The sequence below is a fragment of the Taudactylus pleione genome, unplaced genomic scaffold (assembly GCF_031769625.1).
Source record: "Taudactylus pleione unplaced genomic scaffold, aTauple2 ptg000039l, whole genome shotgun sequence".
Lineage (NCBI taxonomy): Eukaryota > Metazoa > Chordata > Amphibia > Anura > Myobatrachidae > Taudactylus > Taudactylus pleione.
This window is the reverse complement of record NW_028284441.1, coordinates 7,286,861-7,358,949: the sequence shown is the minus strand read 5'-3', so window position 1 is coordinate 7,358,949 and position 72,089 is coordinate 7,286,861. Positions and strand designations below refer to the sequence as shown.

Genomic DNA, 72,089 nt, shown 5'->3' with positions numbered 1-72,089 from the left:
CTATAGTTTCCTTTCAAGGGAATTTAAATGTTTTTCGCATCCTAACTCCCGTCTAAAGTGACGGGAGACTGGGAAGCTATATTCAATTGTTTTTAGATGCCCATGCATATTGCACATGTCGTGCCCAAATTGACAGAGTTTAGCCACATAATATGGCTAAACCAATCTATAGACCAGCTTTGGGCGGCCAAACTGCTGACTTATCACACATTTCTGCTCACCTGCCCAGGGGACTGTGCACAGAAATGTGTGCTCCCGTGGCTATATGCGCCACAAACAAAGCAACAATTGAATTGCTCTGTTGAGCACTTGGCGCTATCAGCTGTTGGCGAAAATAATTAAATTCCCTTCATTTTGTTCTAATGTTGCGTGCGGTAACTTTCTGCTGTGTCTTGAGTTCTGGTTGTTAGATATCTCCAGGGGCAGTATCCTGTGTTCCCCTCAGTGGCTTATGACGCCTGTAGCGATCAGAGCTTAGCTCCAATTGGCCAGTGTTTAGAGCTTCTTCACATGCACAGAGGCTCCTTGTATGGTGTTATGGTGCTCAGCCGCAGCAGCTCCTGCCATGGACCTTTGCAGAGCTCTATGAGTCACTCCTTGCAAGACGCCTCCAGCAAGGAGTTAAGTGGCGACTTCTCTGCTACACTGCTCTGTGTCAGAGAATTAATAATGGTTTTAATAATGAGTATTTCAGTGTTTTAGGGAATTGGTTGCATTGCACAGACACCACCGGAGCACTGTTAAGGGGCCTTTCCATTAGCACATGCTTTTCTGAGCGATGAAAGACAAAAGATATCCCTTGAAAATTCCGGTGGCTATGCTGAAAGATATCTGTTATGTACATGACAGATTTTGGCAAAAGCCGAACGATGAACAATATCCCATGACATCATTCAGGGAGTGGATTTTTTTCTCTGTAGCTGCTGCTAAAATCTTTCGCCGTTCGTCGTTCACCGCATATAAACTGCCAGATATTTCGAATATCTGGCAGTGATATGCGATAATTGACCAACATGTTAGAGAGATGAAAGATTCAATTTATCGGCCGCGGGAGTGCGCATCTGTCATCGTTCAGGGCCTATCCATAGCAGATAAATTGAACGATATATCGTTCTATCGTTCAATTTATCTGCTAATGGATAGGCCTTTAAAAAGAGGAGAGTGTTTGTTTTTTCCCTTAAACTCCCTATCGGCAGATAATGCGTGCAACCACAAAGTTATTAAACCAAGCTTAAATATAATAAAGAGACAGACCAAGTATATATGCGATCAAAACTATATGGTCAGCTTTATTTATGTTACAATCAGAGTATGGTAGCATAAGAAAGAACGGCCAGTAACCTCACGCCCCACACTTGACTTATGCAAGGATGTAAAAACACTCACTGAACGGGCCAATATCCCAATTCAAGTGTAATAGTGATATAAAACTTGCAAGGGCCGATATCCCTCTCTGGCAAGTGAGACGGTATCCAGCCCCATCCCAATGCACTATTTTAGCCCTCTCCGACGAGAGGTGCCGCTGACCCCAGTAGGGTAAAATCAGCCTAACCAGTGCATTGAAGGAGGCGCACCGCTCATACTGCAGCAAGGTGGACGCTTTATAGATACTGCCGTTCTTTCCCGCCCTTGAAATAAAGCCGACACAAGAGGAAAAAGTGGGAGGGAGGGTGGGAGATCAGATTCCCAAGAGGCAGAGTAACAGTGCTGACCTAGCCACACTCCTAATAACCACACCCCTTACATAACACTCCACCAATCCTAACCTACTGTCAATCTGACCATAAAAACTAACACTCCCCTACCTAACTTTATTAACCCCACGCATCCCTGCCTAGGGGTTTATGTGCCCTCTGTTCTATCCGAACCTCGGTTATCTTAAACTCCCTATCGGCAGATAATGCGTGCAACCACAAAGTTATTAAACCAAGCTTAAATATAATAAAGAGACAGACCAAGTATATATGCGATCAAAAATATATGGTCAGCTTTATTTATGTTACAATCAGAGTATGGTGGCATAAGAAAGAACGGCCAGTAACCTGACGCCCCACACTTGACTTATGCAAGGATGTAAAAACACTCACTGAACGGGCCAATATCCCAATTCAAGTGTAATAGTGATATAAAACTTGCAAGGGCCGATATCCCTCTCTGGCAAGTGAGACGGTATCCAGCCCCATCCCAATGCTCTATTTTAGCCCTCTCCGACGAGAGGTGCCGCTGACCCCAGTAGGGTAAAATCAGCCTAACCAGTGCATTGAAGGAGGCGCACCGCTCATACTGCAGCAAGGTGGACGCTTTATAGATACTGCCGTTCTTTCCCGCCACGCATGTTCCCAATGATGGAACGTGCCCGCCAACATACAACCTACTCTCTAAAACCTCCCCACAACAAACAAAAAACACTCTATAAATGAAATTTGTCCCTGCTAGGCATCTTCTACCCCATTAAAGGGTGATGCTCCACAAATCTACCCCCCCCCAACCATGCACCTACATCACCAGGAAAAAGCTAGCACAATATCGGACAAAATATCACGACATCTGGCCAAAGCCAAGCAACCCACCCAAATCATGACAAATAGCGTGCCGCAAGTAAAGCGACAATTACGGGCACAAATCATTCTCACCCAGGTGAATTGCTAAGACCAAAGGAGAAACCAAAGTCCTCCCCTGACATCCATATACAGGGCACTAATGACTCCCAACCCAAACTAGTAAAGCGGGATGACCTGCCCAAAATATAAACAAGTGTCCGATAAACAAATGAGCTATAATCCTGTAAACCACCTGCAATACATGAAATACACAAGAGTACCGTGACTATGGCATATTGCAGAGGGAGGTGATGGGGGGGGAGGGAAAGGGGGGGAAGGAGGACTTGACCCGAGGTAAAAACCTACAAAAAACCTGCTGGATCTTTTTATATTGATTAGTAATGTCATTCTCATATTCATGTTGTTATTTGTCATTCAGTTTAACTATTGGTATTAGCCAAACGTTGTCCTAAGCAGGGCAAAAAATAGGGCAAAATCCCTCGAGACCCCCACCGGAAAGGTGGCAAGTTGGCCGGAGCACTCAAGTCCACAAACAAACATTACACATCATTAGTCCACATGAACATAGGCATAGGACTTCCATCATCATAGAGCCTGTATCTCCTGCCGAGCTGAGACTGCCAGAAAGACTCTCAATGCTGCCACAAAGTCTGATAGGCAATCAAAGGACTGATGACCCAAGGACCAGCATGCGAAAACTCTCCATGGCGGCTTGAGAATTGAACAGGGTATCATCTGCGCTGATGACTCCATTCCTGGCAACAACAGAAGCGACAATATCGATCCCTGGGGTGGCGGTAGGAGGGGATCCGGCCACATCGATGCCTGAAACAAAAGAAAACAGGGGCAGTATCGAAATTCAGGGTCCTTTGCATTAGGCAATGAAGCGTATGCGCAGGCGCAGCAGTGTAAAGAGCAAACGAGACACAAGGAACAACAGCCTCAAATCATACCTAGCTGCTTAATTAGTGGACTCAGAACGCCGACATATCGGATGCTGGGGGAGCAAACAATGCCAACCCTTGTTGTAACAGAGCCCCCGACTGTTATAACAGCAGGGGCGTCAAAAACACCCCCACTGACACAGCAACACAGCGATGGCTCCTGAATCCAGGGATGTAGTATTCCCCGATATATGCAACCCCACATAAACACTGACCGAGCTTCTACAAGCCATTAGGAGACCACAACCCACGGCCCGGGGAAACCCAAGCCAGGGGCGTGTCCCGTTATTACATAGGGCTGTGTATAAGATATGGGGCCAAATGTAACAGGGCGAGAGCCCAGAGAAGCGAGAGCTTCTGACACTTTTTTGTCAATGTAATAGAGTCCAAAAACAAAGTAACAGAGTGAACTTGCATGTTTTTTTTAGACTTAGAAAAACTCTCACGATTTAAAATCTCATTCAGGTGTTTTCCCATTTTGAAGATAAAACTCAACCAATGTGAGAGCTCACTGCTAAACTCTCACACTTTCCAAACTCTCACCCTATCACACTCGGCCCCTGGTGTGCTTAGAAGAACGTTGTATGTGGGTGTGGTGGACTCGGGTCAAACCTGTTTCTCTATAGAAGATTTATATATAAATATATGATTAGGTATATATGAATGGGGATCAGATGCAATGTAAGCTGTGTAGCTCACCTAAATCCTATGAACATGTATTTGTAAAATAAAAAGGGGGGTGTGCGTGTATAAGATATGGTGTACTTTGAAGAGCGTTGCATGTGGGAGTGGACTCGGGTCGAACCTGTATCTGTATATAAAATAAATATATATGATTAGGTCTCAATTGGAATAGGCATGAGACTACCATGCAAAAATGTGTAGCTCGCCTAAATCCTATGAACCATATTTGGCATAAAAAACATTTTCAACACCAAAATGTAAAGTATAAAACAAATACTCCCAAAGGCCAGATACTGAGTCTGAGGAGTAACTGGACCACCGAGGGGATAATTGAAATCACACCAGCAGTTATCGCATAAATGTACCTTATGTATGACCTCACAATGTATTAGACAAAGCGCTCAAATTAAAACGGTATGGAAAAGCACCCACTCATGGGTAAGAAAAACCAACCGCAGGCGCCGGCTATAGGGAAAGGGCCAGAAAACCCTATGTGAATAAAATGCAATCAACTACCGAAAGTATAAGGGAAAATTATACGGACAAAAGAAAAATTACCCCAGAACGAAGTGGTCCTATGCATGCACGAGCACCGGCTACAGGTAAAGAGCATAAATTACTGTACAGGGATTAATACAATTCAGCTACAGAAAGTATAAGGGTAAATCATATGGGCAAAAGAAAAATAACGCCCCGACACGTGGTGTTCCTATGCATGCACACTTATGACCAAAAGGGGTGGTCCAAACAGTTTATAACAGAGAAAGAGAGTAAACAAGTGAAGAATAACAGAATAGGAGATGATAGGCTCCTAATACTTGATTTTAGACTATGAGCCAGTGATACCATTCACAAGCTGACTCCAACTTGAGCGCATGGTGGGAGGGGGAGCGGCACACGCTTCAAGTCCCTACATGGTCATAGGGTCCCAAGACACTCCCAAACTCTATGAAACTTAGGGCTACCCATGTAATGTAATTTAGTACATTTATGAAATAAAAAGTATGTAATAGCGTGATATTAGTAATAGTGTGCAAGAACACATTTGTGATCGATTAGCTGATGAATAGTCCATGATACATATTTTCCTTATCCACACTTCTCTGCCGCACTTATTTTCTTATCTCTGTGCATGACTAAACATGAATGTTTTGCTGTAATAAATGAGTTTAATGGACGATACGGTCTTATTAAGATTGAGGTAATGAATTGCTTGTATTAATATTAAATCAATATAACTTCATTGTGCGTACTGACTTATAATTTTCGAAAGTCAACCATGTGCATGACTATAACATGAATGTTTGCTGTAATAAATGAAGGTCATATGACAAAATCTTAACGCAATAATCTAATAAGGAACCGTGCAGAAGAACCGCAGAACAAAGGGCCAAAGGCACCGTGGTTTCTGACATGCTGGCTTACGGCCCTACATGTGTGGAGCCCGTACAATCTCCCTGTGCCCGCGTGGGCCTACTCCGGGCACTCTGGTTTCTTCCCACACTCCAAAAACATACTGGTAGGTTAATTGGCTCCAAACATAAATTAACCCTAGTGTGTATGTGTGTGAGCATGTGGTAGGGATCATAGATTGTAAGCTCCACTGGGGCAGGGACTGATGTGAATGGCCAAATATTCTCTGTAAAGCACTGTGGAATATGTGTGTGCTATATAAATAACTGGTAATAATAATAACTGGTAATAATGATAACGTGCTGTAACGCATTTAACATGTATAAAAAATGCACAGCATTTATGTATGAAATAAGTGCTCTACCAATATATTGATTAATAAAACTGTTTTGTATGACTAGATGAAGAAAAACTGGTTTGTTGACAATGACCAGCCACTGTGAATAGACCAAATAAAAAGATGTGCGGAGGTGGGCTGGTAAGCTTCTGAGGAAACGGCATATGTCCGAGAAACGAGATACGCCACGGCCTTGTAGTCGTGGGTTATGTATGAAAAGAGCCCTCACAATAACACAAACAACAAGCGAGCATAAGACCGCCGTCTCCTGACATGGAGCAGCGAGGGAACCTCCCAGCCCTGTACATTACATATTCCCACAGCCTAGCCCAGGAGCTGCGGCTGACATGAGCGCTGGAGAACTGCTTTTTGCCTGCAAACAGATATGAATACAGCTGCCTACCTACAGTCATTTTTTAATATATCAAACTGTTGGCTTACCGATACATAACTTACCACATTCATAACCATATACCTAATGCCCGAAGGAACCAACTTAATAGCGCCCTTACACTGTGCGTATAATTCAGCCTGTTATTACTGAATATGCATGCACTGCTAATAGCTTTTGCTTTGTATAAAAGAAAAGGAGGAGTGAGAGGCCGCACACATTTTTTAACTGCTGAGCCCATGTGACGTATGCCGCAGGTGCAGCCAAGGTGCTAAATCTTACCCCCACACCCTCAGACTGCAAAGACCGTAGGGGTGTCAGAGCACCCCCACTGCCACCAGCTGTCCGGCAATAGACCCAGAATCCAGTGCGGCAGCACCTGCGCGACCAGCTGGAACTATATTACAATTGAAGGCAATGGGAAACCCATGGCAGCAATCATGCCTTGCTGTACTGTTGTGCTGTGAGAGGTACAGGGCTGTAATAGCTCACATAAACATAGCTCACACAGAGATAGCTCAAGCTGAGATAGCCCATGCAGTAATAGCTCACCCAGAGATAGCTCATGCAGTAATAGCTCATCTAAAGATATATCAAGCAGTTATAGCTCACACAGTGAGGAGGGAAGGGGGGGGGGGGGGAACTATGTAACCCAGATCTGCAGCATCATCCAGGGAGAAAAAACGGGCGTGCCAGGGACAAGGTATACTGTAGAGAGGAATGGATAGGATATAGAAACAGCAAAGCAGGAAAGAACAGATCAGAATAAGAAGAATAAGAGATAAGGATGAAAGCAGGAAAGACATGTATGAGAAGAAAAAGGGGGAAAAATACCAAAAAACAAAGACCAGAGTATTACAATCTTGTAACTGTACAGCTTGGAGATCAGATTCCCAAGAGGCAGAGTAACAGTGCTGACCTACCCACACTCCTAATAACCACACCCCTTACACAACACTCCACCAATCCTAACCTAATGTCAATCTGACCATAAAAACTAACACTCCCCTACCTAACTTTATTAACCCACGCATCCCTGCCTAGGGGTTTATGTGCCCTCTGTTCTATCCGAACCTCGGTTATCTTAAGATACTGTAGGTGTACTGAAAAAAATAGATGTACAGCACATTCTAAATTCAACTAAGGACCTCATTCAGAGTCGGTCTTGAGCGCCGATGCGCTCGCAACTGACTCGATGGTAGGTCCTGCGCACGCGCAGCGGCCGCACTGCGTGTGCGCAAGCCCCGGAGCGACGGAGAAAATCTGTCGCTCCGATGCTCTCTACAAAAGGAGTGGCTGTCGATGTTGATCGACAGCTGCCCCCGTTTTGTAGGCGGGGCGGGGGGGGGTTTACAAAACGGAGGCATTCCCATGTGAACGCCTGCCGTTTTGTGGGCGGCCGCACTGACATCATCAATAATGTCAGTGGGGAGCTTCCTGCTCAAACAGAGCAGGAAGCTCCCTGGGGCTTACGACTGCTGAGACCCAACCTTAGGGTCTCGTCGTAAGCCCCGATGGTCGTGATGGTGATGACCATCGCGACCATCACCCTGGTCGCAAGCTAAGCGCACGACGGAGCTCCCTCCGTCGTGCGCATGCGCACTAGGACAACATCAACCCGCTTGCGAGCGCTCGCGAGCGGGTCTGAATCAGGCCCACTGTGCACAATAGTGATCATTGTCAGCTTTAGTAAACCACTTTGGATTGGCAGATTGTGAAGACGTTGTGCGTACCTATCTTTTGGAGGTAAATAGCTCTGCAACAGTCCCCTACTGTCCCTGGATTTTGTATTTAAACACATAGTAACAATGATAAAGCAAGCTGTTGTCATATGATAGGAATGGCCATCGACCATCGACGGTTAATTGGCCGAAGGTTTTGCCATTGATGGCAGAGAGTCAATGCATTTCCGCCATCGATGGACGAGTGGGAACCAATGGTTATTTTTTTTTCTTGACGGGACAGAAATTAGCCCTGCCCTCAGTGGCCGCTAAACTCCTCCCCTGTTTTTGATTAGCTCCAGCAGCGGTAGCCATCATGGGGTGCAAACCATTGATGGATCACCATAGATTTTTTTTGTGCCATCGATGGTAATCACCGATAGATCAATCGATGGTAACTATTGATGGACACCCACCGTTCGCCATCCCTATCTTATGGTCTAGCATCACTTTTCTATGATGGCGCAATATAGGATTATAGACAGGTAGCAGTGAGTATTAGCTAGCATGCTTCACAAACCACACATGCTAACTTCACAAAGTGCTCTAGCTTAAAACTTTCAGCCTACTTTATGGAAAACCATGTTATTTTTCACCTCTTCTCTGTAATGACGGGGATAGTTGTGTTTTCACTGGCACTGGTAGAAAGAGAGGATTGTGAAGTGATAACAGAAATATTTCAGAATTCTGCTGATATAATTGAAAAACAAGAACAGAGTAACCTCATACAGAAATACACCCACAATCATATCCTGCATATACGAAAAAGGGATTTTAGCTGAGGTCTCTAAAGTTAAAAATAATTTCAACACTGGAACAATTACGGCTTTATAAGGGCAGAGAAAATCAAGCGCCTAACCATGATCAAAAATATGCAGCTTAGGTCTAAAATATAAATCCGCATGGCTAATGCATTTAACCACTTAACTGACTATTTTTTTTTTCTAAAAACCACTCGGAGATTGTCTGGGTTTTTTTTCTTTATAAGTGAATTAGGTGAAGAACTTGTATTTCAACTTATCCAAAATAATTTCATAAAAAAAAAAAAATATTTTCTCCAGTTTTGTAAAAAAAATATATCATTTTTTTTTGTTTCAAACATCAGAACATTGTGACCATCATGACTTTTTTTTTCACAGCGGCTTCGGGCACCAGGTACACTCTAGAGGGTGAGGGGAGGGGTTAATTTACTTTTTTCAGTGGCCTCCAATTTCTGCAGCTGCTGGGCGGGGGATCGTGCTGTGCTGACCAATCAGCAGTGATCAGCAGCACAGCAGACACAAGGGGAGGGAGCTGGAAGGTCCCTCTGAGAGCAGCAGCTGCGGGAAGATTCTCTTCCTGCAGCCGTCCACACTGTTTATCTGACTGGTCGCATAATTGCAACTAGTTCAGATAATGCACTACCTGGTGTAGTCAGAAAAATGCGACCATGCCTGGTAAGTGGCTAACCCTTGGGGACCACACATACTCTACATGATATGTAAAACAGTGTAAAAAAAACCCCAAAAACCTTAAGAAATAATCTCACCCATAATTCTTATTACTTACAACTGTTTCTGTCGCCCCCTTTCCACAAGTGTAGTTAGGAGGGAGTCAGTTACAGTGCACCTACCTCCCGCACAGGGTTCCACTCAGTCCTTACAGTACTCATGCTTCATCAGACTTCCTGTTCATAGGACGTTAAACTAACTAAACTCAGCCTCTGTACTTCTATTTCTACATCAGTTGCGTAACTAGGGGGAGTCGAGCGGGGCACGTGCCCTCGGTGACTTGACAGGACCAGTAGAGGGGATGCCGCCGGCCAGGGCATCATAACTGTACCACCAACCCCCCCCTTTCTCCCCCACCACCATTGCGCCCGGACCGAAGAAGAGAACTTGTCATGTTATGTAATGCGCAAACAACTATGCCTGCTGATGCTGAGCTGCAGTCATTCCCATCCTGAGAGTTGCGGGTGACAGAGTGTCTTCCTTCCCCAGTGCTCTCTCAGCTCCGCAGCACCCAGGTATTAGTTTTTTTGCGAGGGGGGAACAGACTGCCACGGGGGGGGAGGGTGGGTGCATTTGTGTGAATGAGGTGTGTGTATCTGTGTCAATGTGTGTGTCAGTGTGTGTGTGTATCTGTGTCAGTGTGTGTGTGTATCTGTGATGGTATGCTGAGAGACGACACAGGGGGGAAGGCAATGGTATGCCTGAGAGACGACATGGGAAAGGCGATGGTGTGGCTGAGAGATGACGCAGATGGGAGGCGATGGCGTGCTGAGAGACGCGGGGGGGAGGCGATGATGTGGCTGAGAGATGACGCAGAGGGGGGAGGTGATGGTGTGGCTGAGAGACAACACAGAGGGGGGAAGCGATGGTGTGGCTGAGAGAACGCAGGGGGGGAGGCAATGGTGTGGCTGAGAGATGACGCAGGGGGGGAGGCAGTGGTGTGCTGATAGACAATGCAGGGGGGAGGCAGTGGTGAGGCTGAGAGATGACGTAGGGGGGAGGCAATGGTGTGCTGAGAGATGATGCAGGGGAGAGGCAATGGTGTAGCAGAGAGATGAAGCAGGGGGGAGGTGATGGTGTGGCTGAGAGACGATGCAGGGGGAGGCAATGGTGTACTGAGAGACGATGCAGGAGAAGATTGTGTGGCTGAGAGACGCAGGGGGAAGGAAGTTACACAGGGGTAATGATTCTGGTTGAACTGCTGTTGTATGATGATGACCTTCTTAATATTCCTACACAAAGAGGCATCTTCTGGACGATGTGCCCAACATAAATAGTGAATACCGACTGAAGACGCCGTCTTCCCAGTGAGGATACATTTTTTCTGAGGTTCCACGTTGTGAGAAACTACTGTATAGGTAAGGTGCATATGGAATGGAAAGGAATGTTCCCAGAGTGACGAGAAATAGGTGATGTGTCATGTTGGCATGCCCCATTTTCAGTGGCCACGCCCCCTCAGTATGTGGCCACGCCCATTTTTCTGGAACGCGCCAAGGGCGCGCAAATATATTTCTGTATGTAGGAATAATTTAGGGAAGAGTAGGGCGCTTCTCTGGGTATAGCAGTCCTTTATGACAAAAGATTTCCCTAGTGAAACCAAGTGTGAATAGTAAAAGACAGATATGGGATGTCACAAAAATTGACGCTGCCCAGTAAACCAAATACTGCACACTGGACTATGAAAAAATACAGTTTAATTTCAAATGAAACAAATAGATCTAAAATAACAGTTTAAAATTGGGATAATAAATGAGGCTAATACAATAAGAATGCTAGTCTATACTAGCGGATGATTCCAGCAGTAGGGGGAACATGAATACATATAAAAACACGAGATACATAGGTAGAAACTACATGAGTGGAAAATAATATATTGCGAAAAAATGAGTGCAAAGGCAAGAGATGCCTATCTGTGGTACTGTAGAGTAAGTGCAGCAACAGAAATGTAGGATCACATGAAATAACTCATGTGTGATCTCACAAGTCGGACTCCTTTAGATATGAATAAGTCAAATTTGCAGGGGATAAATTGGAAACAGCAGGGGATAATAGATAATATATCACACGTCAGAAGACCAGTTTCACAGTCATATAGTCCAGTGGAAACATAAAAAAAGAAAATTAACCGCAATGAAGCAGTATATATCTGACATAAGTCCACGGAGAAAGATAAAAGTCCTACCGCCAAGGTGAGGAGGAGCCGCAGGTGATGACACAAACATCATGCAGAGTAACCGGTTTACCCTGCATGAGGCTCCAGAAGGCTTTTACCAGTTGCAGTGATGGAGATGGCTAGCAAGGGTATCCGAATTGCACAGAATTCTTGTTGCGCCACTGCTCTACATACTGCACCACAGTGATACAGCAGTAAGTACCACATCATCTTACTGTATAATAGGCCTATTCATCATCACCTAATTTCTACAAAAGCTGGTGAAAATTAACATTTTCAACTACTTTTGTGTAAATTAAGTATGTCTGCTATTCATCATAAAGGTATTACAGGAGATATCACTGATACAGTATCTCCTGCTTACCCTTCAGCCCCAATCTCTCCCGCTGACCCCATAAATTAGTACAGGGGTCATAAATTCATCAAGATCCAAAAATACAATATATTCGGAGCTTGACTGGGAGCATTTGCCATCTTCAGTTTGTGTTTGCTTCCGCACCCCTACTCCTTTCCTGTGGGGAAGGAGGTGCATGGTCCCCGGTAATTAACATAACGAATTGGCCTCTAATTCTGCACATACCTCACAATGCGGATCGTAAACCTGGGCTCATGGAAGCACAATACTCTGTCTTGCTAAGGTTGTCAGGCTTAAGTTCAATGAGGAGGTCATATTTTAATTGGAAGGGCAACATTTTAGACGTGATGTATCACTATAGCTACTGTAGTGATACATCACGTATAAAATTTTGCCCTTCAAAATTAAAATATGACCTCCTCACTGATCACAGGGTGCTAGAATGAACATTAAATAATCATCCCTGTACTAAATTACCAAAGAAAGATGGAGTTTTATTGCAATCTCTTTCTGGTTCAGACACCAGATGGCAGCCACAGACCAATCTTAAATTTGAAGGAGTTAAATTTAAGGTTAAAAATAGATGAAGTTAAGGGTGGAGTCTGTAAGGTCAGTAATCAGTGGGATGGAAGCAAATGCGTTGTTGGTGTACATAGACATCAAGGACGCCTCTCTCCATATACCCATTTGGGAGGGCCATCAGAGTCTGTTAAGGTTTTCAATTGGTGAAAAGCATTTCCAGTTCAGGGCAATGCCCTTTGGACTAGCAACATCCCTACGTGTATTGAGAAAAGTCATGGCAGTTATGTCAGGTGTTCTAAAAAAGAAAATAATGAAAATTATTCCTTATTTAGATGATTTACTGTTCAAAGAAGAGTCAGAAGAGGCACTTCAGTCAGATCTCCTAGGAGCCCTGGAAGTGTTACAGTACCATGATTGTGTTATTAATTTGTAGAAATCCAGTTTGATTCCCAGTCGACAAATGGAATTTTTGGGTCTAAACATTCAACACAGAATTGGCCAGAGTGTTTCTGACAGAGGAAAAGATCAAAAACATTCACAAGCTAGTCAAAAGGATTTTAGGACTCAGAAGTCCTTCAGTTCTTTGTTGCATGAAACTGTAAAGGGGCCTAGCCATTAGCAGATAACTTGAACGATATATCATTCAATTTATCTGCTATGGATAGGCTCTGAAAGTTGACAGATGCGCACTCCCGCGTCCGATAACTTTAATCTTTCATCTCTCCAACATGTTGGCCAATTATTGCATATCGCTGCCAGATATTAGAAATATCTGGCAGTTTATATGCGGTGAACGACGAACGGCGAAAGATATTAGCAGCAGCTACAGAGTGCTGTAGAGAAAAAAATCCACTCCCTGAATGATATCGTTCATCATTCGCCTTTTGCCAAAATCTGTCATATACATGACAGATATCTTTCAGCACAGCCACCAGAATTTTCAATAAATATCTTTTGCCTTTCATCTTTCAGAAAAACATCTGCTAATGGATAGGCCCCTTTAGTCAAGTTGGTCTTTTCATTCAAAACTATCTAATATGCAAGGTTCAATTCCACAATGTTCCAAGTAAACATCTTAAGGGTTTGGTTAGGTTCCAACCATCACCTATCAAAACAGTTAATGACACTGTCGCCAGAGACTAGACAGTCTCTCAGGTGATGGACCAATGTGGAAAACCTGAACAAAGGCAGAAGCTTCCTTTTGCTGGACTGAATAGAGATCACCAAAGATGCCAGTTTCCAGGATTGGGGGGCAATCATGAGATCCCACCATTTTCAGGGGTTATGGTCCCAGAATGAAACAAGGCTCCTCATAAATGTGTTGGAACCAAGAGCAGTTCTAAACACATTAAGGAAGGCTGTAGAACTTCCTCTGCGGAAGACAATAAGAATTCAGTCAGACAATGCTACAGCAGTAGCGTATATAAATCACCAGGGAGGGACAAGGATTCCTTAGCCATGGCGGAAAATTTCCAGATCTTTTCCTGGGCAGATGTTATGAATCCCACTGCCTGCTCCATGTGAGACCCCTAGAACCTGGCTAGCGGGAGAGATCTTCACCAATAACAACCGCCCGTTGTTCCATTAGAACTATGATACGTTCACCAGTAATTAGACGGCCACCTGGACTTACGCTCGGGGTAGTAGAGGCAAGGGAATTCAAGGGATGAAGTGTACAGTTAGAGCTGATACAGGTAATGGTTCTGATGAGTTGGCAATTGCATCAATGATATGGCAATGATACCGATGGTGTGGCAAGTGTGCTGAAGGTGCGGCAATTGTGCCGATGTTGCGGCAATAGCCGTAGATAAACAGTCTAAAGTTTGGAAATGGCTTTGAGAGCCAATGGTGCGGCAAATTTGCTGATGTTGTGGCGATGGTGCCGATGTTGCGGCAATTGCCGTAGATAAACAGTCTAGGGTATGAAAATGGCTTTGAGAGCAAACGATGCCGATGTTGCGGCGATGGTGCAGCAATAGCTGTAGATAAACAGTCTAGAGTTAGCAAATGGCTTTGAGAGCCGATGGTGTGGCAAGTGTGCTGATGTTGCAGCGATGATGCCGATGTTGCGGCATGGGAGCTGCTTGGAGCGGCTAGGAAGCCGAATGAAGAATGCTGGTAGCACGGGAGCTACTAGGTGCAGCTAGGAAGCCGTATGGTGAACATTGGCAGCATGAAAGCTGCTAGATGCAGCTAGGAAGCCGTTTGGAGATTGGTGGCAACACGGGGGCTGCTAGATGCGGCTAGGTAGCCGTTTGGAGGATGATGGCAGCCCGGTAGCTGTTTGGTGTCGGCTCGGAAGCCGAATGGAAGCAATATCATGGAGAGAACAAAAGCACTATAGTTGGCACAGGTGCAATAGTTCAGTGAGTATAAATAGGCTGCAGCACTTAATCAAGCTGCACCTGTGGATGAGACATCACTTCCTGAGGCGTGCTGATCGCCTAGCAACAGGAGTAACCCCGTCCTGCCTGAAAAGCTGTCAGAAAGGGTCAAGTCATGACCGCGACTTGTAAGAGCAGAGATCAGGGTCCCAGCTATATCAGCAATCTTTACTCAGAGGATAGAGAATTGGGAGGCAGACTTTTTGAGTTGCCAAACAATCCTCCCTGGAGAATGGTCTCTGCACCTGGAAGTTTTCCAGAATCTGGTAAAAAAAAAAAAATGGGGACAGCCAGAGAAAGATTTGATGGCCTCTTGATTCAATAAAAAGAAGTCAGGTTTTGTTGCAGAATCAGGGATCCTTCAGCATTGCTGATAGAATGGTAGTACCTTGGGAATTTTGTCTGGCGTATATAATTCCACCATTTCCAATGCTTTAACGAGTCCTAATGAAAATAAAAAAGGAAGGAATTCCTATAACAGTAGTAACTCCAAACTGGCCAAGAAGAGTGTGGTACACAGACATAGTGAAAATTGCCGTGGGGCTGGTCATGAAATATAAAAACTAAATTTAATGGAATGGCTCTTGAAGCCAAGATTTTAAAGGAAGAAGGCTTTTCGGTTTCAGTAATCCAAACTATGAGTAAAGCCAGAAAAAAGGTTTTTGCAGATAATTATCATAGAGTCTGGAAAAGGTATAATGAATAGAAATATGCACTGGACCATTTTTTCTGATTTTGGTTCTAATTTGTTTGTTGGTTTTGGATTTTTTTTCCAAAAATTGGCAATTTTGTGACTGGATGAGAGCTGTCATACTTGCTTCCCTTTGCAAAGGATTGTTTCACATTCATTTTTTTTTTATTTAAAGTATGGTTGTTCGTCCCCTTCTGGGAAGAAAATCCATCCCCAGCAGCAGCTGGCCTAACCCTGAAAGATTCTTCTGAGGAATCCTGGATAGGGAAGAAGTCACCTAGCCTTAACAAATTGGGTGCAGGACTACCTTCGATCATTACTGTGATGATGAATGTGTTGGTTGCAGGTGCTGGAATCTGTTTGAACTTGAGAGAAGGGAGCTAGCTGATGCTGGACTGCTTGTTATTTTTTTAGCACCAGTTTCTGGTGTTGTCAAAAACTTTTCATGCATTAGCTTCAAATTATGTAACAGGGAGGAGGTTCCTAGGTGGTTAACGTGCCTACCTCTACTTATTATGGTTTTACAAACACTACAGATACTGTAGCTTGACAATTGTTGTCAGGATTTGGGTAAAAATAATTCCACACATAAGAGGTGCATTTGTTGGTACTATGCCCAGGCATGACAAAGGTCTTCCTCTTATCATGGCCAAGAGCTGCTTCCACTGGTGCCTGACTTACACAAACAACATCCTCATCCTCAACATCCTCATTAGTGCCAGCATCAGCTACACAAAAATCCCCCTCATCCTCTTGCACTTCCTCAGTGGCATCCACAATTTCTATGTCATCAGCTATATTTGTGCTGCTCATCCCCACATTTTCATGCAGAGGGAGCAGAAAAAGTGGAAGGTGGCTTCTCTGCAAGTACAACAGTATCAGAAAGGTCAGGCTCACACATCGTACTCGTGGACACACTTAGGGGTATATTTACTAAAGTGTGGGTTATTAGAAGTGGTAATGTTGCCCATAACAACCAATCAGATTCTACTAAACATTTATCTAGCACCTTCTAGAAAATAATTGCTAGAATCTGATTAGTTGCTATGGGCAACATCTCCACTTCTAAAAACCTACACTTTACTGTATATACCCCTTAGAAGCTCCTCAGGGATTAGTGACATTTCTGTTTCTGAATGCAATTTGTTCTACTGCCTTAGTGGTTTTCATTTTTTTTACACTCTCAGTGATAAGGTCTTGCATTGTCATGAGAGGTAGAAGAAGATGCCTCACTGACGCTTGCAGAACCACCACTCATAAATAAAGGCCAATGCCTCAGTCTTTTTCTTTGCCACTGCGTGGTGAATGACATGTTGGCAATTTTATGTTTTTCGCTCTTTTCGCCCTTTATTAGATGTGTTTTTTTCTTTAGCACTGTATACTGTTTTTTTTATTTTAGAGGCTCTGACTTAGGGCCTGATTCAGAGCCGGACACTATTTGCGGACGGTCGTTCCAAAAAAGGGTCCGACTATTTAAATTGAGCGCTCTCTCATTGCGGTTTGTTGACGCTTCTGAGCGAGCGAACGAAAAAAGCGCTCACTATTTTGTAAAGACGCCCCTTTGCCGTTCGCATCACACGTCATCTCTGGTATTTATTTGATTAATCGGGTACATCGAAAGGCATCTGAACTGCTCGCAGTGCTTGTGGTAGGTTTTTCCTACCGCTATCACTGCGAGCAGTTCAGGCTAAAAGACAACCAAGTGACGTGGTCGATGACGCTCCTTTACTAATTATGCACTCCCATTAAACGCCCTTTTTACCGTTAGGCACGCCTGCGTTCGGATCTCCACTCCCCCTGTTTTCAAGCACCTTCCCCTGTTACCACCCACAAACGGTACATTCTGTCAATCAAATAAGCAGCCCCTTGCTGTTTTGCGAGCACACGATTTCCGACCGCAATGACTGGTTTGCGCATGCGCATTACGACCCATGCGCATGCGCAGTTGTGCGAACATCGCTCATAGAGAACGAGCGGCAACTTATGAGCGGCTTTGAATCAGGCACTTAGACCCTCTATACCCTGGAGCAATGGCTTTAGTAGATGACATTGAAGGACTAGCGCCATAATCATTACTGATGGCAGCAGCGACAGTATTTGGTTGCTCTTCTCTTAACGGAACGTTACCCATTTTTCAATTTGCAGATCACTGCATGGCTTATATATGCACGTGAACAAAATGAAGCGCACCAAACAGTGCAAACAATACAATTATTTAGTTTTTTTGATGGGGCAGCTCTATTACTGCATGGACTGGAGCCACGTTGCTTATATATGCACGTGAGCAAAGTGCACAAAAGAGTACAAACAATAGTTATTCATTTGTTGATGGCGCAGCTGTATTCCTGCGTGAAGTGGAGTCACAGGGCTTAAATATGCACATGAATGTCTTACTGATGGACACAGCACTGCCAATACAGCAGAGTACAGCACAGTATACAGCAGGTGGAACCCCTATACACATTGACTAAGCAGCACAGCCACTTGTGACTCGTTGCGAGTCTAGACACAGCCTATACAGCAGAGTACAGCACAGCAGCGTGTACCCCATATATACACATTAACTAAGCAGCACAGCCTATACAGCAGAGTTAAGTGCAGCACACATCAGCGTGCTTGACAAGGAAAAGGCGCTGAGTCCCGTCCGCAGTACCTTATATAGATTCCAAAACCTGCGAAAATCCGATGCCGCGAGGATGACATTTCGAAGTGGAATCCCAGTCAGGTGGGAAGATTCGAGCCACCGCTTGGATTTACTCAGAGATTCCAGGGAATCTGAACCGCTCATCTCTAATAATGATTGGGGCAAAAGGGGGAAATGGTCACATTACTCTTTCTTTACCCAGAATCCTTTCTTTCTTATAGGGCTGTTTCTTTTTAGGTCTCAAGCTAGGATCCCTGAAGGTGCAAGGATCAGCTCTTTCTGTTTACTTTCAAAGAAGGTTGGGTGTCATACCAGAAGTTAAGATGTTTCTGCAGGGTGTTTTACAAGTACAACCACCATATAGGCATCCTTTGCAAGGGTCTTCAACCTTTGGCCCTCCAGCTGCTGTGGAACTACACATCCCAGCCTGCCCTGTCACCGTTTTGATATAACAGCATGCTAAAACTGTGGCAGGGCATCCTGGGATCTGTAGTTCCTCAGCAGCTGTAGGGCCAAAGGTTGAAGACCCAGTTTTAGAGCATTGGGATTTAACTCTTGTATTGACAGGTATTCAGGCTCCTCCTTTTGAGCCTGTAGAAGAGGTAGATCTCAAATGTATTACTTGTACATTGTTTTTTCTCCTGGCCATTACATCAACCAGAAGGGTGTCAGAATTAGGAGCCTTATCTTGTAAATCTCCATATTTAGTCATTCTCATACTTGCCAACTCTCCCTCATTGTCAGGGAGACTCCCTGAAATAGCAGCAATCTCCCTGTCTCCCTGAACAGTCTGCCAATCTCCCTGATTTCACCTTACCCCCATTATGTAAAAAAAAATCCAAGATATATACATTCAAATGTGATCATTAGCAATGTGATCACTCGCTCTGAATCAGGGCCACCTCCATTAATATGGAGCGTCCTCCTGGACGCTCGTATAGCTGTGGGTCACCACCCACAGCATATACGAGCGTGCAGGATGATGGTCGCGATGGTCTTGACCATCGCGACCATCGAAACTGCGAGCAAAAGCCTGCGGTTGGGTTTTTCAACCGCAAGGCCAGGAGTGATTTTGGCTCTATCAGAGCCAAAATCACTCCCACTGACATCACTAGTGATGTCAGTGGGGCCGGCTTCAGACGGTAGGCGTTCCCTTGGGAACGCCTACGTCTGGCAGGCACGCCCCCGGCACGCCCACCAAAGGGGGCGTGCTGTCAGTCACCATCGACAGCACGCCCCCTTTGATGAGATACTCCGAACGAAGGAAAGTCCTTCGCTCGTCGGGTCTCGCGCATGCGCACGACGGAGCTCCCTCCATCGTGCGCATGCGCAGTGGGGACCATCGACCCACTTGCGAGCGGACAGCCGCTCGCGAGTGGGTCTGAATGAGGGCCAATGATCCCTATGGTTACATGCATTTTCTGTAAAGTATTAGTTTGTTTTCATCCACAAATAGATCTTACTGACTGCTTTAGGGCTCATTTACATTTGGATGTAAGTCAGTTTATGACAAGCCTCTCAGATGTAGCAGTACACGCCCACGTTACCACCGCGCTCATAGATGGTGCTTTCACAATCTCTCTGAAAAGCTTTTTCAAAAGTAGGTAAGTATGACATTACTCCTATTATGTAGCTTGTTATTGGGGAAAAAAAGAAATCAGATATTTATACAAATGGTATAATCCGTGCCATTTCCCTGCACTTGTTATATATCACAATGATCCCTATGGCTACATGCATTTTCATATAAGGTTTCTCGTGGCCACTTATATGGAACCACTTGTAAAAACACAATACATGAGCAAGCTCTGAAAAAGTATCAGTGTGTTTTCAACAACAAGTAGATCTTATTAACTGCTTTGGAGCTTTTTTACATTTGGATGTACAGTAAGTCAGTTTATGACACGCCTCTCAGATGTAGCAGTACACGCCCACTTTACAGCCGCGCTCATAGGTGGTGCTTTCACAATCTCCCTGAAATGCTTTTTCAAAAGTAGGCAAGTATGGACATACATAAGGATAGGGCAGTGTTTCGTACATGACCCTCATTTAAACCTATAGTAGTGTCCTATTTCCATTTCAACCAGGAAATAGCGATTCCCTCCTTTTCTAAAGCAGAGAAGACAATTAGCAAGGCAAAATTGTCATTGCTACAGTAGATGTGGTCAAAGTATTGAGAATTTACACAGGACTGCAAGTATTAGGAAGACAAAAAGTCATACTTACCTACCCTCCAGTTTCAGCCGGGAGCCTCCCAAAAATCGGGTGCCGATCCCAGCCCCCCCGAAAGGCAGGCAAGTCGACTCATCCACCCCGCCCCCCCTGCAGTTACAATAGAAACCCCTGCAGCAGTGACGCGATTTGCGCTGAATCGCATAATCGTGGCCCCGCCCCCTGCTTCACAATACCGTTAGTCTCGGCATTTTAAAAAGAGGGCGGGGTCACGATGACGTGATCATGCTGCCACGCCCCATGCTCCGTCCCCAATGCTGCATCATCGCAGCGTCATGTCCCCCTTCTGCCACGACACCGGCCCACCATGGAAGCCTGACAGCTGAAAGTCAGCAAGTATGCAAAAAGTCTTTTCATTCTTTATGATTGAAGAAAAGATGTTAATCAGCATCTTAGCAGGTGATAGCTAGATGTATTACAGCCACAATTAAGCAGGCATATACAGGGGCTGACAGACCGGTTCCAGTCAATATTTCAGCTCATTTCACTCGCTCAGTAGGTACTTCATGGGCAGCGTGGGATGGGGCATCCGCAGAGCAGTTATGTAAAGCAGCTTCAGATTGGTCCACAACTCCACATACATCTTATTTCGATGCGCAGTAAAAGTTCTGCTAGTCATGCCATGCCATGACTTGGTAGCACTGAGCGTCTTTTCATGCAACTTTTTACCTTTAAATGTGTGTTATTCGCAAAGTGTAGTGACTAGGAAACACAAGCAACTTCTGCTGATTAAATTGATATGCGACATGACATGCCTGTATTCTGTGTGCAACTGCGGCTGTGTCTACGTGAGAAACACTACGTTACAGTGACTTTCTAACATAGCATTTCGCATGAAATATAACCGAAGTCACACACCGTATGTGCCGCATATCAATTTAATTAGCAGAAGCTGCTTGTGTGTCCTTTACACATTGCTTTGCGAATAAGAGGCATATGAAGGTAAAAAGACGCTCGTGCTACCGTGTCATACGGCGCTCACGGGTTATGTTTAACGTGACTTGTGCACGGAGGTAAGATGTAAGTGGACATATATGTACATGGTCCTCGGTCCATACATTCACCAAATTTTACAGTTTTCATGACTTTGCATCCAGTGAATCTGACTTTGGGTAAAAAGTATTACGTTCAGATTAGTCTGGGTGTGCCCCCCCCATAGGGGCAGCCTTTGTATATACCCATGGGCATGAAGTTTCCCCCAGACAAAGTAAAAAAAACAGATGAACTCAGAGAAAGGGATTTAACTGGTAAGTACTAAAAATCTTGTTTTCTTCCCTAACTAAATAGTCCCTTATAAGCAATTTATTCTTATCTGTAATAACTAGTAATTACTTTCATGATTGACTTTAAGGGGCCTATTCATCATGTTAATTATCGGGGTCCCCGATAATTAACATCCTAAGTCGTTGCGGCTGCCGGAGCAATCCATCATTGCTCCGGCACGGTGACAGCTGATGTGAAATTAGCTGCCCCCACGAGCGGCGTCGCCACTCCTTTTTTGAGCAGTGAATCCTTTCACTGCTCCTGTCAGAGCAGTGATGGGAGTGTGCATGCGCGACCTACAGGTCACGCATGTGCACAAGAGCCCCGACGTCCGTCGGAAGAAACCGGACAGGGGCGGAGGGATCCGAAAGGATCTCTCTTCTCAACCCAGAACTTCTTCCCATAGGGAAGGAGCGGGTTTTGATGCTGGAGCATTCACCATCTGAAGATGGCGAATGCTCCCGCAGTCAAGCTCCGAAAATATTATATTTTTGGAGCTTGATTAATACTGTCCCCATGCTAGTGTATGCGGACAGCGGGCCATTCCGCCAGAGGAAGGTAATTAGGAGATATCTGTGAAACTAGTGTATGGGGACAGCGGGCCATTCCGCCAGAGGAAGGTAATTAGGAGATATCTGTGATACTAGTGTATGGGGACAGCGGGCCATTCCGCCATAGGAAGGTAATTAGGAGATATCTGTAATACTAGTGTATGGGGACAGCGGGCAGTTCCGCAAGAGGAAGGTAAGCAGGAGATATCTGTGATACTAGTGTATGGGGACAGCGGGCCATTCCGCCAGAGGAAGGTAAGGAGATATCTGTGATACTAGTGTATGGGGACAGCGGGCCATTCCGCAAGAGGAAGGTAAGCAGGAGATATCTGTGATATTAGCGTATGGGGACAGCGGGCCATTCCGCAAGAGGAAGGTAAGCAGGAGATATCTGTGATATTAGTGTATGGGGACAGCGGGCTATTCCACCAGAGGAATGTAAGTAGGAGATATCTGTGATACTAGTGTATGGGGACAGCGGGCCATTCCGCAAGAGGAATGTAAGCAGGAGATATCTGTGATATTAGCGTATGGGGACAGCGGGCCATTCCGCAAGAGGAAGGTAAGCAGGAGATATCTGTGATATTAGTGTATGGGTGCAGCGGGCCATTCCGCAAGAGGAAGGTAAGCAGGAGATATCTGTGATATCTCCTGCTTTACCTTCTTGATGTATGGCCCGATAACTCAATTTTCACAATTGCAGGTGAAAATGTACATTTTAACCTGCAAGTGATGATGAATAGTCCCCTAAATCATTTTAATACAAGGATTAAGAATTTAACTTTATTGTTTATTTCTTTCGTATCTATTGCTTGTTTAATTATGATCAGGACAATAAACAAGACGGGTCTGTAAAGTAATCTCTGTTAATGTTTGATAACTAAGTAAGGTTCATGTAGTCTTAAAGATTACTGTAGGCATCTAGAAAGCCATAAATAATTCATAGAAGGAGTTTAGACCTTCAGAGCAAGCGGAGGTGCCAGAGGAATCCATTACTCTCTTTGGAATGCTTAGACAAAGACAAAAGTCTTTCAAATTATAATCTTCATTTAATGTATTCAGGTAGCATAGCAAGACATAAAAAGTATGAAGTAATTCTCTGCAATTCTTCTTAAAGATATATGAAAATGAACTCTTAGTTTTGAGGCATGCTTTTCTATATTAAAGTATTAAACCATAATTATTTTTATTCTTTGATGAGCAATAAAGAATTAGAACCCTTCTCTGAACCCCATTTATCCATTAACGAAGTTAAAAACCAGCAGCATTTTTCATTTATTATCACTGTGATACAAACAAAAACGCCACTGGTATTTACCAATACAACCCCTCCAGCGAGATCCAGCCAATGGATATCTCGTGTAATGCGCATGCGCAACGGTCTTTCTGCGCATGTGCATGACATGGTGACCCATCAGCGCCTGAAAGGCTTCACTGAAGCCAGAAAGGTAGCGTCGGGTCCCCAAAGCCATCAATGGGGACTGCATCGCTTTAGCAATCTAAAGATGGCGAGAACCATGCTGGGACAAATCCAGAAAGGATGACCTAACCCCTTTGGCGAGCTCTAAAGGGGTTATGCCAAGTGGCGGATTTTACATAGGGGCTTTGGGGCTGCAGCCACCCCAGTAAAATCCGCCACTTCAGTGAGCCAGAGCAGTCAGTGACTGCACTGGCTTTACTCTGACTGGAGGTGGCTTCCCATTGGAAGCACCACCTGCCTGTCACGTTGAAGATAGGCAACCCCAGGAGGAGGTGTCTCCACCCCCTGAGACTTCCAGTCTGGGCTGCGATCAGCAGAGAGCGGCTTCCAGTGGAAGCCGCTGCTCTGCCTTTCGGGCAACCCTACAGGGCTTCTCGGGGCTGCAACCAATGCGTCAGGTTGCGGCCTAGGATCGGCCATTACTCATCTCCGCACCGGCTTCCCCTGACCTCTCGAGCGGTCAGACGCCAGGTGCAGCGGCGAGTGACGCGCTGAGGATTATACCTGGGGTCTGCTAGGACATCCATGTGCTCGCTCCGTGATTTGGTTCCTGCGGTTACCGTCATGGGCGCAGTCATGACAGTCTAGATCACCTGATTGCCCTTTACCCAACGGTAGCATTGCTTGCTGTCAGCTGACACTATCCTCCAATGGACTGCTACCTTAGGGTGTTTAGCCGGGCTTCAGACAACAAGAAGTTGCCTGTACAACGTCGTCACTTCCAGTGTATACTTGTCGTTGCAGCGTTCCAGGTTCCAAGCTCCTTTCTTCCAGTGATACTCTCCTAGTTAAACCCACAGTGTGTGTGTACTCAGTACGTCATCCGAGTACTATCATCCTGTGCCAGTTCTGCATCTGGAACCACAGTGTGTGTACTTAGTACATCATCCATGTACATTCTCCTAGGGCCAGTGGCGTAAGTTCATCACAGACGCCGGAGGCAAGTTATAATTTGGTGCCCCTCCCAGTCACAGCCGCTGACACTGTAATGTAGCAATTCACATGCAGACAGGCTATAGATAGACGAAGGCAGCAGCTGATGGTCTGACATGGAGCTCAGTACATAGTTACAGCCCTGAGTGGGGTGAATATGTTGTGGACAATGGAGGAGGTGCCCCTTTAGAGCTGGAGCCCGGTGGTAGGCACCTCCATTGTCTCCCAGACTTCTGCCCCTGCCTAGGGCCATTCTCCTGTGTCAGCCCTGCATCTGGAACAACAGCGTGTGTACCCAGTACATCACCCAAGTGCAAAACGTCCAGCATCATTCTCCTGTGCTTTCCCTGTGACAGTGTTCTTCCATTTCCCACTTGTGCCAAATACCCGACCAAAGGGCCTTGACCTGCTTACTAGGTGCAGCTTAAGCCCAAATCCCGCGCGGAGGGGTGACTGGTGAACACCTCCCAGTAAGTTATACTCCGTGCCTTTGGTCAGGTCTAGCCAACATCTGGTACTTGTGGATGAGGAAGACATACATCCAGGCCCCTCGCCTCAGATTCCTTTCTCAACCTGAGTCCACGTCTTCTAATCCCTCTACAGGGGGCCACCATAGCCCGAACGTGACACAATGCAGCCCCGAGAAGCTGGTGTTATGCGCATGCACCGCACCCTGCCGCTTATGCGCCGATCCCAGTGCCTGCCAGATTCATAGAGCAGGTGCCGGGACGCAGGCCAGCAGCAGCGGCAGCCTCACTCAGGTAAGAGGGCAGAAGCCGCTGCTGGTTATGCTTCATTAATAAATGGGGCCCTTTGGGTGAATAGGTCAATTATACTGTTACATAAACTTTATTGCCTGTACTGGAAGAAGCAACTCAAGAAATAGTGTAACTCTTTGATAGACAATACAAAGACTCATTTCTGTGGAAATACAGACCAATAGACAATTTGAAACTAATCAAATTCAGGGACTAAAACTGGGAGTGATGTAGGGATGATTTGCCATTTCGTAACGACAAATCGCCTACATCGTTCAGTGTGTACGGGCAATTGTACGGGCACTCCTGTGGTTGCTAGTGACGGTCGCTAGGTCTGATGTCTGATGTGCTGCATATCAAACCTAGCAATATTGCTAGTGACCTGTGATATGTTAATGAAGGACAGAACAGTGATTGTTCCGTCGTTCATTAACTTGTTCAAGTGTTACGATTATGGAACGAATGCCCGTCGCTCCAGTGTGTACCCGTCTTTAGAGGTCTTGCCCATCGCAGCCAATCACATTCTTGCTTTTATCTAGAACATTCTATGAACATAGGGTACCCTTTGAGTAAGAATTATCAACCTAGGGGTCTATTCATGTACATTAGTTATGTGGTTAGTTTTCACTATATATCGCATTATTTCAATGCAATATATATTTGTGTTATGTAGCAGCTGCAGAAATACAGCCAGCCGGGAATTAGGACCAGTGCCCTATTCTCCCCAGGCGGGGATGGAGATAAGGCTACTGTGTGTTTGAAATGCCTAGTGGGACAAATCATCAGCTACATCTGTCTGCATCACTGCAGTTGCAACACAGAGATTCTGCAAGCCACAGCATCGTCTGGTATTAAATGCATTTATATTGTGCTTGGCTACCAACATCCTTAATCCCTGCTATATACTTACCTGCAGGGGCGGATCCAGAACAAAATAACAGGGGGGGCATCACAATAGGGGAATGCTAAGTGGGTGTGGCCACATAGCAAGGGGTGTGGCCTCATAGCAAGGGGCATGGTCTCATCGGGTATGCCATACTCACGAGCCACATCCTAGTTTTCTTTTTGCTGCGGGATAGAGTACATACAATTACCAAGGCCAAGACAATTTATGTCTTACCTGCCAGCTGGTCTTCCAAGCTCCATTGGTAGTTGTCTAAATATTTGGAAGTTTCAGACCTTTTTAGAAAAGAGAGAGGTAATAAATACCTACATTTAAAAGTGTCAAATAATGAATCTGCAACTGCCAGCCAACATAATGTATTAGAATGCATAGATCTCTCTCATTGCCCTCTCCCTTCCCATATCTATATAACTACCTCCTCCATAGCCATAGGCGAGACTAGAGATCTGGTAATAGGTGGTTTTAGTTTTAGCATGTCAGATATTGTGTTACTGTTTCTTGGAAAAAAAAAATTATATCACACACACACCAGTGGCATCTGTCCCCATGGTGTTACCCTGAGTGGGGAGGGGTGTTGTGTGCGTGGCGTAGCTTAGCGCCGCTGAAAAGGGGGCATGGCCTCGTGGACAGGGGGCATGGTCACTTGGGAAGGGGTATGGCCTTGCCACTGGAACCCCAGTGGTCCGGTGTGGTGCTGGATGCCAGAAGTACGGGTGAGCACTGTGCAGAGTAGGTTCCCTCACACTGTCAGGAGCCGAGTGCTGCACTTAATGCTACAGTGAAGCACCCGGCTCCTGTCACCTTGGTGTCACCCCTCATTGGGTTTTTGGGGCCCGAGTCAGTTTGAAAGTCTTTTCTTACCTATATGGTGGTTTCTCTGCAACGGGGAACCTCTGAGGAATTTGAGCCTCACTGGGCAGCGTCTTCAGCCAGTATTCACTATTCATGTAGGAGATCACATTGTCTGGAAGATGCCTGTTTACGTAGAAACATAACCCTATGTCATCATCATAACCAGATAATATATACTGTAGTAACAGCTGTTTTAGTGCAGGAAAAATGTGAATATCCCTGATCAAACTTCTTTGTCTCTCCAGGCTCCCCTGTGTTACTCCAGACCCCCCAATGTCTCCATCCCTAGGCCCTCCTGTGGTTCTCCAGGCTCTCTGCATCTCTGTATCGCCAGGCCCCCTTGTCTCTCCCCAGGATCCCCAGGACATCTCCATCCCCAGGACACCCTGTATCTTTCCATCCTCAGGCCCACCTGTGGCTCACAGCCTTCTTCCCCCAGCCCCAGTGTGCATCTCTCAGCCCCATTCCCCCGGCCCCAGTGTGCGTCTCTCAGTCCCATTCCCCTGGCCCCAGTGTGCGTCTCTCTGCCCCATTCCCCTGGCCCCAGTGTGCATCTCTCAGTCCCATTTCCCCGGCACCAGTGTGCGTCTCTCTGCCCCAGTGTATCTTTCGACCCCATTTCCCCAGCCCCAGTGTGCGTCTCTCTGCCCCAGTCTATCTTTCGGCCCCATTTCCCCAGCCCCAGTGTGCGTCTCTCAGCCCCATTCCCTGAGCCCCAGTGTGCATCAGCGTCATTCCCTAGCCCATGTCACCCCAGCCCTGTGCAGTCAGCTCCAACCTCCCCCCCAGCCCCCTGTGCAGTCAGCTCCAACACCACCAGACCCCCTTTTTCTCTCACCACAGACCCCCTCTTTCTCACATCACAGACCCCCCCTCACATCACAGACACCCTCTTTCTCACATCATTGATCCCTCACATCACTGACCCCTCACAGCACTGACCCCTCTCACCACAGACCCCTCTCACCTCTAAACAGACCCCCTCTTTCTCACATCACAGACCCCCCCTCACATCACAGACCCCCTCTTTCTCACATCACTGACCCCTCACAGCACAGACCCCCCTCTTTCTCACATTACTGACCCCTCTCACCTCTCGGCACAGACCCCCTCTTTCTCACATCACTGACCCCCCCTCACATCACAGACCTCGCCTCACAGCGCACACCTTCCCCCCCTCACAGTGCAGACCTTCCCCCCTCACAGCGCAGACCTTCCCCCCCTCACAGCGCAGACCTCCCCCCTCACAGCGCAGACCTTCCCCCCACAGCACAGACCTTCCCTCCTCACAGCACAGATCTTCCCCCCTCCCCTCACAGCGCAGACCTTCCCCTCCTCACAGCACAGACCTTCCCCCCTCCCCTCACAGCGCAGACCTTCCCCCCCTCCCCTCACAGCGCAGACCTTCCCTTCCTCACAGCGCAGACCTTCCTCCCCTCCCCTCACAGTGCAAACCTTCCCCCCCTCCCCTCACAGCGCACACCTTCCCCCCCCTCCCCTCACAGCGCAGACTTTTCCCCCCTCACAGCGTAGACCTTCCCCCCTCACAAAATAGACCTTCCCCCCCTCACAGCATAGACCTTACACCCCTCTAAGGTGGACAGGGACAACTGGGGACAGGGGGCCCCTCACATCGCAGACCTTCCCCCCCTCACAGTGCAGACCTTTCCCCCCTCACAGCGTAGCTCTTCCCCCCTCACAGCGCAGACCTTCCCCCCTCCTCTCACAGCGCAGACCTTCCCCCCCTCACAGCGCAGACCTTCCCCTCCTCACAGCGCAGACCTTCCTCCCCTCCCCTCACAGCGCAGACCTTCCCTCCCTCCCCTCACAGCGCAGACCTTCCCCCCTTCACAGTGTAGACCTTTCCCCCCTCACAGCATAGACCTTCCCCCTCACAAAATAGACCTTCCCCCCTCCCCTCACAGTGCAGACCTTCCCCCCCTCACAGCATAGACCTTCCCCCCTTCTGAGGGGGACAGGGACAGCTGGGGACGGGGCCCCTCACATCACAGACCTTCCCCCCTCACAGTGCAGACCTTTCCCCCCTCACAGCGTAGGCCTTCCCCCCTCACAAAATAGACCTCCCCCCCCTCACAGCTTACACATTCCCCCCTCACAGCGCAGACCTTCCGGTTACCTTTGGCAGCCCCAACTGCTGTTCCGGGCTCCCAGGAAGCGGCTCCAGCGCTCCTCTTCTTCAGCGGCTCCAGCGCTCCTCTTCTTCAACGGCTCCAGCGCTCCTCTTCTTCAGCGGTGCGCAAGACGTCATGACGTCACGCGCGCCGGGTCTTTGACAAAAAAAACCCTTTATTGGCTGCAGCGCTGGCAGACTGTAGCTGCACGGCCCGGGGGGCCGGGGAGGGCTGACAGCAGCAGCCGCCTCAACCTGATGGCGGCTGGGCCAGTGCAACAACTACAGTAAAAAAAAAAACCTAAACGACAGGGGGGGCACGTGCCTGGGTGCCCCCCCCCTTGAATCCGCCACTGGTTATATATACAGTATGTTTGATTTCTCCCACACTTGTCTCACTATGCCTAGTGTAGACAGATTCTTCTAAAAACCTCCCCTTACCTCAAACTACCAGGCCAGAAAGTGTAGTACAATAACTAGGTCAAATGTAGCATGAAGCAAGCAGAAAATAGAAATATAGGTTTGGGACCATGAGTCTCCCTTTGCTCTTCTGTCTTTTAAGGATATTCAAATTATTTCTAGTTTGCTTATATTTTCAAACAAAAGATTAATTATTATGGATATTTGATAAAGTGTTTAAGCAGAAATCAGACAGGTAATTTAAGCAGAATGAATAACAATGCTTGCATTAATACCAATATAGAGGTCTATTATTTACTAAGCCTTGGATGGAGATAAAGTTTACGGAGATAAAGTACCAGCCAACCAGTTCCTCTCATTTTTCAAACAGCCTGTGACAGAGCTGATTGGCTGGTACTTTATATCCATTCAAGGCTTCGTAAATAGACCCCTTAATAGACTAATGGAGAAATATATCAAACATTCTAAAGAGTGGAGAAGTTGCCCATAGTTTCTAGCAAGCATTTTGAAAGTACATTCTATAACATTATAGGTAGAAGCTGACTGGTTGCTATGGCAATATCTCCACTTGTCCACTTCTCAACTTTTTATAAGGTTTGGCATATCTTTCCAACCCCCTTCATACTACTTCAATCAATTGTCAATTTGTCAGTAGAAACTTCCCATGCTTAAACTTGACTTGGTGTGAGCAATCCATAACCCATAGTTATAATCCAGCTATGAGTAAAATACTTATGTGTAGATGTATCAAACATTCATGAGGGAGATGAAGTTGACAATAGCATTAAATCAGCTTCTGTAATTTTATAGACTGTGCTAAATAGTTGATATCGAGACGCTGATTGGTTGCTATGGACAATTTCTCCACTTTACCTCTCATGATGGTTTGATACATCTCCCAATCGCATCTCTAAGCACTAAGCATTAAAATATTTAAAAATGTCAACACTTGATATGTGTGCTAGATCATTTTGGAGTGGCCGGTATGGTGGGTCTACTGGAATTAATAAGAATGTTTTTCAATTGATTTGCAGGCTAGATTATTTCTCAATTTTGTGGTGACATTTAAAGCTTTTAACACTAGTGGCCTGATTCAGAGATGTACACAAACCCGACGTACATCTTGGATAGTTCTGGGTCTGCGCAGGACCCATTCTGCTCATGTGCAGAACAGGTCCTGCATGCCCACTGGCAGACCCCCCTTAGCCGCAGCATGATTGATATGCTGCAGCTTTAGGGGGGTGGAGCAGGGACCCCAACTGGAACTGTTCTTCAAGCAGGGCACATGTCATTCCCGTTTTGAAGGCGTGCCGAGCCCTGGGTCTGCGTCATAGAATGGAGACTTCCTGGTCTTGCATGTCCAGTTCCGTCACCATCGCAATGGTTGTGATGGTGATACGAGGCAGCATTTACGGATGCTGCACTCAGATCGCTGATGCATACAGGAGACGTCTATTTCATACAGACACCTCCTGCTGCATTTGCATTTAATTAGACAGCAGCTACCTTGCGGCTGTGCAATACTGTCCAGCTCTGAATCAGGCCCTAGGTGTGGTAGGAATACATACGATTTACCGCCGCTAATCCTGACAGTGGCATCCTGGCAGAGGAGGAAATCCCGATCGTGAAAGATAAGTATTTACTAACCTAATTCTACCTCCTAACCCTAACCCTCCCTTAGGGGTGCCTAACCCTAATCCCCCCTCTAAGTGCCTAAACCTAACCCCCCCTTCCCCATGGCTGTCCGCGCCCGGTGCCTGGCTTACCTTCGATCGGTAAGCCGGGTATCGGGCTCCCGGCGTAGGTAAAATGACAGGCGTCGAGATCTCAACGCCTGCCACTTGTACCTTGCCGGGATTAAGCAGTTGGGAAGCCGGCGGTTAGGATTCCGTCCATCGGGTTCCCGACTGCTTCCTGTGTGGTACCCCAAATAAATTTATAGCCGATGTTAAATTATGGGATTATTTGAGGCCCAATGTTACCAGGATGTGGTGTGCTGGCAGGAATCTGCTCTTGCTCTAGCACTCTGGCCCTGATTCAGAGCCGGACGCTCTGACAGAGCGCTCGCTCTGAATCAGGGCCGTCCTTCTTGATTTTTAGAGGGGCCTCCTGGCCGCTCGTATAGCTGTGGGTGACCACCCACAGCTATAGCGAGTGGCCAGGAAGATGGTTACGTTGGTCAAGACTATCGCAACCAACGGGCTTGCGACGAGACCCTTGTGGTAGGGTCTCACTGCCGCAAGCCCTAGAGTGCTTTCGGCTCAAACAGAGCCGAAAGCACTCTTACTGACATCACTTGTGATGTCAGTGGGGCCGGCCCCAGACGGTAGGCGTTCCCATGGGAACGCCTCCGTCTGGACAGCCACGCCCTGGCACGCCCACCAAAGGGGGCGTCCTATCACTCAACATCGACAGCACGCCCCCTTTGGTATGAGACCCGGAGCGACAGTTTGCCCGTCGCTATCCGGGTTTCGTGCATGCGCACGACGGAGCCGGCTCCGTCGTACGCATGCGCACTGGGCCACCATCGACCCGCTTGCAAGCGCTCAGCGCTCGCGATCGGGTTTGAATCAGGCCCTCTGTCTTTAGCAACACTGTGGTTTCTTCCCTCCTTCACACAGCAGCAGAGAGAGGCAAAGATAACTTACCCCTTCCCAGACATAGACAGAATTTATGCAAAAGGACTTTGAATGTATTTCTAGTGACTACAAATAAAGGCTAGACTGGGTCACTTCAATTAGAGAAACAGATGGCAAGCATTTCCTACATCACATTAAATACAGGGTTCATTATTGCTATATCACATACACCTAGATGATGCCTTTCGCTAAACATTCCCTCACTGACTAAATAGCAAATAGAAAGTAACCAGCCCTTCACAGATGCATATTATGTACCAATAATTCTACAGTCCTACATAAATCTCACAATAATACCTACTTAATGCTTCACAATAATACTTTGTTACTTAAGCATGCACACAGGCACATGTATTTTATATACTCTCAGTCAGAGGCGGTCTGGGGCTTCTGAGCAGCCCTGGCAGTCCCCCTGTGCCTCCGCAAAAGGGGTGTGGTCTCACTGCAACAGGGCGTGGTCTCACCTCAAGGGGCGTGACAAGAGTCATTGGGGGCTGGCCTCGCAGCACGCCCCTTTCTTTCAGTATCCCAGGCCGAGCAGAGCACCAGGAGGTGGAGCTGCTCAGCCAAGGTTTGCTGCCTGACCGGTCCATCTGGCCATCGGCCTTTCTGGCATTTGCCAGAAGTGCCAGATGGGCAGTCTGGCCCTGCTCTCAGTACTTTTGGTTCAATGAAAGTTTTCCTTGAATAGATAAATAGTTTCTTATACCATACTTTCCTACTCTCCCGGAACAGCCAGGAGGCTTCCGAAAATCAGGGTACATTACTACTCAGAAAAGCAGGCAAGTCTCCCGCCTGGCCGCCCACCCCTTGCACCCGATGAAGCGATTCGCACTGTATTGTGTAATGGTGGCGGGGCCATGATGACATGATTGCATGGTCACGCCCTCGCCCCACCCCTAATGCCAGGTAATGTGCCCAGCCACGCCCCCCTATGATGCAACTCTTGGCCATGATAAGAGGAAGGCCATTGTCATGCTTGGCATAGGACCAACAAATGAACCTCTTATAGGTGGAATCATTTTTACTCAAATCCTGACGCTTGTCAAGCCATCTGAAGCATTTGTAAAACCACGATAAGTAGAGTTAGGGACGTTAACTATCTAGGAACCACCTCCCTGTTACATCATTTGCAACAAACTCATGAAAAGTTGTCAACAACTTCAGAAACTGGTGCTAAGAAAATAACAGCAAGCATTCCAGCATCAGCTAGCTCCCTTCTGTCAAGTTCAACTAGATTATTATTAATATCGTTTAACTAGATCCCAGCACCTGCAATCTCTACCGCCAACACCTTCATCCTCAATATCCACAGTGATGATTGGAGGTAGTCCTGCATCCAATTTGTTAAAGCTAGGTGACTACTTCCAGATCCAGGATTCCTCAGAAGAATCCTTTAGCGCTAGGCCTGCTGCTGCTACTACTGGGGATGGATCTTCATCCCAGAAGGGGACCAAGAAGACAAGTATTTAAAAAAAAAAAAGAACTGTGAAACTATCCTTTGCAAGGGAAGCAAGTATGACAGCTCTCACCCAGGCACAAAATGTAATATTGAAAACAATATTGTGAGCTGTGAGGTGGTCAAAATTTACTGGAAATTAGTGGAAATTAATGTTATTGAGGTTAATAATACTTTTTTGGAAAAAAAGCTAAACCCAAATCTAAAACCAAAACCAGTCACGGCGGTTTGGCAAAACCAAAACCGGCCAACGAATTTAGAACCAAAACCAAATCCAGCAGAAATGCTTTGGCGCACATCTCTAGACCAAATAAACATACATGTTCAAATTAAGCATCCATTGACACTAAATTAGTAAAAGTTATAGTAACTTATTTCCCCAAACTATAAAATGCTCGTAAAGGGGTTTAAAATCTCATGAATGCTTGTGTAAATTACATTCCACCTTTGAGATGCCTAGGAAAATGTGTGAAGTTATGAACCTGGTTACTATGTATCTTACTAGTTGACAGTTTGATCCAATCAGAGAGTAGTCTAAAGCACACTATAGGATTTTGCCCAACGTAGACCATTTCAGAGTGATTTAGATTGACCAAAACAAACCAGTGTACACACTACCCAACAATCGTTTAGAGCTAAATGATCCCTTCGATTCCAAATCGTCTCGCCGATTGTTTCTAAGTACACTATACAATAGAGATCGGACAGAGACCCTGATTCAGAGCCGGACGCTCTGACAGAGCGCTCGCTCTGAATCAGGGCCGTCCCTGCTCCTTTTTGGAGCGGCCTCCTGGCTTCCCAGGGCCTCCGTGGCTGCCCAGACGGAGGCGTTCCCATGGGAACGCCTCCGTCTGGGCAGCCACGCCCCCGGCACGCCCACCAAAGAGGGCGTGCTGTCAATCACCATCGACAGCACGCCTCCTTTGGTGCCAGACCCATAATGATGGCTTGGCCGTCGTTATTCGGGTCTTGCGCATGCGCACGACGGAGCCGCCTCCGTCGTGCGCATGCTCACTCGGGCAACATCGACCCGCTTGCGAGCGCTCAGCGCTCGCGAGTGGATCTGAATTAGGCCCAGTGGTCCGTACACACTGCATTCTCTAAACAATCCCAAAACTACGTGTACAATATAACACGTGCAGCACACGCAAAATCAGTTGCTGATTCTATGTGATTTGGACCGACTGTCGATCCCCGGTGCAGAGTATACACTACACAATTATCGATCCAACGACCCAATTTCTGTCAGGACGGCCCGAAAATTGCATAGTGTGTACCTAGCTTAATTCACACCTTCAGTAGCTGCATTAATTTAGCAGTGCCTACAGTAGTAATTCTATAAGAAAAGGTGTTTAATGATTTGTGGATACTTGGAAATGTACTTTTTTATAGTCCAAATCTGAAAAAGAAACTGGACAGGACAACTACTGTACTTTCTGTATATGAATCTTATTTGTGTGAAAGTCCCCATTAACAAGTGTAGAAATCTAGGTAAGATACGTACAGCAGGAAGTGTGAAACCCAAGACTGATATATTATTCAGAATTCATTGAGTTATTAATTATTAATTACTGTCTCGTACCTAATAAAGAGTTAATTGCTTTTGGCAATACAGTCAATTATCGTTTCTAGTTCATTGTCCTTGTTAGAAGAAAAAAATTTGCAATATGTAATTCATTTTCTAGTGTATCTCAGAATATGCTTCTAAAATTAAGTAAAAAGTACAAACAGACGAAAACCTCAGAATACTTGTCAGTTCTCCTGGAACAGCCCGCAGGATCCCAAAAAATTGGGTGCACTCCTGGCCATTAAGAAAAGTGGACAAGTCTCCTGGCCGGTCACCACCCACACGCATACCACTTGACCCCCCCTTCCCCTATGCCTCCCACACACCTACCCGCAGCGCGGGGGAGACGATGATGTGATTTGCGCAGAATTGCTTCATTAAAGCCCCACCCCCTTCTTACAACCGTGAATCTCAGCTTTGTGCAGCGAGGGCTGAGCCATGATGATGTGATCGCATGGTCACACCCTCTGCTCTGCCCCTAATGATGGGTCATGTCCCCAGCGATGCCCCCATATGCCGTGTCACGCCACACCACCCGCTGTGCCAACCTGGCTGCCCTTTCCCGGAAGGGGCAGCCAAAATATCGGCTATTATGTGTATATTGACGCAAATTGACCCATCTTGTGATTGTGTGCTGTCACCCAGATATAGATTAGTAAATATGTATGGATATAATGCGTGAAGCAATATATCTTAATAGACAACCTTTAGTGGTTTAAAACATCCTATTACAGAAATGTATATTAATAAAGCAAATATTGAATCACTACTAATCAAACCATTTTCATATTTATTTATTTATTAACAGTTTCTTTTATAACACAGAATATTCTGTTGCGCTTTACAATTTTAAAAAACATTAATAGAACAAAACTGGGTTTTAAGAGTTATTCATAAAGGTAGGAGGGCCCTGCTCATAAGATTATAATCTATAGGACGAATGAACATAAATTACACTGTTGAGAAATTGAGATTCATCCAGACAATTCCACAACTTTGCAACTCTATTAAAATGTTGTGTAGAATTTTCTTCCCACCTGACAACCATCATTTTACAATGTATTTCCCCCTTCTCTACTATTGCTATGGGATGTCCCAACTGTCCTGAATAAAATACAAAATAAAAAGTGAGTGGATAGCTTAGCTAGGAGAACACATTAGGCAAAAAGCAGATATGGGGCCTCAATCATAGATGTACGCAGACCCGATGGTCGCAATGGTGATCCGATACTCCATCTTTGGACGTAGCATTCGGATCTGCAATGCTGTCAGGAGGCCTCTTTTCTCCTCACACACCTCCTGCTGAATCAGGCCAATATTATAGCTCTGTACTGTTTAGCTCAGTGGTTCCCAAACTTTTTTGAATCACGGCACTCTAGAGTATCAGAATTGTTTTCATGGCAGTAGACAGGTTTGTCCTTCTGTTCGTCCACATATTTACATTACATTGACTATAAATAAATTGATTTAGTGCTAAACCATCCCTGCAAGTGTCCTGACGCACCCCAGGGTGCCACGGCACACAGTTTGGGGACCACTGGGCTGTATCCTGTAAATTATAATATAATATATATATATATATATATATATATATATATATATATGTAGTTTTTTTTCCATTATATTAGGGGTGGCCAGTGTTTAAGCAATTCTTAATTATATCTTGTTTATACATTTTTTAAAAATGTGTTATTCACATAATTCATCAAAATTCAAAAGCAATACGATATCATCTATAAAACTGTACATTTAAAGTTTCAGTTTTAAGCATTCAGGAAACTCACATTTGTCAAATCCAGCTGGCGTCAATCCCGATACATCGGAATCAAGGCCGCTTAACAGGCATTAGTCAACATGTAACTTACTAGTCATTTTGTGATTCCATTCATTTCCTTGTCTGCCATTTACTGTCTATGAATTTTAATGGAAATTAACACAGGTTATAGTCTGTGTAATAAGCCCTTAAATTTGACTTTTCCTTTCAATCATTCTGCATTAGCAAATTCAGGCATCTGTTAGTACGAAGCAAAATCATTTAATTCTTTAAAATAAAAATACTTACATTTCCAGATGGTAAAAAATACTTTATTTATTGTGTTTCGTCAGGACTGAATTGCAATCAGCCAGGCAGAGAACTCTTATGAAAAATAGCTTGTTAAACCTTTTTGAGTATTAGATAAGCCTTCCCTGATGCAAAAAATTCACAGCCCTGGTGGGGAAGCTAGATAGTTATCATAGTAATTTTTGATTTTTAAGGTATTAGTATTAGTATTATTATTATTAATAACGTATTATTATTATTATTATTATTATTATTATTATTATTATTATTATTATTATTATTATTATTATCTTCTGATACTCACTGGCTGTGTACAGGCACTCTGCTCTGCTGGCAATGTAACTGTGTATAGGGGGCACACTGCACGCTGATGTATGCTGCGCTTTACTCTGCAGATTAAGTGGCTGTGTCCAGAGACTCACAAATAGCTGTGCTGGTAAAGTGACTGTATGAGGGGGAAAACTGCACGCTAATGTATGCTGCGCTATTCTCTGCTGATCAAAGTGTCGAGACTCACAAGTGTGTACAAAAGAAAGTTTAAAAAAGTAAACAAAACTTTCAAGAAAGTAACAAAACCCAAAAACTTATATTTTGGTGCTGGTGGTGTATACACGCACCGTGACTCCTTGAGCCTTAGCCCTCTGTGTATACAAGCACCATGACTCCTTGGGCAGTAGCCCTCTGTATATAAAAGTACCATGACTCCTTGGGCAGTAGCCCTCTGTGTGTAAATTAAAAGCACCATGACTCCTTGGGCAGTAGCCCTCTGTGTATATAAGCACCGCGACTCCTTGGGCAGTAGCCCTCTGTGTATAAAAGTACCATGACTCCTTGGGCAGTAGCCCTCTTTGTTTAAAAGCACAGTGACTCATTATTATAAGCTGTGAGGTGTTCTAAATTGACTGTAAATGACTGGAAATTAATTAATTAAAAAAGCCCAAATTGTGTGATTTTAGCTTTTTTTTGTTAATTTTTGTAAAGAATCCAAATCCAAAACCAGACGACGAATCAGAACCAAATCCAAATCCAGCAAAAATGGGGTCCAGAGCACATTCCTACACATTACACACATAAATGACATGGTAATGGTGGTAGAAACAGAGGGTGTGATAATGGACGTGCAGGCGGTAAGGGGCACTGGAGAGGGTGGGGAGTGGGGGACCCCAACCAGGGCCGGCGCTACCATTAGGCAGCTGCATGGAGCGGTGGACACTGGAGAGCACCGCTGGTTTCATTAAGTGTAGTGCGGTCCACAGCGCTGCACCGCTGCCGGCTGTGTGTTTGTTTTAGCAGCCGGTGAGAGTCAGACAGACTCTTATTGGCTGCTGCGCCCACTGCCGGAGTCGGCTGGAGCTCACTCATGAGCTCCGCCAACCGGCTTCCACAGTGGGTGAAGGGAGAGATGTCATGACGTCTCTCCCATTGTGCAGAGCAGGAGAACAGAGGAGCTGATGGCGGCGGTCACAGGAGCAGGGATTCAGGTAAGTCTAATGTTTAATGTCTGTCTGTGTGTCTGTTTTATGTGTACAGGGCACTGCATAGGGTGGACCACTACTGGGGACGCACTGTATAAGGGACTCTGCATAGGTGGTGCCAACTACTGGGGGCACTGTGTAAGGGGCATTGCATAGGGGGACCACTACTGGGGGGCAGTCCATAGGGAGAGCCACTACTGGGAACACTGCATATGGAGGGCAACTACTGGAGGCACTGTATAAGGGGCACTACTAGGAAGCACTGTATAAGGGGCGCTATATAAGGGGCACTACTGAGGGTACTGTATAAGGGGCACTACTGGGGGCACTGCATAGGGGGACCACTACTGGGGGCACAGCATAGGGGGACCACTACTGGGGGCACTGTATAAGAGGCACTCCTAAGGGCACTTTATAAGGGGCAATACTAAGGGCACTGTATAAGAGGCACTACTGGGGTCACTGTATAAGGGGTTACTGCATAGGGAAACCACTACTGGGGGCACAGCATAGGGGGACCACTACTGGGGGCACTGCATAAGGGGCACTACTGAGGGCACTGTATAAGGGGCACTACTGAGGGCACTATTTAAGGGGCACTACTGATGGCACTGTATAATCGGCACTACTGGGGGCACTGCATAGGTGGACCACTACTGGGGGCACAGCATAGGGGGACCACTACTGGGGGCACTGTATAAGGGGCACTACTGGGGGCACTGTATAAGGGGCATGGCATAGGGGTACCACTACTGGGGGCACTGCTTAGGGGAGACCACTACTGGGGGCACTACATAGGGGGGACCACTACTGGGGGCACTGCATAAGGGCTAGTGTAGCTAACTGAGGGAAGAGGAGTGGCGCTAGGCTGAAGCTATGCCTAGGATGCCAAGAAACCTTGCCCCTGCCCTTACCCCAGCAAATAAGAATTGTGTGCCCAGCAAATTATTGTACAATGTTAATGTAAATTAGATATAATTCAGTGTCGATAATTGGCTGAGACTGAATCCGTTAAAATTAAAATCTGCACGACGCCATTTTGCGAATGGCCACTCAGCGCCATTTTAGCGAATCTCACACATTATAAGTGCATACGGCGATGCTATTACTCAGCGTCGTGCGATTTCCACACAATAGAAGAATATTAAAAGTCCTCATTATATAAATACAGACATTTACTAAAACATATAATATGACCAACCCTGCAAAACACGTACCATGGTGTACTTCACAAACACGTAGACGCACAACACTAATTAGCGTCTTTTCTTAATATCCCAATACTTACACACTGCACACTTACATAAAAAGGTTCCCTAGCATTAAGGTTAATATTTAAGGTTTTATTCAATATCAGCAATGTTGTGGAATACATGTTATTTGATATCTGAGGTTTAGTACATGATAAGCAGACTGTGTTTGGTGTCATTCTAAACTATTGTGTATTTGCAGATTTCCGGTTCCATCGGTGAGGAAATCGCAACATGTGTCTGCAAATTATGGATCATAGAGAGTTAGGCATTAAAATGCACTCTGTAATGCAGCCAGTTTAGATTTGTTATTCAGTGGGAAAATGGACACAAAGAGCTGTTGGAGGCTGGACTGTGATCATATGAACTGACCTATGAACTGTACTGTAACAGAAGAACCAAGAAGAAGAACCAATGGAATCATGCCAACCTGTTCTATTGTATTGCCTATCTCTGTAAGGGTATATATGCAAGCTCTCTGAAGCTAGAGGCCAGTCATCCTTTCTTTGCTGTTGACGGAGGTTTAATCTTTGATGCCGGGATCTGGATCCAGAGCGCATGCGTATGTAACGACTGTACCTTGTGATTGTATAATTTGTTTGCGCTAATTGTATTTAGATCACAGCGTGTAACTATCTGCTTTTTGGTGAATAATATCTTTTTGTGCTTTGGAAACACAATCAAAGTCTGAAGAGTAATTATTTCTTGTGCGACTTACAACGCTAAATAGCGACATTTTAGAGTGTATATATAAGTAGGAATCGATATCAGCATATACTGTAAGAGGCTACAGATCATGAGAACAAATAGTAACTTTGGTGACCCATGAGTTTGTAGAGGAGCCGGCTGCCCCATATAAAATGCCAGCAGGGCGGAATGGTGATGAGACCATGGGCCTGATATAGAGATGGACGCAATACCGCTGCTTCCATAGTTTTAATGATTATTGGTAATCTGTGCATGTGTCTGAGTCGCACTGCGCATGCGCAATTTTCATTGTCACTCGCAGTGAGGATCTATTCGCAGAGTGACTGACAGGCAGGGACAGTTTGTGGGTAACAATAAGGGAGGTGGTGACTCAAACGCAGGCGTGTCATGACCATTTCCGGGGGCATGTCTCTGCCTGCAACTGCGATCCCGTAAGTAATAAAAATGTATCAGTTCAGCATCAGCGTACATCTGTGAATTAGGCCCTATCTGTGGGGCGTGCAGGAGGTAATGCTCACTGACATACAGCATTCTGTGTAGTATAAATCACGCTGTATGGTATAGAGAATAATGAGTGGATGGGTTTCTTATATGCATTAAAGGAATAGGTGAGTCAATCAGGTTTCTCATACACCGAGGTAGAAAAATATATTATTTTATTAATAGTTATACCTCATACACATTCTGCAGCACTTTACTGATGATATTGCTGACTTGAGGATCCAGAAGATGTTATTTATTACTGACACTTATAGGACACAGCAGATGACATGTGGAGGGCACAGCAGATGACATGTGGAGGATACAGCAGATGACACAGCTGATGACATGTGGAGGACACAGCAGATGACACTGATGATATGTGGAGAGCACAGCAGATGACACACTGATGCCATGCGGAGGGCACAGCAGATGACACACTGATGATGTGGAGGGCACAGCAGATAACACACTGATGATGTGGAGGGCACAGCAGATGACACACTGATGATGTGGAGGGCACAGCAGATGATAAACTGGAGGGCACAGCAGATGACACACTGATGCCATATGGAGGACACAGCAGATGACACACTGATAATGTGGAGGGCACAGCAGATAACACACTGATGATGTGGAGGGCACAGCAGATGACTCACTGATGATGTGGAGGGCACAGCAGATGACACACTGATGATGTGGAGGAAACAGCAGATGATAAACTGGAGGGCACAGCAGATGACACACTGATGCCATATGGAGGACACAGCAGATGATACTGATGAAGTGGCGGACACAGCAGATGATACACTGGGGGGAACAGCAGATGACAGCAGATGAAATTTCGAGGGCACAGCAGATGACAAACTGATGATGTGGAGGACACAGCAGATGACACACTGGAGGGCACAGCAGATGACACAGCAGATCACACACTGGAGGGCACAGCAGATGATAGCAGATGACATGTGGAGGGCACAGCAGATGACACACTGATGATGTGGAGGACACAGCAGATGACACACTGGAGGGCACAGCAGATGACAAAGCAGATGACATGTGGAGGGCACAGCAGATGAGACACTGATGACACATGGAGGACACAGCAGATGTCACACTGATGATGTGGTGGACACAGCAGATGACACACTGAAGGGCATAGCAGATGACAGCAGATGACATTTGGAGTGCACAGCAGATGACACACTGATGATGTGGAGGACACAGCAGATGACACACTGGAGGGCACAGCAGATGACACACTGTAGGGCACAGCAGATGATAGCAGATGACATGTGGAGGGCACAGCAGATGACACACTTATGATGTGGAGGACACAGCAGATGACACACTGGAGGGCACAGCAGATGACAAAGCAGATGACATGTGGAGGACACAGTAGATTCACACTGACATGTGGAGGACACAGCAGATGTTACAGCTGAGATAGTTTGTAGCAGAATGAGGATGGAGCCGGTGTCCTCTGATGTGATGTACTGGGTGAGATGTTACCTGCAGTGCATTATGGAGTCTGCATTGTCCTCCACCTGTCACTTGTAAATGAGAACCCACGGAACAGGCGGTTCTCCTTTATAGACATCGGTGGCTCCTGTGCTTCTGGTGGTGACAGCAGCTCATCCAGGGGTACATTTTCCCTGATTGTAACTGGGGTCTACGAAGAAGATGAATCAGATTGGTCACATAATAGACAGGTAAATGCCGAGCTAATTGAGCAATTTGTTACTGTATGTGTCATAATGGAGAATAATAACTAGATAGTGTGCAAGCTCTTCCCGCTATTCTATGTTATGCTATCCTATATGCTGCATGATAACATAAAACATCAATATATTAATACAGAGCTGCTACCAGAAATGAGAAAATGACGTAACAGAGATATGTAACCGAATTGATGAGATACCTGGCTGATTTTCGGGTTATTACATTGTAGGGCTGGTTTTCCTTTATACATTATAAATACATTTCAAAGGAAAAAATTACAGTAAATTTGTAGAAAGTAACTTAAACAAATAAAGGAAAAATTTGTCTGTTTTTTTGCAATTGAAGTACTAGCTATGAGAGGTTATAGAAGTCCTCCTAAGAATCATTGAAATAACAGTGTGCTTGCAGCCTGTCACGGCTTTGCAATTCCTAATGTTGGTCAGCAGGGGCGAGGTGGAAGAGCGAATGCCCAATCGTTTAATGGAATTTTCAAAAACATTCCATAAAATATTCTCCTCACTTTGCATTTGGCCACAAAAGACTAAGGGGCCTATTCATCATTACATAATTATCACTAGTGATAATTATGTTTTAAACTCAACACAAGTTTAAAAAATATTTTGGAGGCATTCATCATGCATCCCTAACAAAAGTATCACTTCCGAAAAGCTGCGCTTTCTGCAAAGTCAGCTTTTCAGAAAAGTGATCCTTTTCCCCGACAGCTGAAGTATCCATAAGGATTTCCTCACTGCTGAAAGTCCCCCCCCCACCGGCCCATCCCAGCCGGTACAGTGAGCTGAGACAGTGGTCTTGTACGCTTCCACCCCCCTGCCGGTGTCTGATCCGGCTCTCCCCTCACAGCGGCTTACACTTTCCAGCCCGCGGCAGTCAGTATCTTATCTGGCCAGCCCCCCCTCCCCTCCACCCCCACCCCGCCGCTAGCAGCAACCAAGACTAGGAGCTGTGACAGTGGTCCAGCATGCTTCCACCCGCCGGTGTCAGATCCACCTATCCCCCTACATCTAGCGCTGGGGTGCAATCCGGCTCTCCTCCAAATCCCCCTCCCCACGGGGACCGGTGGTGTCAGCTCCGGCTAAGTCCCCCCCACACCCCCTGCTGGTGTCCGATCCAGCTCTCCCCTCACAGCGGACGCCAGTGTCTGATCTCGCTTGCCCCCTTTACCAGCCTGTGTTCAAACCGGCGCTCACCCCTCCCACCCCTGCGGCTGTTAGATCCTTATCCTGCCGGCCCCCCCTCCACCCCCACCCCGTGTGTGATCTGGCTCCCCCGTGGCCCCCGCTGTTCTGTAGCTGCACAAGCTTCCCCCTGCAGGTGAGCACAAGAGGACCTGAAAAGGAAGCCTGTGACAGCCCAGAGCCACCGGAGGTAAGTAACAAGCTGGAAGGATCTGAATAGACCCCTTTGCTGCACACGCTTCCATGTAATTGGCAGCTTGTGCATGGTATCGGGTGCTGAACAGCCCCAGGAGGGAGCTTCCTGAGCTGTTCAACTCACCGTGCTGTTTAGTCTTCTCGCACCCTCTTGAGGGTGCGAGGAGATATCCGACTAAAGTGCCAGCCGCAAGGCAGTTATCCGGCTTAGCACGTCGCTAACAGCCTCATGGCCGGCACTTTAGTCGGAGAATGACGGCTCTTGCGGCTAAACACCCAGGTTAAGTCGTGGAAACTGGCAATCTCCGACTTAACTGCTTCCCAACAAAGTTAAGTATTGCTGTGAATTGAATAGTTCCAGGCGCTCCCTTCCAGCACTATTCAACATCACAATGCATCAAATCACCACCCCATGTAAGCACTTCACTCATAACACATCGCAGGGAATGTTGATCTCTTTTTGCCGATAACCGATAATTGATAAATATGTTCGTAGGTATTCATCTAATCTGAATTTACCAATAAAGTGAGGAACACCATTGTATCAGCAGGACTTTGCAAATCTGTGACACAGAATATTCTGCCAGAAGATTCGCTTTTGTGTGACAATTTCCTACAAAGTCACTTATCTCTCCTCATCATCATCCATCACTGCACCCAGTAGTCTATGGGATAATGTGACTGCATGATAGCGCACACATGGCATAAACTCCCATCTTATTCATATACTTACAGGCTGCAAAATAAATGGGGGAGTTGTTCTTCCAGCCTCCAATTCCTCCCAGTTGATTGGGCAGAAAAATGGATGACCTCTCAGATTGCTGCACATCACCTGTCTCTTCTTTGGGGACTTGCTTAGGAGCTATCGTAGAGATAAACAGAAACGTATAGGCTGTTAATGGCAGACAAGCACCATTAGACCAATTTCATCCTTATTTCTAATGGCACTTTATTCTCAGGACGCCATGTATAAAATCCTTTATCTTTGTTTTTCAACTACATTTGCTGGAGGCTTATTCAACATAAATGCTATTCTTCTAGTAAAATAATATTTGTGACGTTAATTGTCTGTGGAATAGCACCCAGCAGCCGTAGAGCTGCTACCGAGCCGCCTGGATCTCCCTTAGTTAGTACATTCCCGGCATTTAGCTTTATCCTGGTACCAGTTGTCCTGCCCCCTCATCATGATGTCATGACAGCACATGTTTGGGGGTCAGGGCTGGCAAAGTGCGAATTCTTGCCCTGTTATGCCGTGACTGTATCATTATTCTATATTGTTTTTTACTAGTATTTATCAGAAAGTGAGTCCTCCAAAAGAGGACACAATATGGGAAGTAATATGTATAACTAAATATCTGATCAGTGACATTAAACCCTTTTCCTGCCAATGATAATACGACGCCAATGCAGCCAGATCTCCTATATACCTTACTTTATGCCTAGCTAATAATGACAAATAGAAGGTATGTAATAATATTATCCAAAGCCTATTCCAACTGCAGCTTCATGATAGCTGCCCTGTCAATGGGGCAGTCTTATCAGAGCAAACTTCTCACCCGGCCATTGAATACCCTTTCTCCGCTGGCACAATAACCCGGGTTATTGCCGGCTGTATCCGGGTCACCGCTCGGTGTACAAGGGTCCTTGAAAAATAACCCAGTTCTTGTGACCCGGGAATCCAACCCTGGTTACTGAAGCACCCGGGTTTTGGTGCAGTGTAAACAGCGTGACTCGGGTCACGGTGACCAGGGGCATGCCTTAATCCAGCAAATTGGTTGGCTTCAGTAGCACTTGGAGTTGACATCATCTACACCCATCCACTATAACATTGGAAGACCTGGGTCACGGAAGAGCCAAGTCCATTGTGAACAGCTAGACTCAGAAAATAACCCAGGTCCAGCTGCCAGTGTAAAAGTGGTAAAACCTGGCTGCGAGCCGTGCTCAGTGTCACAGGTTGGAGACGGGTTTTTGGTGGAAAAGTGGTATTACACATTACTGCCTTGCTAGGTGGGAATACTGTGACTGCAGACACTTAGGGGTATATTTACTAAGGTGCGGGTTTTTAGAAGTGGAAATGTTGCCTACAGCAACCAATCAGATCCTACTTAACATTTATCTAGCACTTTATAGAAAATAATAGCTAAATTCTGATTTGTGGCTATGTACAACATCTCCACTTCTAAAACCCTGCACTTTAGTAATTATACCCCTTATAGCCTTTGCATTTAGTGCAGGGATGGGGAACCTCAGGCCCGGGGGCCATATAAGGCCAGCAGAATCATTTGGTCTGGCCCTCGTTGCTTTTTTCTGCTAGAATGGCACCCTGCAGCCATAATCTATGCAGCAGTGCCGCCTGGAGCATCCTTAGGACACTTAAAACAGGACACACCACTGCCCTTACAGCTGCCCGTTGTTGTAATCACCGGCATTTTTGACCCGCGCCCCTGTGTGACTTTACACGGAGGGGGCGTGGCCTGCACCAGGCCCGCAAATAATGTTATATATATCAAAATGGCCCTCGGCAGCAAAGAGGTTCCCCCCCCTGATTTAGTGTGTGCTTAGTTAGAATCTAGGTCTTATTTCCTCTGTGACTCCATGTTCTCCGGACCCAGTTATACGCGTGTTTATACTCACTCTAAGAAGGATGTTCCGGATCTCTGGATCGAGGTTCTTTGGATACGTTGGGGCGTCATACATAACAGAATACTCAATCTTAATGGTCTCCTCACCGGCATAAAATGGGTAGGACCCAGTGGCCATCTGATAGAAAATGACCCCAAATGAGAAGATGTCCACCATGCTGTTATATGGTAAATCACAAAGTATCTGTGACAACACGGAGAAACAAACAGTTAGTACATTGTCCATCCTGGCAGGAGGCACCGAGTTAGGCTGTTATTTGTACATACTGGTCCTAACGTGCACGCTGCTGCGAAAACCGCAGCCATTTTTCTGGTGTTTTGCGCATACGCTGTGAGGAAATTGTTGGAAAAATGGTGGCCACGCCATTTCCTTGGTGATCTGTGCATGCGCAATAGACTCCGGGCACACAGTAGTGCCCAGAGTCTATTGATTCTGTAGAGGCCGGCCAGCTACGTCAGTTAGTTGCCAGCCGCTGGAGTGAGAGGAGGGGGCCTGTGATGGGGGATGCACATGGGCCCCCTCCTTTCTAAAGATGCCTGTGGTGTCACCCCTCAGCAGGTGACACCCAGGTGTGGCCCACACCCCCTGCACCCCCTTTGTGACGTCACTGGAACCAGGTTATGGTGGGATAAATATGGAAATGGCGACATGAGAAGCCTGTAGGGGAAGACTGTTACTTACCTCTGGGGCCATGTAACCTGGGGTCCCCACACACTCGCTGATCGTTTTATGGCCATGGATATTCTTTGCTGCCAGGCCGAAATCGGCAATCTTCACATGGCCGGCTGCATCCAGGAGAATGTTGTCTGGTTTCATGTCCCTGTGAGGAGAGTGAGTGTAAGTTCTGTTTGTCAGAGAACTGCCAGCTGTAGAACTTGGATTATTGTGGAAAAAGGTCCCCAGAGTGACATAATAAAAACCAATAGAGTGTCACAGTGCTGGATGCAGCAATGCAGAATGCAGCTCACCGCGTATGCACCAAGCTCCAGAATTCCATACATTCCGGGGCTTGGATGTAGTGGGTAATGCCATGTTTAGATGGCTTTGTCCAATAGAAGCCTATGGGCTTGTATTCGGAACTCCCCCTGAGAGGAATACCTCCCTACACTCCCCGCAGTGCGTGCGTCACTCACCGCATGTGCAGAAGGACTTCTGGGTAACAAACCCGCGGTTCTTCTATCACAAAAGACAGGCCTTACCGGGAGAGCTGTCCTTTTTGATTTTTTTCAAGCATACAGCGTTAATAAATAATGTTACGCTTGCGGTGAGTGGCGGGATGCATCGCATGCACTGCGTTCTGCGTCCCGCCCTCTGCATCCTGCCCACAGTGCGATGAAGGGACCTGTAACATGAGATGTGGTCACTAGGATGACAGTCGCTGCGGAGAACAGCTGCATACAGTCACTATCCATGGGGTGGGGTGAAGGGGGAGATAAGATGGTGCGTGGAGCGGTCATAACAGTCTTACCCCAAATATCATGATGATACCCAGAAATGAATGACAAGGACATAACAGCTACACTGTAACTCTATGAGGGGGTTACTATATGTGATCATTAGAAATAATACATTACCTGTGAATGATTCCCCTCGTGTGCAGGAAGCGCAGCCCACATACAAGTTCTGCTGCTATAAATCTGATGGGGAAGAAAGAAAATAATTATCAGTAGAAATATTGTGAAAGTGAGATGACTGATAATAATGAGATGGCACATTCCCCCTGATATCGTCACGGGAAACATTGTCACACAGGCTTCCAGTACGGCTAAGTAACACACTGGAGCCCTAAGTCCAGGAGACTCTTTATTATACACAGACCTGTCACCATGGAAACCTATAATGGTCCGGCCTGGATTTGCTATGCTGGGTGCACACTATGAGATCCATTGAACGCTCTATCGTTACGACACATAACGGAATAACAGTTAGTGTGGATCGCATAGTGTGTACTGACTCTCTGGGTGCTCCCACAGTTGCATGAGATATCATCTGGTTGGCCGACATATCATCCTGGTACACATTGGCAAGTGTGTACCCAGCTTTAGGCTGCATGGGCCGAGCCCTACTGCATTAGATGTACAGAGGTGCTGTTATTATCTCTCATATTAATAATGATATTTACATATTATAAACGTTGGGCCAGATAGGCTGAATTATTTCCATGTATTGCTGTTATACTGATAGGATGCTATGGGGGATGGGCACCAAGATGTGGAGATAGAGGAGCGGCTATGGGGCAACAATGAAAGGAGCCTAGTGGGAGAAACAATGGAAATTTGGGCTAATCTTACACCACAGCCAGACACCGGCCTCAGCACCGAATGTACCCATTGTCACTCTTACCTTGTAGTACTGATGTCAAAAGGGGCTCTGCAATCTATGAATTGGGTCAGGTCTCCCCCACTTAGGTACTCCATGATGAAAACTACATGGTCCTGTGTAAGAGACAGAGAGCATGGCATCAGTTACATTATGGGCATTACTCTGACACACAGCAGACAATACTCCCCACATACCTCCCAACATTTGTCCCAGGTGAATCGGGACTTCTGCACGCCAAAGTGGGCGTGGCCAGATGACAACCCCCTCTTTGCATCACTAAGGAGCGTGCCCAGCACCTCTGAGATGCTGGGCTGCCCCCGAGCTTCCCCCCCGTACTGTGAATAGATGCTGTGCGCATGCGCACATCAACTATTCTCACTCTGCATACTCGCTGCTCTGCTCTGCAGGGCAGCAGTGTATGCTTCCCCCAACTGCCCCCCCCACCGCGGGACACTGCAGCCTGTGGGTGGGACAGCGGGACAGTCCCAGAAAAATGGGACTGTCCCGCTGAATGCGGGACAGTTGGGAGGTATGTCACCATGCTTGCCTACTATCCTGAAATGGCAGGCAGACTCCAGAAAATTGGGTGGAGCTCCCGTCCACCTGGAAAAGTGGGTGAGATTCCCAGGCCAGATGCCACCCCAACACCCCTGCACCCCACTGCACTCTATCTGCAGCCGTCTACTTGAGGTTGGTCTGGGGGGAGGGGCTGGCAATTCATGTAATCTCCAGCATTGTGTAGCGAAGGGCCGGGTCATGATGATGTGATCACGTCTTCACTCCAATGCCGCTTCATGTCCCAGCCACTCCTTTTCCTACTCCACACCACGCCCACCACTATGTCGACCATGGCCACACACCCTAACAAATAAAGTGAAAAGCAAAAAATTGTATTTGTGGCGCAGGGCAAAGTCGTGTGACCATCAGCCAGGCAATCCAGGGGGCATACAATCAGTGTAATCGCTCCTCTTCCCTCCACTGATCCAGAGAAGACTGCTGCTGCTGGTCAGCCTCCCTGGTCCCACCGCAGCCCAGCATACATCAGGGTCTGGTGGGCTGGGGAGACACAGACTGCTGCTGCTGACAGGTAAAGGGGGAGGGGCACAGCGTACTCTGGTGGAACGGTAACCTGATAGGAAAAGTGTTACCGTTACCACAGCAAGAACGGTTGTTCCTCATACACATTATTCAATTCATTTACATAATATATATTTGCAATAACATAGCCAGCAAGCTATGACATTGGATAGTCTGACTGTGACCTATAGGAGGAAGGTGATACATACAAGTGTCTTGAGAACAAGAACTGTTATAATGAACCGATGAGATACAATAAATATTTTATTTTTATTAAGCAAAGCTGTTACTCTGTGTAATAAGACGTTAGTCATCATTGTGACAGAGACTCTTACCGGTGTCTGGAGCGCGGCATATCCATGCGTGAAGAACGCGCTCTCCCCTGTTATTTCCAGGATGTCTCTCTCTATGAACATGGAGTTCCTAAAGCTGCTCACTAATGTCCTCTTTTGTACCATTTTCACAGCCAGCCGCTGTCTGGTGATGGTATGGGAAGCCAGCAACACCTGGATGAGACAGAGAGTGAGGACTGGGACCCCAGGGAGCAGTGCAGTATGTAATGCAGGCCGGGGGTGACGTTACATCACTGGTACTAAGGGACAGAAGCAATGCACAGTGGGCCTGATTTAGCATGGAATGCAAGGCTGCGTTCGCATGTACCCATTTGCTGCGAAACTATACGAATGAATGCGATCACACGGCAACTGCAACACTATACCAAGATGCCAACCGCTGTATTAATCCACCCACTTCCCATTACATACATCCACAATTCAGCCGGAACATCGGTAACATCGAACCCATACGCACAGTTGTGGTTGACCTGACCATACCTCACAGACTGCTAAACTTCCTGTCGCCATCTAGACCTCGCGTATGCTATTGCAGGGGCTTCATTATGCACGCCCCTAACGGCATTCAAACGCACAGGCATGCCTGCTTTCCACTGACCACCCCCATACAGTCACTTCCTGTCAATCAAAGTGCGATGGGACTGCGTGCTAACTGTGATCGCTTCCCTATCGCAGCTCCTGGTTCGCGCACACGCACTGCGTCTTATACACATGCGCAGAATGCAAACATCAGCCGGCTGCGTGCGAAGGCAGCATTGCAATCCAACCTGAATCAGGCTCAGTGTCCTCAGCTGCGGAGCCTGCAGAGCCAACACTCCCAGAGATCATTGTACAAACAGAAGGTGACAAGACAAAGTGACCACAGCGTTCTTCAGAACAAGGTGAGAACACACCCCCACCCCCCCTGTGCCATCTGTAATCTGACTGTCAGTCACCGCACCCCACATACACTAACATCAGGAAGTGCTGCCTGTCACTGCAAGAGACCACTCCCCCACACTGGGGACCCCCTACACATAGCGATAGCATCAGCATGGGGGAGCACTATGGCATATGTGAACTGAGGTTTCTGTGTGGCATAATGGGAACTGGGGCACTACAGTGGACTTAACACATTTGTGGTGCTGTGAGTATTTTCACATTATACTTTTTAATAACATCGCCAACATATTTTATTCATCATTTTATTGGGTAGGGGCCCCCACAGGTTAGCTGCCCTGGGGCCCCTACAAACCTTAATCCAGCCAAGCAGGAGCAGTCCAAAAACAAATATGGAGAAAGAGCAAGGAAAACGCTGCTGTTTCCTTCAGAGTTGCCTTTTCAAATGGACCCCATTGTATTTTTAATGGAGAGCGCCCATTGTGTATATAATGGCTGATAAATAATATGATGCAGCAAGTAAGGTTCTTATGTCATCAGACGGTCTGTTCTGTTTGCTGCAGTGTTTACAGGGAAGTCAGGAAAATCCCTACTGATCACTTACCTTCCCGAAACTGCCCTCTCCGATCTTTCCATGGAAGGTTAAACTTTCCATCAGGTGAGAGGCAGCCGATGTCTCAGGGGAGCTGGCTGGGGGGTTCTTACTTCCACCTTGTGATATAAATAGAAATCAGCATTTTTTATTGAAATTAACTTTGTGTTTTTTTTCAGGGCTGTAACTAGGGTAGTGTGACCAGTGCCATGGCACAGGGCACCGCAGGACAGGGGGTGCTGCTTGTGCCTGTCAATTTCCCTGTTTATTATAATTCTCACTTGTAGCTTCCTCTTCTTTTATCCCCAGCATCTCCTGGCTTCCCCTATCTCTCTCCTGGCCCATCCCCATGAGGCCATGGCCCTTTTTTGGGTACACTTTCTTATGTCCCAATTTGAAAAATGAAGGGGGGGGGGGACGCCTATGATTTTCTGGCACAGGGCACCAAAAAGTCTAGTTACAGCTCTGAGTTTTTTTCTGCCAATGTAACTTTTTAAATGTTACAGATAATTATAGCATAGGGGGCGGGATGCATCAAGCCCAAAATGCGGTCAAAACCCCGACAACTGCTGTTTTCTGAGGTTTGATCACATTCCCCATATGCCCCAAACTCAGAAAAGTGAAACTTTGTGGAGCTTGTACCCCATAGCCTAATAGGAGCTTATTGTCTTCTTACCGCATAATTCCCCAACAGGGATCCAATAGGATCCTTCCCAGTGTCCCCCACAACTTGTGCTGGCCGACAGACACGCATGCGCAGAAGGACTCCTGGGTCATAAACCTGGAAGTCCGCACACCGGCTCTTATTGGAAGAGCTGTCCTTTACATTTATAATCGCAGTTGTACATACATACCGCACTACTGTATGCGACTAGTGGTGCAATGTATGATATCCAAAATGCGATGCATGATATATCCTGCCCAGAAAGAGAGAAGTATACAACTGGGGTCATGTGTTATGAACCATTAGGTACAGTATTAATGCTGGTTTTCTGTAGTACCCAGTCAGTATATTATTACGTGGCTTATCATATGTTCTTGGGGTGCGACAGAGATGAAACAGATTAATAAGGGGTAAATCATCCTGACTACAACATTGGATAGGACAATAGAACAACAAAGTGACAGGTGCTGTAGAATAGTAATTATTATATAATAAAGAGGTTGCATAGAGCTGGGTGATAGGGAAAAGATGTGAAGAGCGGCGAGAGGTGAGAGAGGGATTGAGACATTATACCTATAACAAGTATATAGTGGTAATACTGCTTATAGAGAGAGAATGAAAAGTGGGGCTATCTAATAGAGCTCATTACGCCTGAGCCAGAGATGGACGCAGTACACACAGCAGCATCAGTGTCTTTGGATGCAGCTGCAGTGTGTAAATATACTAAAGCTGCAGGAAGCGTCATGCCTGTGTGATCCGTTGCTGCGTCCGAGAATCCGCTGCTGCGCCACCCCCTCCCCGCTCCCAAATGGCCGCAACCTGTCAACCAGGCTGTGGCTTAGGGGGCACTGCGTGCAATGAGGCAGAACCCGTTCTGCACATGTGTAGTCCCCCCACCATTGGGTTTGAGTACAACTCTGTATCAGGCCCAGTTAGGGAAAGAGAAGGTTTAGCAGAGAAATGCACCAGTTTGCTGCTAGATCATAATGATTTACCTGTAAAATAATAAATCTTTGTGCTGTGTACATGGGGCCTGAGTTACTGCACAGGAGATAATTACAATCATGTCACATACAATGTATCACACGGAGCATGTGCGCCAGTATTGTGAGCTGCACGTAACAAACACTTAGCGCCCCTTGTGCTTGGTGAGGCGGTACTGAGTTCATGAGCAAGTCCAGTAGTGTAAGATAACTTGCGCCTCCCCGAGCAGCGCATATATGTAGGGTTGGAGTTACGACTGACTTGTGCGCTTGTTCTTGGTGCTTACACACAGAAATTAGTGGCGTTGAGAGAAGGGGTTCTCGTTACTCATGTCATTTGCACATTGGGCAGGGAGAATGAGCAGGCTGCTGCTGATGAGCTGCTGTCTCCTCTCTCTGTAAGTGTTACGGGGGGGGGGAGACGATCTGCCCCTGGCTGATGGGGACAAATCCAGCCCCCCTTTCCAGCCTGCTGCACAGAATACTTTGTAAACAAATTGTTGGGAAGGGGTCGTAGCAACACCTCCACCAGTACCCGGCCCAGTCTCCACCCTCAACAGCCCTGACATCAGTACTACTGTAGCTGACACCTCACTTACTTCTGTAATAAAATTTGCAATACATTTCATATTTTTTAATATAAATAATTTACCTGCTGTTGTCTTAAATTTCTTTTTACCGCCATAGCCCTCAGTTGTGTGAGACCGCTTATTGCCCCTCCGGTGTGACACAGCTATCGCTGTACTGATGGGCGTGCTGGGTCCCTCACCTGGATTTTCTGGCTCCTCCTTTTTCTTTTTTTTATTCCTCCCGCTGTCTTTCATCTTGTCTAGGGGCCTCTTAATGGCCGCTCTGTTACTGCTGGTCTTATCCACCTTCCTCCTCTTATTTGGGGCCTCATCTGACGGCTTCTTAGATCTAGTCTGACTCTTCTTTTGAAGAGTCTTTGAGGCTGTCTCAGCTGCCCGGTTCTTCTCGCTCACCTGAGTGCCTCCTTCTTCTAGGATATTGGGAAGGTCTCCTCTCACCTCGCGTACATCCTCCTTATTCCTCCCGCTAGGAGCCTCTAGCTCCTCTGCAGCGCACCTGTTCTTCTTTGGTCGCTTTCTCTTTTTTGTTCTCATGTTATATATTATATATAAACACAAGCTCGCTAAGCACAAGAAAAGCACCTTACCACTGGAAATGGTGAAGGTACAAAGAGGGAAATTATGTTGATAAGTCACTGAGCCAGCAGCCAGGTGACATCACAAAGCAGTTTGTGACATCACTGTCCCTAACACTCTTGGTTCTAAGGGTTGAGAATCCTTGAGGCTGTGTCTAATATATGTATATATATTATATATACAGTACACACACACATACAACAAATGAAAAAACGCTATATGTCAGAGGTTCCCCAAACTCGCCACTACAGTCCAGGTTTGAGGATATCCATATTGAGCCCAGAAGGTTAAATCACATTGACTGAGGTGCTAATTAGGTCACCTGTGCTAAAGCATGGATATCCTTAAAACCTGTACTGTAATGGTAGAGGTAGGGAACATCTGTCATATGTGATATCATAAGTGTACTAGAATAAAAGTGTCCTTTTGAAACAGTGTCAGTCTAGAGTGATTAAACAGGCTCATTTGGCTTGTTCTCATTGATATCCCAATAGTTGGGGTTGTGCATCCCATACAATCTGAAAGTATAACCCTCCACCAAATCACCCAAAAATAAGGTAATATCTGTCTATCTCTACTGGCTGCTTTTTTAATAATATATATATATATATATATATATATATATATATATATATATATATATATATATATAAATATTACTCCCAGTTCCCGCTAGTCTGCCATAGGCCATTTTTCTGCCTTAATCCCTCTGATTGTCTCTTATTATTCTCAGCTGGTATTAGACAGGATCGCCAAATTACTGCCCACCCTCTTCCTAGTACTCCCTACGACCTTCTGGGCATGCCTGGGACTAGTAAATGTGCAGTGATTCCAGGCTAGGCTTTAGGTTCATTAATGAAATCACGGCTGCACTGATGCATGCACGGGACCCCAGACACACCCAGGGGAGCAATGGGGGGGGGGATGATGTAATGTTGATAAAGCATTGACCCAATGGACTGCCATGTGAATGGTGTTACCGAATGCGACTGGCCCAGTAACAGAGCTGCATATCTGCATATTGGTACCAGGGAGTAGCTTAAAATTATCCATTCTCTCTCCCATCCCGACAGGGGTAGCCGCGCCCTGTGCAGCATTGGCTTCGACAAGCGCAACCGAAAATGGGGTGTGGTCTAATTACCGTAGACCATGCCCCTAAATGACAATATTTGTGGACATGCCCACATGGCATGCCTCCGGTGTAACGTCAGGCTGGGGGAGAGCCCAGCACTTCCCCCAGCCCTCTCCCTGCACAGAATGGATGCCATGCACATGCGCTCAGCTTCCCTTCAGCTACTCCAGGGTCCTGCACTGCCACACAGCTGAGACAGTGGGGCTGCCCAACCCCCACACTGACATAATGCTGCGATTCGCGGGTGTATTGGCAGGGGGCGGGGCCTATTGCAGTGAAGTGCCTGCCCCCATTAGAAGCCTACCCTGCTGCTGCCTGTTGCTGTAAATGGAGGTAGGGAAATATGTATGTGCTCCTGACTGTCCCTCCCCCCTCTCTCTGTCTAACTTGCTCATGACTTCTTTCTCTAGCTTCATCCCTATCCCTCTATCTATCTATCTATCTATCTATCTATCTATCTATCTATCTATCTATCTATCTATCTATCTATCTATCTATCTCATATCTATGTATCTCATATCTATCTAACTCATATCTATCTATCTATCTATCTATCTATCTATCTATCTATCTATCTATCTATCTATCTCATATCTATCTAACTCATATCTATCTATCTATCAAATCTATCTAACTCATATCTATCTAACTCATATCTATTTATCTATCTATCTATCTATCTATCTATCTATCTATCTATCTATCTATCTCATATCTATTTAACTCATATCTATCTATCTATCTTCTATCTATCTCATATCTATCTATCTATCTATCTATCTATCTATCTCATTTCTATCTATCTATCTATCTATCTATCTATCTATCTATCTATCTATCTATCTCATATCTATCTAACTCATATCTATCTATCTATCTATCTATCTATCTATCTATCTCATATCTATCTAACTCATATCTATCTATCTCATATCTATTAATCTATCTATCTATCTATCTATCTATCTATCTATCTATCTATCTATCTATCTATCTCATATCTATCTTCTATCTATCCATCTATCTATATATCTATCTTCTATCTATCTCATATCTATCTATCTATCTAAAATGCAGTTTTCTGGGTTTTACCGCATTCCCCATACGTACAAAGCACCAGAATGCTTTGTTCTAATTTGTAACGCCATATTCAGGTGGCGTTACCCCATAGAAGCTTACGGGCTTCTTATCGGGACACTACCCCTTGGGAGGGATCCCTCCCATCACCCCCTGCGGCCATCTGCGTGTTGCGGACATGAAGTAGTATACCGCAATCCTTGCCGGCCAGTGGAGAGTCTGGAGACAAGGGGCATAGTAGTTGTGTGGGGCCATAGCAATTTTATCGATGGGGCCCCCACAACTTAATTGCCCCGGGGCCCCCACAAGCCTTAATCCGGCCCTGCCCGGCGCTGTCCACCATCATGACCGATGGTCGCTATGTTGATCCCAACCTGAGATCTCGATTGCAGCGCTGGGCTTCCAAATGCAGCAAGGGGTGTCAGGTACATTTGCATTCATTGCTGAATCAGCCCCAATGACTGTTCTAAGCTATACTAAGCTAACCTATAATAATTACACAACACATGATCTTTTTAAACTATAAAGATTTATTTTTAACAATTTTCAAATAATTTTTTGTTTTAATAAACCAAAATTTTTTTAAATTAATGAAATAAATTGGACATCCTCTTCACCGTCTCCTGCATGCGGCCCAAATAATAACTCATGAGCCGCAATTCTTCAAATATTTAAAAAATCGCCTGTTTCCACTCAGGCCTCTGACGTTCTGCATCTGAAAATGAAAAATAAATAAAGCAAATCTTCATATTTCTGTCACTTTATGTACAAATGCAAACAATAACATAAAATACAAATGTATGCTCAAAAGTAAGCAAAGTAAAGGTTCATTTAAAAAAATACAAATTAAATAAGTCTAATGTCGGGTGCACACCTGACGATGTGTTGTCTGAACAGGCGGATATGAGGACATATCGTCTGCATTGGCCAATGTGTACCACTGATGATGGGTGCTCCCACGCAGTGTCAGCAACATTGCCTGGCGGACCTGCATGCATGAAACTTGCTGCAATTGATAAGTGGTGCAGAAGAAAACAGATGACAGTTGGTAGATGATCAGCTGGAGCACCATTATCATACACAACAACTTTCTATACTTCTTCTTGTGAATGTTTTATACTTGGTGATAAATGTGGCCCTTACATTTACATTATGATTTACCCAGATTCAGAGATGTATGTTCATCCAAGGATACGTTAGTATAACATACGTAATGCAATATGTAATATCATACGTTCAGCACGGGTTGGGTATGAAATCCTGGCTGTCGGGATTCCGCTGGTCACAATACCGACAGCCAGAATCCCGAAACCCATCGGGGAGACACATAAGTATTTTTCTAACCCCTACCCTAACCCTCCCTCCTCCCCTATGCCTATCCCTAACCTCCCCTCTTGTGCCTAAGCCTAACCTTCCCCTCCCCACACCCTACAGCTAACACCCCCTCCCCGGTGCCTAACCCTAACCTCCCCCCTAGTGCCTAACCCTAACCTCTCCTCTAGTGCCTAAGCCTAACCTTCCCCTCCCCACACCCTACAGCTAACACCCCCTCCCCGGTGCCTAACCCTAACCTCCCCCTCCCCAGGGGCAAACGCAGAATAATTAAAGGGGGGTTTCCGAATCTCCAATCTCAGAAATTTTTTTTTTTTAACAAACATTACACACACACATATACATATATACATATATATGTATATATTAGGGATGTGCAGGCTCGGTTCTACTCGGTTCCGTTCGGTTCTTTTTACCGAATCTTATTGGCTATCCAAAACTCGTGACAGCTGAAACCCAATAAGATCCGGTAAAAAGAACCGAACGGAACCGAGTAGAACCGAGCCTGCACATCCCTAGTATATATATATATATATATCTATACACATACATGCAAATACACATACTGTACATATATATATATATATGTATATATATATATATATATATATGTACACACCCACACACAATTACATGTAAATAGCTAGCACTGGTAAAAAAAAACATCAACAACATTGAAAATATAAAATAAAACTTCCTTTATTTGTAATAATGCCAGGGCTACTCATGTGTTGGAAGAGCATCCATGTAGAAGTATTCTTAAGCAATTACTCTAGAAAACATTGAGGTTTTCAAAGAGTTAACTCACCATTGTGACTGTCCGAGTTGTGGGAGTTGTGGAGAGAGCTCCGTGCAGCAGCCAGCGTGTGTAGAGGAGGAGGGTTTAGAAACCTGAGTGCAGAGAGAAGGTTCCCTGTCCTGCCTCAGCGTGATAGCTATCTATAGTTAACAGAGGTGCTAGGTTTTTTGACAGCCCGTGCGGAGGAAGGCTTGCCTCGGGCTGTCTGTCTGCTCCCCACACCCTAAAACTAACACCCCCTCCTCGGTGCCTAAACCTAACCTCCCCCTAGTGCCTAAACCTAACCTCCCCCCTCCCCGCACCCTACAGGTAACACCCCCTCCCCAGTGACTAAACCTAACCTCCCCCTCCTAGCACCCTACAGGTAACACCCCCTCCCCAGTGCCTAAACCTAACCTCCCCCTCCTTTTATTACATAATTGGTCATAACAGAAATAAAGAAAGGTCTTGTGTGTATATATATATATATATATATATATATATATATTAGGGGTGTGCACCGGCCACTTTTCGTGTTTTGTGTTTTGGTTTTGGATCTGGATCTTTCTTCGTGTTTTGGATCTGGATTGGTTTTGCCAAAACCACCCTTCCGTGTTTTGGGTTCTGGGTTTTGTGTTTTGGATCTGTATTTTTTTAAAAAAAAGCATAAAAACAGCTAAAATCACAGAATTTGTTGGTTTCTCTGCTCCTATGCTATTATTAACCTCAATAACCTTAATTTCCACTCATTTCCAGTCTATTCTGAACACCTCACACCTCACAATAGTGTTTTCATGTCCAAAAGGTTGCACCGAGGTAGCTGGATGACTATGCTAAGCGACACGAGTGGGCGGCACAAACACGTGACCCATCTAGGAGTGACACTGCAGTGGCAGACAGGATGGCAGTTAGAAAAACTAGGCCCCAAACTGTACATAATGCAAAGAAAAAAAAGAAGTGCAAGATGGAATTGTCCTTGGGCCCTCCCACCCACCCTTATGTTGTATAAACAGGACATGCACACTTTAACAAATCAATCATTTCAGCGCCAGGGTCTGCCACACAACTGTGGCTGAAATGATTGGTTCGTTTGGGCCCCCACAAAACAAGCTGGCAATTAATGTGTCCCTGCACAAACTGGCTCTACGGAGGCAAGATGTCATCCTCATCCTCCTCATCCACCGATTCCTCACCCTCTTCAGTGTGTACATCCTCATCCTCACAAAGTATTAACTCGTCCCCACTTGAATCCACCACCACAGGTCCCTCTGTACCTTCTGGAGGCTGGTCTCCCTGGAAGAGCTGATAATTCATTTTGATGAACATCATCTTCTCCACATTCTGTGGAAGCAACCTCCTACGCCTTTCGCTGACAAGGTTCCCGGCTGCACTAAACACTCTTTCGGAGTACACACTGGAGGGGGGGCAACTCAGGTAAAATAGAGCCAGCTTGTACAGGGGCCTCCAAATTGCCTCTTTTTCCTGCCAGTACAGGTATGGACTGTCTGACATGCCTACTTGGATGCTGTCACCGATGTAATCCTCCACCATTCTGTCAATGGTGACAGTATCATATGCAGTGACAGTAGACATGTCAGAAATTGTTGCCAGGTCCTTCAGTCCGGACCAGATGTCCAAACTTGGTCCTGCCTGCCCTGCATCACCGCCAGCGGGTTGCTTAGGATACCTAAGTTTTTTCCTGGCAGCCCCAGTTGCGGGAGAAAATGAAGAAGGAGCCGTTGACGTGTCACGTTCCGCTTCAGCTGACAGTGTGTTCACCAGCAGGTCTTTGCACCTCTGCAGGCTTGTGTCGGCCGGAAAGAGAGACACCACATAGGCTTTAAACCTAGGATCAAGCACGGTGGCCAAAATGTAGTGGTCTGATTTCAACAGATTGACCACCCTGGAATCCTGGCAAAGCGAATGAAGGGCTTCATCCACAAGTCCCACATGCCGAGCGGAATCGCTCCGTCTTAGCTCCTCCTTCACTTTCTCCAGCTGCTTCTGCAAAAGCCTGATGAGGGGAATGACCTGACTCAAGCTGGCTGTGTCTGAACTGACTTCACGTGTGGCAAGTTCGAAGGGCTGGAGAACCTTGCACAACACGGAAATCATTCTCCACTGCGCTTGAGTCAGGTGCATACCCCCTCCTTTGCCTATGTCATAGGTGGATGTATAGGCTTGTATGGCCTTTTGCTGCTCCTCCATCCTCTGAAGCATATAGAGGGTTGAGTTCCACCGCGTCACAACCTCTTGCTTCAGGTGATGGCGGGGTAGGTTCAAGAGTGTTTGCTGGCGCTCCAGTCTTCGGCACGCAGTCGCTGAATGGCGAAAGTGGCCAGAAATTTTTCGGGCCACCCAAAGCGTCTCCTGCACGCCCCTGTCGCTTTTCAGAAAATTCTGCACCACCAAGTTTATTGTGTGAGCAAAACATGGGACGTGCTGGAATTTGCCCAGATGTAATGCCCGCACAATATTGGTGGCGTTGTCAGATATCACAAATCCCCAGGAGAGTCTAAGTGGGGTAAGCCACTGGGCGATGATTTCCCTCAGTTTCTCTAAGAGGTTGTCGGCGGTGTGCCTCTTACTGAAACCGGTGATACACAGCGTAGCCTGCCTTGTAACGAGCTGGCGTTTCTGAGATGCTGCTACTGGTGACGCTGCTGCTGTTGCTGCGTAAGGTGATACATCTACCCAGTGGGCTGTCACAGTCATATAGTCCTTAGTCTGCCCTGTTCCACTTGTCCACATGTCCGTGGTTAAGTGGACATTGTGTACAACGGCATTTTTCAGGACACTGAGGACACTTTTTCTGACGTTTCTGTACAGTCTCGGTATCGCCTGCCTAGTGAAGTGGAATCTAGACGGGATTTGGAACCGGGGACACACTACCTCCATCAATTGTCTAAATCCCACTGCACTAATGGCGGATACCGGACGCACGTCTAACACCAACATAGCAGTCAAGGCCTCAGTTATACGTTTTGCTTCAGGATGACTGCTGTCGTACTTCATCCTCCTCGCTAAGGACTGTTGGAGGGTCAATTGTTTAGTAAAAGTAGTGGTGTTCCTACTTCCTCTCTGGGATGATGAACGACTCCCAGCAGCAGCAACAGCAGCAGCGGCAGCAGTAGGCGTAGCAATGCAGGATCCTCCAGAGGAATCCCGGATAGGAGAGTCAGTCATGCCAGTGACATGGCCTGCAGGACTACTTCCGATCCTGACTAAGGAGGAAATTGACGAGGAGGGAGTTGACGGTGTGGTTTGCAGGCGCTCGGATACAACAGGACAACGGGATTTAGGTGTCCCTGGACTGCTTACGGTCTTAGCCAAAGTTTCTGAACTTGACAGTAACTTTTTATGAACGCGCTGCAGGTGCCGTATAAGGGAGGATGTTCCTAGGTGGTTGACGTCCCTACCCCTACTTATTTCACCTTTACATATGGTACATATGGCAAGACAGTTGTTGTCCGGATTTGGATAGAAATATTGCCAGACCAAAGAGGTGGAATGTTTGGTCTTCTGCCCAGGCATGACCGTGATGGGCTTTTTCATCCCACGGACAACAACTGTCTCCCCCGGAGCCTGATTTAAACAAACCACATCACCATCAGAATCCTCCTCGCCAACTTCCTCCTCAGCGCCAGCTACACCAGTATCCTCATCCTGTTGTACTTCAACAGTGACATCTTCAATTTGCATATCAGCAAGTGGACTGTGGGTGCTCCTTTCAGCACTTGCAGGGGGCGTGCAAATGGTGGAAAGAGCCACCTCTTCCCGTCCAGTGCTGGGAAGGTCAGGCATCGCAACCACCACCACACTTGGACTCTCCTTGGGGATTTGTGATATCTTCTTAGAAAGCACAGTTCTTCGCTGTGCTTTTGCCAGCTTAACTCTTTTGATTTTTTTAGTGGGAGGAGGGCTTCCATCGTCATGTGAAGCTGAACCACTAGTCATGAACATACTAGGGATCGACCTTAACCGTTCCTTGCCACTCCGTGTCGTAAATGGCATATTGGCAAGTTTACGTTTCTCTTCAGCTGATTTAAATGTCTTTTTCAAGGTCATTTTCCTGAACTTTGCCATTTGGGATTGTATGTGCCCTCTACTATGACATTGGGCATCGGCCTTGGCAGACGACGTTGATGGCATGTTATCGTCTATGTCATGACTAGTGGCAGCAGCTTCAGCACTAGGAGGAAGTGGTTCTTGATCTTTCTCTATTTTATTTTTATCGGAGAAAGTTTGGTCCTCCATTTATGTTATATCGATTTGATATATACGTGCGGCTAAACACAGAAAATAATTTTTTTTTTGGTTTGGACTGGAGTGTACTTTCAGGGGTTACAGCACCCTTTAACGGTCAAGCCAGCCGGCCCTTTACTTATGACACAGGCGCACGCTTGGCACTACTTTGTTGATGCACGTGCGGCTACTGCGCACACAATTCACAAACACAGAAAATAATTTTTTTTTTGGTTTGGACTGGAGTGTACTTTGGGGGTTACAGCACCCTTTAACGGTCAAGCCAGCCGGCCCTTTACTTATGACACAGGCGCACGCTTGGCACTACTTTGTTGATGCACGTGCGGCTACTGCGCACACAATTCACAAACACAGAAAATAATTTTTTTTTTGGTTTGGACTGGAGTGTACTTTGGGGGTTACAGCACCCTTTAACGGTCAAGCCAGCCGGCCCTTTACTTATGACACAGGCGCACGCTTGGCACTACTTTGTTGATGCACGTGCGGCTACTGCGCACACAATTCACAAACACAGAAAATAATTTTTTTTTTGGTTTGGACTGGAGTGTACTTTCGGGGGTTACAGCACCCTTAACGGTCAAGCCAGCCGGCCCTTTACTTATGACACAGGCGCACGCTTGGCACTACTTTGTTGATGCACGTGCGGCTACTGCGCACACAATTCACAAACACAGAAAATAATTTTTTTTTTGGTTTGGACTGGAGTGTACTTTCGGGGGTTACAGCACCCTTAACGGTCAAGCCAGCCGGCCCTTTACTTATGACACAGGCGCACGCTTGGCACTACTTTGTTGATGCACGTGCGGCTACTGCGCACACAATTCACAAACACAGAAAATAATTTTTTTTTTGGTTTGGACTGGAGTGTACTTTGGGGGTTACAGCACCCTTTAACGGTCAAGCCAGCCGGCCCTTTACTTATGACACAGGCGCACGCTTGGCACTACTTTGTTGATGCACGTGCGGCTACTGCGCACACAATTCACAAACACAGAAAATAAATTTTTTTTTGGTTTGGACTGGAGTGTACTTTCGGGGGTTACAGCACCCTTAACGGTCAAGCCAGCCGGCCCTTTACTTATGACACAGGCGCACGCTTGGCACTACTTTGTTGATGCACGTGCGGCTACTGCGCACACAATTCACAAACACAGAAAATAATTTTTTTTTTGGTTTGGACTGGAGTGTACTTTCGGGGGTTACAGCACCCTTAACGGTCAAGCCAGCCGGCCCTTTACTTATGACACAGGCGCACGCTTGGCACTACTTTGTTGATGCACGTGCGGCTACTGCGCACACAATTCACAAACACAGAAAATAATTTTTTTTTGGTTTGGACTGGAGTGTACTTTCGGGGGTTACAGCACCCTTTAACGGTCAAGCCAGCCGGCCCTTTACTTATGACACAGGCGCACGCTTGGCACTACTTTGTTGATGCACGTGCGGCTACTGCGCACACAATTCACAAACACAGAAAATAATTTTTTTTTTGGTTTGGACTGGAGTGTACTTTGGGGGTTACAGCACCCTTTAACGGTCAAGCCAGCCGGCCCTTTACTTATGACACAGGCGCACGCTTGGCACTACTTTGTTGATGCACGTGCGGCTACTGCGCACACAATTCACAAACACAGAAAATAATTTTTTTTTTGGTTTGGACTGGAGTGTACTTTCGGGGGTTACAGCACCCGTAACGGTCAAGCCAGCCGGCCCTTTACTTATGACACAGGCGCACGCTTGGCACTACTTTGTTGATGCACGTGCGGCTACTGCGCACACAATTCACAAACACAGAAAATAATTTTTTTTTTGGTTTGGACTGGAGTGTACTTTCGGGGGTTACAGCACCCTTAACGGTCAAGCCAGCCGGCCCTTTACTTATGACACAGGCGCACGCTTGGCACTACTTTGTTGATGCACGTGCGGCTACTGCGCACACAATTCACAAACACAGAAAATAATTTTTTTTTTGGTTTGGACTGGAGTGTACTTTCGGGGGTTACAGCACCCTTAACGGTCAAGCCAGCCGGCCCTTTACTTATGACACAGGCGCACGCTTGGCACTACTTTGTTGATGCACGTGCGGCTACTGCGCACACAATTCACAAACACAGAAAATATTTTTTTTTTTGGTTTGGACTGGAGTGTACTTTCGGGGGTTACAGCACCCTTAACGGTCAAGCCAGCCGGCCCTTTACTTATGACACAGGCGCACGCTTGGCACTACTTTGTTGATGCACGTGCGGCTACTGCGCACACAATTCACAAACACAGAAAATTATTTTTTTTTGGTTTGGACTGGAGTGTACTTTCGGGGGTTACAGCACCCTTTAACGGTCAAGCCAGCCGGCCCTTTACTTATGACACAGGCGCACGCTTGGCACTACTTTGTTGATGCACGTGCGGCTACTGCGCACACAATTCACAAACACAGAAAATAATTTTTTTTTTGGTTTGGACTGGAGTGTACTTTGGGGGTTACAGCACCCTTTAACGGTCAAGCCAGCCGGCCCTTTACTTATGACACAGGCGCACGCTTGGCACTACTTTGTTGATGCACGTGCGGCTACTGCGCACACAATTCACAAACACAGAAAATAATTTTTTTTTTGGTTTGGACTGGAGTGTACTTTCGGGGGTTACAGCACCCTTAACGGTCAAGCCAGCCGGCCCTTTACTTATGACACAGGCGCACGCTTGGCACTACTTTGTTGATGCACGTGCGGCTACTGCGCACACAATTCACAAACACAGAAAATAATTTTTTTTTTGGTTTGGACTGGAGTGTACTTTCGGGGGTTACAGCACCCTTAACGGTCAAGCCAGCCGGCCCTTTACTTATGACACAGGCGCACGCTTGGCACTACTTTGTTGATGCACGTGCGGCTACTGCGCACACAATTCACAAACACAGAAAATAATTTTTTTTTTGGTTTGGACTGGAGTGTACTTTCGGGGGTTACAGCACCCTTAACGGTCAAGCCAGCCGGCCCTTTACTTATGACACAGGCGCACGCTTGGCACTACTTTGTTGATGCACGTGCGGCTACTGCGCACACAATTCACAAACACAGAAAATAATTTTTTTTTTGGTTTGGACTGGAGTGTACTTTCGGGGGTTACAGCACCCTTAACGGTCAAGCCAGCCGGCCCTTTACTTATGACACAGGCGCACGCTTGGCACTACTTTGTTGATGCACGTGCGGCTACTGCGCACACAATTCACAAACACAGAAAATAATTTTTTTTTGGTTTGGACTGGAGTGTACTTTCGGGGGTTACAGCACCCTTTAACGGTCAAGCCAGCCGGCCCTTTACTTATGACACAGGCGCACGCTTGGCACTACTTTGTTGATGCACGTGCGGCTACTGCGCACACAATTCACAAACACAGAAAATATATTATTTTTTTAGCACTTGGGGGGAGCACCCCTGATGGACAGAGCACCCCCTGGACAACACTACAGCACTCCTTTAGGACTGGGACACTGCACAGGACTTTGGAGTGGACACAGCCCCTATGGAGAACTGACTGCACAACACAGTCCAGCCAGCCCCTATGGACTTTGAAGTAGTGGACACAGCCCCTATTAACAACAGCAGCACAGCACAACACAGCCAGCCCCTATGGACTTTGAAGTAGTGGACAACAGCAGCACTACACTACACTACACAGCCCTAACTCCCACCCTCCCTCTTCACTGTCCACAGCCGAGTGAGAAAATGGCGCCGACGCGGGTACCTTATATAGGATCCAAAACCCGCGAGACTCGGAAGGCGGGATGATGACGTTTTGCCTCGATTTCAGATCCGAGTCAGGCGGGAAAAGTCGAGCCTGACTCGGATCAGACTCGGATCGGGGGGGTTCGGGGGGGTTCGGATTTCTGAAATCCGAACCCGCTCACCCCTAATATATATATATATATATATATATTCCTATGGTTATGTTAATGTCATTTAGTCATAAGGTAGTCTTTTTGTTTGAGGCCACACCCCTTATTATGAGACCACGCCACCTTTCTGGCAGCAACTGATTATTTGGAAACCCCCCTTTCAAAATCCTGCGTTTGTCACTGCATTTGGAGGTGATTATTGTGTTGGAGGACGTGGAGTAGGAACATTTGGTGCAGCAGCAGCACCATCACACATCTGCACATGTGTTACCCTTACACATCCTTCTAGAAATTATTGTATGGGAAAATGCCCAATGTCTTTTACATTTTTATTTTTTTAAATTCATGGTATTTTTGTAATGAAAATAAAGGTAAACTGAGTGCTGACAGAATGAGTGACTGGGTGCTGCTGGGGGAGTGAAATGATTGATGAATGGGTTAATCAGAACTGGGTTGGTGGGGTTTATAGTTGTTGAGTGGGGGGTGTTATTGGGTGTTGCATGTGAGTAGGTGGGTGCTGTGTGAGAAGATCTGTATGGGATCTGTGTTAATGGGTGCTGGGAGGGTGAATTGATAATGGAGTGGAGAGATGGGTTAATGGATGATGGGGAGATTAATTGATTGGTTCTTGAGGCATTGAGTTAATGGGGGGGTTATTTGATTAATGGGGAAGTAATTGGTTGCCGTGGGGCCTATTCGTCATCACGGGCCAGATGGCCCCTGATGATTAAGGGTTCTATGTACTAAGCCTTCGAGAGAGGTAAAGTGGATGGAGATAAAGTACCAACCAGTCAGCTCCTAACTGTCATTTTTCAAACATAGCCTGTAACATGGTTGAAGCTGATTGGTTAGTACTTTATCTCTCTCCACTTTATAGCTCTTCAATGCATAGGGGCTTATTCATCAACACTTAAATATCGTTTTTAAGGTGTTTTTTCATTAACTTTTTTCTTGTATTCATTAACACACTTAACGCAGGTGATATCACTGATATCTCCTGGTTAATTTTGTCTGTATTAATTTCCACACTCCCCATACTTTAGCATGGGGATGTAGAAATTAGGCTATTTATCAAATTCCAAAATTCAGTATTCTCGGAATTTGATGGTGTTACTATACGCCATTCTCAGATGGCGTATAGCCCCCGGTAGTGTACACGAGTCTACACGGCAGCTTGGGTAGGAAAGTGACAAATTTAGCCTTAGGGATGAGCAGTTTGGATTCTGTGGAATCCGAACGTCATCCTCCCAATTTTGATTCTTGCGAGACTTGGATGATGTTCAGCTTCTATATAAGGCGCCGAGCCCAGGACTCTGCACCATTTGTTAGTCAGCACACACGCTGCGCAGAGCTCTGCAAAGTTGTCAAAAGACTCCAGAGACTCCATTGGCTGTGCTGTTAAGTGACTGTAGGGTAGTGGGGAGACTTCACACTGACGTACGCTGCACTACTCTGCTAATTAAAGTGGCTGTAGTAGCCTGTGTCCAGACTCCAGACTCCATTGGCTGTGCTGACGTATGCTGCTGATTAAATTACTTGCCATTAGCTCCAGTGTAAAAAAATAAATACATAAATCTAAATATAAAAAAATTTAAAAATGAATTAATATAAGTTAAAAAAAAACTTTTTGTGCTATATGCCACTGTGTACTGTTACTGTATACAAGCATTGTGACTCCTTGGTCAATAGCCCTCTGTGTGTATAAGCAGTAGCACCATGACTCCTTGGGCAGTAGCCATTTGTGTGTATAAGGACCGTGATTACTTGGGCCATAGCCCTCTATTTGTATAAGGCTATAAGCACCATGACTCCTTGAGCAGTAGCCCTCTGTGTGTATAAGGCTATATTCATCGTGACTCCTTGGGCAGTAACCTTGTGTGTATAAGGCTATAAGCACTGTGACTCCTTGGGCAATAGCCCTCTGTGTGTATAAGCACCGTGACTCCTTGAGCAATATCCCTCTGTGTGTATATGCACTAGGGGTGAGCGGGTTCGGATATCTGGAATCCGAACCCCCCTGAGCCCACCTGATCCGAGGCCGATCCGAGTCAGGCTCGACTTTTCCCGCCTGACTCAGATCTGAAATCGAGGCAAAACATCATCATCCCGCCTTCCGGGTCTCGCGGGTTTTAGATCCTATATAAGGTACCCGCGTCTGCACCATTTTCTCACTCGGCTGTGGACAGTGAAGAGGGAGGGTGGGAGTTAGGGCTGGCTGGGCTGTGTAGTATAGTGTAGTGCAGTGTAGTGTTGTGCTGTGCTGCTGTTGTCCATAGGGGCTGTGTCCACTCCTCCAAAGTCCATAGGGGCTGGCTGGACTGTGTTGTGCAGTCAGTTGTCCATAGGGATGTGTCCACTCCAAAGTCCTGTGCAGTGTCCCAGTCCTAAAGGGGTGCTGTAGTGTTGTCCAGGGGGTGCTCTGTCCATCAGGGGTGCTCCCCCCAAGTGCAAAAAAATAAATATTTTCTGTGTTTGTGAATTGTGTGCACTGTGGCTGCACGTGCATCAACAAAGGAGCAGCGCCAAGCGTGCGCCTGTGTCCCATTAGTAAAGGGCCGGCTGGCTTGTCCGTTAAAGGGTGCTGTAACCCCCAAAGTACACTCCAAACAAAAAAACTAAATATTTTCTGTGTTTATGAATTGTGTGCACTGTGGCTGCATGTGCATCAACAAAGGAGCAGCGCTAAGCGTGCGCCTGTGTCCCATTAGTAAAGGGCCAGCTGGCTTGTCCGTTAAAGGGTGCTGTAACCCCCAAAGTACACTCCAAACAAAATTAAAAAATAATTTCTGTGTTTGTGAATTGTATGCACTGTGGCTGCACGTGCATCAACAAAGGAGCAGCGCCAAGCATGCGCCTGTGTCCCATAAGTAAAGGGCCGGCTGGCTTGTCCGTTAAAGGGTGCTGTAACCCCCAAAGTACACTCCAAACAAAATTAAAAAATATTTTCTGTGTTTGTGAATTGTGTGCACTGTGGCTGCACGTGCATCAACAAAGGAGCAGCGCCAAGCGTGCGCCTGTGTCCCATAAGTAAAAGGCCGGCTGGCTTGTCCGTTAAAGGGTGCTGTAACCCCCAAAGTACACTCTAAACAAAATAAAAAAATATTTTCTGTGTTTGTGAATTGTGTGCACTGTGGCTGCACGTGCATCAACAATGGAGCAGCGCCAAGCGTGCGCCTGTGTCCCATAAGTAAAAGGCTGGCTGATTTGTCCGTTAAAGGGTGCTGTAACCCCCAAAGTACACTCCAAACAAAATAAAAAAATATTTTCTGTGTTTGTGAATTGTGGGCCTGATTCAGAGCCGGACGCTATTTGAGGACGGTCGTTCTGAAAAAGGGGCCGGATATTTAAATTAAGCGCTCGCTCTTTGCGGTCTGTTGAAGCCTCTATGTCTGAATGAGCGAACGAAACATGCGCTCGCTATTTTGAAAAAAACGCCCCCTGGCCGCTCGCATCATACGTCATCTCCGCTATTTATTAGATTAATCGAGTACATCGAACGGCGTATGAACTGCTCGCTATTCTTGTGGTAGCATTTTCCTACCGCAATCATGCGAGCAGTTCAGACTAAAATACAACCAAGTGACGTGGTCAATGACGCTTCTTTGCTAATTATGCACACCCTTTAAACGGCCGTTTTGACCGTTTGGCACGCCTGCGTTTGGATCTCCACTCCCCGTTTTCAAGCACCTTCCCCTGTTACCACCCACAAACGCCTCATCCTGTCACTCAAATTAGCAGGCATTCGCTATTTTGCGAGCACACGATTTCCGACTACACTGACTGGTTCGCGCATGCTTATTACAACCCATACGCAGGCGCAGCTGTGCGAACATCGCCCGGAGAGAACGAGCGGCCGCTTACGAGTGGCTCTGAATCAGGCCCTGTGTGCACTGTGGCTGCACGTGCATCAACAAAGGAGCAGCGCCAAGCGTGCGCCTGTGTCCCATAAGTAAAGGGCCGGCTGGCTCATTTCTTAAAGGGTGGTGTAACCCACAAAGTGCACTAGTCTCCAACAAAAATAAAAAAATATTTTCTGTGTTTGTGTGTGCACCTTAGCCGCACGTATATATCAATATAACATAAATGGAGGACCAAACTTTCTCCGATAAAAATAAAATAGGGAAAGATCAAGAATCACTTCCTCCTAGTGCTGTTGCTGCTGCTGGGAGTTGTTCATCATCCCAGAGAGGAAGTAGGAACACCACTTCTTTTACTAAACAATCGACCCTCCAACAGTCCTTAGCGAGGAGGATGAAGTACGACAGCAGTCATCCTCAAGCAAAACGTATAACTGAGGCCTTGACTGCTATGTTGGTGTTAGACATGCGTCAGGTATCCGCCATTA

The 72,089-nt window shown here is 46.3% G+C and overlaps 1 protein-coding gene across 1 annotated transcript; it reads right to left on the bottom strand.

The window, feature by feature from the left end:
* Positions 1-42,996: 42,996 nt before the first annotated feature.
* Positions 42,997-55,224, bottom strand: LOC148538587 (protein kinase C delta type-like). Its single transcript, XM_088453262.1, has 9 exons — positions 54,753-55,224; positions 52,466-52,572; positions 50,965-51,135; positions 49,574-49,665; positions 48,805-48,867; positions 47,912-48,050; positions 47,222-47,413; positions 45,321-45,449; positions 42,997-43,146 (listed from the first exon to the last, which is right to left on the bottom strand). Exons 1-9 carry the CDS (start codon positions 55,222-55,224, stop codon positions 42,997-42,999), a joined length of 1,515 nt encoding a protein of 504 aa, XP_088309388.1.
* Between the last annotated feature and the right edge of the window lie 16,865 nt (positions 55,225-72,089).

Coding starts and splice junctions, on each gene's coding strand:
- LOC148538587 (XM_088453262.1), bottom strand. CDS start 55,224: ATGAGAACAAAAAAGAGAAAGCGACCAAAGAAGAACAGGTGCGCTGCA. Junction 52,573..54,752: donor GAAATTTAAGACAACAGCAG/GTAAATTATTTA, acceptor TTATATCACAAG/GTGGAAGTAAGAACCCCCCA. Junction 48,051..48,804: donor ACGAGGGGAATCATTCACAG/GTAATGTATTAT, acceptor CTCTCCTCACAG/GGACATGAAACCAGACAACA.